Here is a 71,166-nt window from a genome sequence, read left to right on the forward strand (position 1 = left end):
CCTGGGGGTGACGTAACGTCCGCCGGTAGTGCCGGACCGCCGGGGAGGGCTTCCGGACTGGTCTGGGTTGGAAGGGACCCCAAGGATCACAGAGCTCCAACCCCCTGCCACAGGCAGGGCCACCAACCTCCAGGCCTGGATCTGCACAAGGATGCCCAGGGCCCCATCCAACCTGGCCTTGAACACCCCAGGGATGGGGCATCTGCTCACTGTCTGGGCAGCCTGTTCCAGCCCCTCACAACTCTCTCTGTCAAGAACTTCCCCATAGAATCATAGAATGACATAGGTTAGAAGGGATGAAATTTTGGGGTTACCCCTTGCGCAGGTGCACTCTTCAGCATTCCAGAGCTGGACTGAGGAATCACCCTCCCCAGCTCTGAGGTCCTCGGGCTCTCAGATTCAAGTTATTTTAGATTCAGGGGGTGCATGGGCTAAGAGGGCGTGAAAAGCTACTCCCGAGCTTCCTACGCAGCCACGGCCGAATTACTCCGAGCTGAGGAGAAGCTCAGACCCACCAGCCGTACAGACACCCTGCTGCTGTGTTCCGGGGATGTGGAGTCATGACCCCCAGTCATGTCTCACCAGTGACACGGGGGCAGGAGTGGGGGGGTGGGGGGGGGGCAGTGAGCGCTGCGTCGACATCCACAGAATGCCAGAATCACAGGGGTCAGAAGGGATCCCCAGAGCCCATCAGGTCCAACTCCCTGCCAAAGCAGCTCCCTAGGACAGGTCACACAGGTTGGTGTCCAGACGGGGCTGAAATATCTCCAGAGAAGGAGACTCCACACCCCCTGGGCAGCCTGTCCCAGGGCTCCCTCACCCTCACTGGGTAAAAGTTCTTCCCCAGATTGGTGTGGAACTCCCTGTGCTCCAACTTGAGGCTATCGCCCCTTGTCCTGTCTCCACAGACACTGAGAAGAGGCTGGCCATGTCCCCCTGTGTCCCACCCTTCAGATATTGATAACCATTGATCAGATCCCCTCTCAGGCTGCTTTTCTCCAGGCTGAACAGCCCCTGTTCATTGCCCCGCGGTGCTGGGGACAAGAGCTGCTCACAAGCTCCTCCACATGACAGGCTTCAAACACCCACAGTGAGAAACACCCAGCAGCTCTTACCCAGTGCTGAGCACAGCCAGAACCGGTACTTCAGGAGGTCACGTTTAGGTCCAAATACCCTTACAAATGACCCTGCAGAACAGCTCTGTGCCCATCACCCACATTCAAACGTCCTCACTAACCATTACAGCTGGGCTGTCACCTGGAGCAAACACAACTCGATTTCGAGCACTCACCAACATTCTCCCCTCCCCGAAGGATGAAGGTGTGTGGGTGCTCTGTGACCCTCAGAACCAAATGGGCTCACCGCTGCTCCTGCCCACCCCCCACCCCCCCCTTGCCTGCACCACTCAAATATGTGTGTGAATATCTATTTATACCCATATCTCTCTATATATATTGCTGTATATTATTTGCATTAAGCAGTTATTCTTCCCCAGCCTTCCCATGTGATAATGTGGATACGTTCGCTCTGCCCACCTGGTGTTAGGATATTAAACAACACCTTCCCTTTCTGGAGCTGCCCAGCCCCATCCTTATCTCTAAATTCGAGAGGTGTGGATTTAATGGGTGGGACAATCCAGTGGAATAGAAACTGGTTGACAGAACATAGACAAAGGGTGGTGGTCAATGGGTCTGTGTCCAGTTGGAGGCCGGTGACAAGCAGGGTCCCCCAGGGGTCTGTCGTGGGATGGGTGCTCTTTAACATCTTTATCAATGACATCGATGATGGAATTGAGTGCACCCTCATCAATTTTGGGGATGACACCAAGCTGAGTGGTGTGGGTGACACACCAGAAGGCAAGGAGCCATCCAGAGGGATCTTGACAGGCTGGAAAGGTAGGTGTGGGTGAACCTAATGAGGTTCAACAGTGCAAAGTGTCAGGTGTTGCACTTGGGCTGCAGGAATCTCAGGCATATTTACAGCCTGGGAGAAGAGCTCCTGGAGAGCAGCCCTGAGGAGAAGGACCTGGGTGTCATGGTGGATGAGAAACATCCCATGAGCCAGCAGTGTGCTCTTGCAGCTCGGAAGGGCGAGGGTTAGGGTTAGGATGATGACAAGCTGGTCCCAAGACAAACACTCATGGTCCCTCAGGAAAAAATCCCCCCCCAAATAATGAAAATCCAGCGAAACGCTGCGGCTCCCACCCACCCAGCCCCAGCTCTGCCAACCCACTGAGGAAGACTCACAGCTCCCACCCCACAGGTCACCCACAAAAGCTGCGCAGCTGCCTGAGACCGAGCGGGCTCATCTCCTGCAGTCACTGGGAGCGATGCCCAGCACTGCCCATCCTCATATGGGGATTCGTGGGGAATTAACAGGAGCATCCGCAACCCCAACCCTGCCCCCCAACTCCTTCCCACCTCCTAACTGCACAAAAAGGGACAGGCAAGTGAAGGAAGCCAAGCAGTGTTTTATTGACTCCCAGAAGACAGGTATGGATCGTGTACAACCCTGGAAAACTCCTTTCCTTTTTAAAACCCTGGAATGATAACCAAAAGAACTCATTCCTCAGAAAGAACCTGACCCCATTCCTTCATCAAAAGGTTTTGGCATGGAACACGTTTCCTTTTCCAGTTGAGTTTTAGTCGTTCATTCAAACAGCTTATAAAACTATGTCTCTAATAATACTGAAATATATTGCTCAGATTTGTGACTTCATAAAAAAAATAATTTGAGCTGATACTTTCCTAGTTGTCAAAAAAAAATAATCCAAAGAGACACCGAGTTCTGAATGAGAGCTTCGGGAAGCTGGACATCAGCAGGAGAATTCACTGATCAACAGATTCAGCTGAGGAAGGAAGAGAAAGGAAGGGAGAAGAAGGAGAGGGAGAGGGAGAGGGAGAGGGAGAGGGAGAGGGAGAGGGAGAGGGAGAGGGAGAGGGAGAGGGAGAGGGAGAGGGAAGGAAGGGGAGGGATGGGGATGGGAGGGGAGGGGAGGGGGGAGGGCGGGGAGGGGAGAGAGGAGGGGAGGCAGGGGGAGCGTGTTTCATCTAACAGCAGTAAGGATCTCAAGAAAACACAGAGGCTGTGACCAGCTGTCCCTCGACCCCAGGAAAGGTCCGTGTGTATCCAGCTGCAGCCAGGACAGGGGTTCTACACCGTTACCCACACGAGGCTGATCTCCGTGGCAGACACTCGAGTGCCTGTGAAACCCAGCCTGGTACAATTAAATCCCATCCAGTTTCAGTCTCAGCCTCAGCTGGGTGACAGCCACAGCAGCTCTGTGGGGCTGGCAGAGGTCACGGAGTGCTCCTGGTTTTATCTGGGAGCAGCCAGGATGGATGAAGCTGCCAGTGAAGCGGAGTTAACACAATCTGTCCGTCGCAGCGTGCCAGCTTTGTTCCCCGATGCCTGGACAGGGCAGCAGCCTCTGGAAGCATCCCAGTCTCTCCCAGGGGGTGACCCGGGGGTGACCCGCTTGCCTTCCCGCTGCAGCACGCCGAGGCCGTTGTACCACCCAGCAGCCCCTGTTGGCACCTCAGCACACTGCGCCTCCAAGACACCAACCCAGAGGTTCCAGCTAACGCACAGGTGGGCTTCAGGCCTGGGCAGTGTTTGGAGCTGAGAGCGGGCTCTGACGTGAGCGCTAGGGGAGCAGCACGTCTCCTCAGCATTCCCCACTGGCCAGAAGCAGGGTGTGTTCAGCAGTGTCTCCATCACCCCGAGTACCAGCTGGCTGCCCGGACAGGCTGGGGCTACGGCCTGTGACTCCAGTGCCAGCTCCATGGTCCCCAGGTTTTGGGTGAAGGGCCCCGTGCTCGGCTCTGCTGCCTGTGGGGATGCGCCAAACGTGACTCTAACCTGGGGCCTCTGACCCAATGTGGGTCTAAAAACACCCCTCGGCTTGGCTTGGAAAGCAGGGGCTGATCCAACACCCCACGGGCGCAGGCAAGGCGCAGTGGAGGGGTGGGCAGGAGCAGCGTTCGGTTCTGGGGGTCACAGAGCACCCACACACCTTCATCCTTCGCGGAGGGGTCACGGAGGATCACTGAGATGCTCTTCAGAGAGCAGAGGTGAGAGCTGGGTGGGCACAAGCCACGGGATGTGCTGGACACAGGCTGTGGGAGCAGGTACTGGACATCCTCTCCTAAATGACACGTATTTAAAGAAACCTTTCCTACACAGCAGCTGGCCTGACCTCACAGTATCTCCCTCCTGTCTTACATGTGGACAGAAAGCTGAAGCACTGGGGATAAAAACCCCTCTCCAAGTGATCACCACGGCAAAGGGAAGCCCGTTGGAGAGCAACTTACCTACTGAGCTGCATGAAGACCATCGCACACGGAAAGCCTGACGGCAAGGACACCTTGGTGAGGCGACAGCTCAGGTGCCAAGCAGAGACAGCTCGCAGGAAGGAAGGGTGAACAATGGGTTTTGTCCATACAAGAGCTTCTTGTTTCTGTGAGAGGAGAGTGATCAACCCCCAGCAAGCGACTGGCTTTGGCAATTCGGTGCCCTTAAGATGAGCGAGTTGTTGTCGTGGTGGTGGTGGTGAAAGTCATCGTGTTACCGTTACAGTTAAAGCTGTGTTCTGATGAGCTCTGGGATATACAAATCACCTAAGTCTAAGCAGGTTTTTTGCACATCATAGACTAAACTCCTTAACTTACAAATAAGTATTTTTGCTGTTTCCAGTTTCCAACAGTAAAAAATAATCATTAATAATAATAATAATAACAACACTGAAGACGTCACAATGGGTGTCAATGGGAGGTAAATGTATTTTTAAAAACAGAATAAAAAGCTGCATGTTAAAAACTGGGTCACAGACTAATAAATACATACATCAAAGAGGAAATTTTCAGCAGCTGGTTTTTCAAGAGCGAGGAAGTGGGGTAAAAACTAGCTTTCCAGACTGTGTCCTGGCTCGGTAACCTACACGCTGGAAGGATCTGCAGCTCAGAGAGATGTTCAGGAGGGGTGGAATCAGATTTGTGGCCTTCCAAAAAATCAAGCTACTTCCTAAAAGTGGGGTGGTGCAGAACCTGGAGAACTTTTCAGTTCTTCATGCACTGGATGACATGAAATTAAAAAAAAAACAACCCAACAAAAAAACCAAAAAAGAAATTGTTTTAACCCAGAAACACCAGAAGAGTCCTTGTGTACTGGTAGGGGCAGCCTTACTGTGAGTTTTCTACAGAAGTATTTCTAGAAATACACCAGAAATGACTTTCCCATAACAAAATAGACAATTATGTGCCAGGTCATCGAGTTTCAATACTGAGGCAAAACAGAAACAGTTACAAAAAAAACCCCACCCAAAAACCCAAACCACCCCAAACTGAAGGAGAAAAACCCAACTCCAAAGAGTAAGAAGATGTTTTGATGGCTGTGGAGATGCCAGAAAGCAACGCTGGACACCAGGAATCTCCAGAACAACCCCCTTCCCCAAGTGATGTGCAGTCTGTGAATTAAACCGTGAGGGAAAACTGATCCTGTTCTATGGGCTTCTCCACCCAGGCTCCGAGTCCTGCCTTCAGGAAGGCTCTGAACAAACACTCCTTGGCAGTCTGATACTCGGCGGCTCCTTGCTTGGTGTCGTGGTACAGGTTGGGTTTGAGGATCTTGGAGCGCAAGCTGGAGGAAAGCTGTGGGGGTTCAGGAGGAGGAAAGAAGAGAGACAGGAAACTCGTTAAGCCAAATTGTTTGAGAGGGACTGAGCTATTCCAACAGCTGTTATTAAAGCAGGGTAACGAAGTGCCAGCCCGTGTGTTCAGGTGGCGGCGGAGAGGGGTGAGTGAGCCCCTTGCGGCATCGTGCCATGGACACTGGGACTGGTCTGGCCCGGGCTGGCTGTCTGCCTGCCTTCCCTATGTTATCAGGTCCCTTCGGGGGAGCTCCCTTCTGGAGCCTGAAAAGCCACCCACAGGGCTTTCTTCCTAAGAGAGGGCGGCGCGAAACCTTGGTAGGGTCGCTCGGAGTGAAACCAGGATCATTGTCCCCAGAGTAAGGTAAAAGGAGAAGGCGAGCTCAAAGGGGATTGCAGCTATAAACCAGACATCATTGGATCCTGGCATGAATTTGGACCAGTATCATTGCATCAAACCATAAGGTAAGCAAACAGAATCACACAGAATAACAGGGATTGGAAGGGACCTCCAGAGCCCATTGGGTCCAACCCCCTGCCAAAGCACCTCCCTAGGACAGGTCGTACAGGGCGCCGTCCAGACAGGGCTGGAATATCTCCAGAGAAGGAGACTCCACACCCCCTCAGGCAGCCTGTCCCAGGGCTCCCTCACCCTCACTGGGTAAACGTTCTTCCCCATGTTGGTGTGGAACTCCCTGTGCTCCAACTTCAGGCCATTGCCCCTTGTCCTGTCCCCACAGACCACTGAAAAGGGGCTGCCCATTTCCACCTGCATCCCATACTGAAGATACTGATAAACATTAATAAGGTCCCCCCTTAGTCTTCTTTTCTCCAGGCTGAACAGCCCCAGCTCACTCAGCCTTTCCTCACAGGGGAGATGCTCCAGGCCCTTAACCATCTCCATAGCCTCCTCTGGACTCTCTCCAGGAGATCCCTGGTTTTTTTATCCCAGGGAGCCCAGAACTGGACACAATACTCCAGGTGGGGCCTGACCAGGGTAGAACAGAGGGGGGGGTCACCTCCTATGACCTGCTGGCCACACTCCTCTCGATGCCCCCCAGGATCCCATTGGCTCTCTTAGCCCCCAGGGCACACTGCTGGCTCATGGCCACCCTGTCACTCACCAGGACCCCCAGGTCCTTCTCTGCAGAGCTTCTCTCCAGCAGGTCACCCCCAGCCTGTACTGATTCCAGCAGTTATTCCTTCCCAGGTGCAAGACTCTCCACTTGCTTTTATTAAATCCCATCTGCTTTCTCCCTGCCCAGCACGTGCAAGGAATGCACTGTTCTCTCCCACGACTACAAGGAGAGCAGGAGTTAACATCCAGGCTCAGCTGGAGACAGGCTCGGAAGGCGGCTTCCGAGCACGGGCAGCAGCATGCACAGCCACCTCACTCAGCAGGAAGGAGAAGCGGACAGCCCAGCGCTCCCGGAGATGTACCTTTGCGTGAACACGCATCCAGCGGCTGTAAAAAGCATGCTTACAGAGGCGGGACGCACGACCCATCTCATCTTTGCCAGTCGTGGCATTAATGACTTCCAGACCGGCGTCTCCCACCGTCCAGTTCACGCTGAAGTTCGGTGCCTTCCCTGGTTGGCGGGCTTCTGCATTGCTAATACCTGCAAGGAAAACGATGCTTAATGACACCAGCAATTACTGCTCTTTAGTTTTGTTGTTACTGGGGGTAAGCAAGACAGCAGAGCTATCCAAATCACGTTGCTAAGCACTCTTACAAGCGGATCTTTTCGTTCTGGGGGCATTCTCTGGCAGGTTTTTCACCAATTTGCAGAGGAATTGCCATGCACATCCCATCCTGACCCTGGCTGAAGTGCTCTCTCCTTCCACCCTTCCTAGTAGGGGGCAGGTGTGCATCCCTGTGGGGGGAGAAACCAGCCTCCTCAGCGGAGGGGATCATGGAGAGGTCTGAGGCATGGGGCCAGGAACAAGAGCACCCTGCCACGTCCACCCCAGGAGGTTCCATCAGTTGTACATCTCCCATCAGTCCCTCTCGCTCTGCTGTTGTAAGGATGTAGGTGCACGTTGCTCATCGTGTTTTGGAATGGGTGCCACACTATGACCCCATGTCACGTTTCCACACCTGGCTTTACAGTTCAGCTCTCAACTCCAGATGCCTTAACACGGAGAGGCCGTGCTTCCTGAGCGGTGCCAACACCTCTCCACTCGTCCTTGTAAAACCAGAGCCAGCTCTGCATGGCACCCTGAGCTGGCAGCACCCCTCTCATGAAGGTGCCACTGTGTTTCATTCAGCACTGCCAACTGCTTTCTTACAGGCTACACTGGGTGCTGTGGGTTTGCCCTGGCTGAGAGCCAGCCACTGTGCAGCCACTTGTTCTTTAAGGGGGGGAAAGGGGGAAATTGAGGGAGGGGGAAAGGGAGGGAGAACAAAACCCAAGAACCAAAACCTGGCGGATTGGGGTAAGGAGAGTTACTGGGGCAGCAGAGAGAGATATGAGAATAATAACAGGACTTTACAGCAAAGTACAGGAGACTGGTGACACACAGTGTGGTGTCTCACCGACCTGCACAGCTCGGTACAGCCCAGAGCTGTCCCGACACCAGACAATCCCCAAACCCATGTGTCCTGGAGCTGCCTGCTCCTCCCCCCACCAGCCCCACTTTATGCTGAGCATGGTATCATTGGCAAGGGATACCCCGTTTGGCCAGTTTGGGTCACCTGTCCTGGCTGTGTCCCCTCCCTTCTCGTTAGCAGGGAAATATGAGCAACTGAAAAGTTCCTGAGTGCTGAGCAGCAAATAGAGACATCCCTGTGTTCCCAGCACTGCTCCCATCCCAGCTCCCAAACACAGCACCCACCAGCTGCTGGAAAGGGATTCCTTCTGTCCTGGCTAAACCCAGGACCCCAGGGCATGGTGTGACCAGCACTGACGGCGTGGGCATCCAAGTCAGATGGAACAAGACCCGTCAGCCCTCAGCACCCTCCACGTTAAGCTAGAACTGGTGGGTGTTTTGAGTACTTCTGCATAAATCCGACTGTGTTCCAGCTGCAAACCCCTTTCCCCTGCCCGTTGCTTCTGGAGGTGCCTGGGGAAGGTTTAATTCCACCCCCCCATAGGACCCCAAGGCTGCAGAGATGCCCTGTAGGATGTGCTTCTTGCCAATACCTGAAGCTTAATCTCATAAAGAAACTTTGGGCCCAAGCATGGGACTTGGCTCGTGGTACCTCTGGGCCCAGTGAGAAAACCATGAGGCCTGAGCTACACAGTGAGCTGGGCTTGTTCAGCCTGGAGAAGAGAAGGCTGCGGGGGGACCCCATTGCAGCCTTCCAGTCCCTGAAGGGAGCAGAGAAACAGGAGGGAATCAGCTTGTTAAAGGGCAGAGACTGGCAGGACAAGGGAGAAGCTCTTTACAGAGAGTGGTGAGGGGCTGGAACAGGCTGCCCAGAGAGGGGGTGGATGCCCCGTCCCTGGGGGTGTTCAGGGCCAGGTTGGATGGGGCCCTGGGCAACCTTGTGTAGCTCCAGGCCTGGAGGTTGGTGGCCCTGCCTCTGGCAGGGGGGTTGGAGCTCTGTGATCCTTGTGGTCCCTTCCAACCCAGACCAGTCTGTGATTCTATGAATTTGGTGTGCTGAGGGTATTCAATTCCTCAGTAAACACAGTGCTTTGAAACATGTCTAATTGAACTTCCTGAAGCTGTTGTATTTTTAGGGTTTATGTCAGCCAGGTCGCCGTGACCAACAGCCAGGGATTAAGGGAAGGAGGAAAGAACAAAAAATGAGCCTCATGCTCCCTGTTTTCTTGAAACATAAGCTGAAAAATTTGGGAATCAAAAGAAAAGTCTCCTGAAGGGCTCTTTGCTCATCTCACAGAATCACAGGGCTGGAAAAGCCCTTTAAGGTCATGGACTCCAACCATCCCTGTCCTGTGCTGACCCATCTCCCTGAACACCTCATCTCCCTGTCTGTTAAACACACCCAGGGAAGGTGACTCAGCCCCTCCCTGGGCAGCCTGTGCCAGGCCCTGACAACTCTTTCAGGGAAGAACTTTTCCCTCACAGCTGAGCTGACCCTGCCCTGGCACAGCTTGAGCCCATTTCCCCTTGTCCCACCTCCTGTCCCCTGGCTGAAGAGACCATCGCCCACCTCTGTGCACCCTCCTGGCAGACCAGTGTAGGCAGTGAGACTGCCACCTATCTTCTAGGGGAAAGCAGCAGGATGCCACGGATTGACACCCACTGATCTGTGAATCTGTGAGGAGGGGTGTGGGACCCACACACAGTGGTCCCCACTCAGTGGGTACATGTAGATAAATATATATACATATATACACACCCTGCCACGCAAGCAGTGCTTGAGGGAGAACCAGCAAGAGCGGGGCTTTGTGACAAGAGTCAGAGTCCCCAGTGCCACGTCCCCTGTCCTTCTGAGCAGCTTCTAAGAGGTGGAGCTGGCAGTGCAACTCGCAGGGTGCCAGCGAAGTGCAGGCTCCGCCGCTCTGGGAGTCACACCTCGCGGGGCCTGCGCCTGAACCCCGAATACATCACAAATTTTGGGTGCACACAAAACGAGTCTGAAATCTTGAGTGTCCAAAACCCCCATGGTTCAGGCTGCTTTTTTGAAGCTGGTGTGAATCAGGCCTGAGCAGACACACTGTGTCATCAGAAATGGGTTCCACCAAAACCACCGAGGCAGGAGGGCTCCCAAGTCGCCACCACACAGGCAGACCAGCCAGAGCTCATTCCTCTTTACTGTCATGCTCTCTGTACTGAGAAAAGCAGCCTGAGAGGGGATCTGATCAATGGTTATCAATATCTGAAGGGTGGGACACAGGGGACATGGCCAGCCTCTTCTCAGTGCTCTGTGGAGACAGGACAAGGGGCAATGGCTGCCAGTTAGAGCATAGGAAGTTCCGCACCAACATGGGGAAGAACTTTTACCCAGTGAGGGTGAGGGAGCCCTGGGACAGGCTGCCCAGGGGGTGTGGAGTCTCCTTCTCTGGAGATATTCCAGCCCCGTCTGGACACCGACCTGTGCAATATGAGCCAGGGAGCTGCTTTGGCAGGGGGTTGGACCCAATGGGCTCTGGGGGACCCTTCCAACCCCTACAATTACACAACCACATTCCTTGGGTTATTTTGATGAAACAAAAATACCTCAAAGCCCCACAGACTCTCACATGGAATTAAATAACAAGATCCCCCTGCTCAACTGCTGAATCCTCTCTGCAAACCCCAGAGAGATGGCAGGAGTCCCTGAAGGAGGATCACAGACAGGGAAGAAAGGTTATCTCAAAACTGAAGCATCTGGTAACACTTTGGGTGGACCAGATTCCTACTCTCTGCCTCCAAACCTAGAGATGAACATAAGCTGAAACCAGTAGTGGGAGAGGAAGCTAGGAGTGGAACCAGAATACTTTATTCTCCTTTGAGAACTGTCACAATGGAGCTATTTAGAGCCTGTCACTCAGAACTTACTGTTGCAGGTTGTTATAATGGGGTATAATAAGCAAAAGGTCACAACTTGTGCCAGCGCTTGTATGAATAACAACGCCTGACAGTTTTTTGGGGACTGAGATGGGAGAGAGAGAGGAGAGATGAGAGAAAGAGACCCACACCAGAGCAGGTTTGCTGGAGGGCTTGTGACCCCGTGTGGGACCAGGCTGGAGCAGTCTGGGCCTGAGGGACTGAGAGCCATTCTGTGATTGATGACTGCCCCCATAGCAGTGACTCATGCTGGGGCAGCTGGGGAACAGCTGAGGCCCAGTGCGAAAGGACTCAGGCTGGAGAAGTTCCTGGAGGAGTGTCTGCCATGGGTGGGACCCCACGGTGCAGCAGGGGAAGGGGGTGATGGATGCTCCCCCCCGCCCCTGGCCAAGGAGGAGAACATCTGGTGAGGAACTGACCCAAACCCCCGTTCCCCCAGTCTCTGCCCCAACCCGTGCCACAATGGGGGGGCAGAAGGGAGTGAAATGCTGCCTAAAGATCAGTCTGCTGAGAAGGGAGGGGTGGGGGGAGCTGCTTTAAGCTCCCGGTGTCACTGGGGATGCAGGGCAGGGCCATCAGTTAGAGAGTTTCTGTCCTTTACCCCGTGCTGAGTCTGTCCTGCCCGTGCCGCTGACTGCGGGATGGGCTCTCCCTGCCCTTATCTCACTCCTCAGCCTCTCAATAGATATTTTCTCCCCTGCCCAGCTGACCAGGGCTGTGACAGAGCAGCTTTGGTGGGCGTCTGGCCTCCAGATGGGCTCAGACCCCCACACCCAGTGAAAAAAGCCCTGTCTTTTCTATATAATGGACTCTCCTACTCTTGATGAGTTCTGCTCTCAAGGATCTTGACTGGCTGATTCTCTGAATGGCACATCTGCTGAGCTCTGCCACCCAACTTCCACCTTCGGAGAAACTCCTTCATCCCACCTCTCACAATGGCCCCCAAAAGAGTTTGTGCAGGTTACCCTGTGGGCTGGTACCTTGTTGTTGGCTATTTATACAATCCTCCTCCTCCTATCTGACTGAGAAATCGATCTCTCTTTGGTTTATTCTAGAAATTCACAAGCTTTGAACCTGCCTACTCCTCAAACAACCTGGCTGGTGCCCAGCATGAGCTGACGTACCCTCCGTGCCACGGTGCTAAAGACATCCCGAAAGGCTGGGTCCTGTAAAGTAAAGGCTTCCAAAGTCCTCATGGGGAGGGAGTTTTCCACCAACATGCCTGGATGATCTCTGGATGTTTCCCACATCCCCCAGCTGAAAACCAGCTATTCTGACATGACCACCCACCTCTAACTTGCTGGGGATAGGAGGTGGAAGTAGAGAATTTCCTATGAGGAAAGATGGAGAGAAGAGAACTTTTGGCAGTAGAAAACAATAACTAACTGTGATGGCAATTGTCCCAAATTGTCTGAATTTATGGGAAAGGAAAAAAAACCCCTTCTTTACAGCACTTTCTCAGCTAAACAGGCAAGATGGGGGAACAACATCTGCTTCTCTTTTAGGTCATCTCTCTGGTACACATGAGATAGAATCATAGAATCACAGACTGGTCTGGGTTGGAAGGGACCCCAAGGATCATAGAGCTCCAACCCCCCTGCCACAGGCAGGGCCACCAACCTCCAGGCCTGGAGCTACACAAGGTTGCCCAGAGCCCCATCCAACCTGGCCTTGAACACCCCCAGGGATGGGGCACCCACACCCAATCTGGGCAGCCTGTTCCAGCCCCTCACCATTCTTTCTGCCAAGAACTTCCCCCAAGTATCTAATTTAAACCTTCCCTCCCTCAGCTTCACTCCATCCTCCTTGTCCTGCCAGTCTCTGCACTTTCACAAGCTGATTCCCCTCCTGTTTCTCTGCTCCCTTCAGGGACTGGAAGGCTGCAATGAGGTCCCCCCGCAGCCTTCTCTTCTCCAGGCTGAACAAGCCCAGCTCCCTCAGCCTCGCTTCATAGGGGAGGTGCTCCAGCACTCTAATCATCTTCATGGCCTCCTCTGACCCCTCTCCAACAGTCCCACATCTTCCTTGTACTGGGGCCCCAGCTCTGGACACAGGACTCCAGCTGGGGCCTCTCGAGGGCAGAGCAGAGAGGGACAATCCCCTCCCTGTCCCTGCTGCCACCCCTCTCCTGATGGAGCCCAGGATCCCATCACCCTTCCGGACTGCAAGAGCACACTGCTGGCTCATGAGAAGTTTCTCACCCACCATGACCCAGAGTAATCAAAACAGAGCTGCCTGTGTGGTACCAGGAGGAACATGGAGCTGGGGACAGGTATTTCTCTGGTGCTGATTCCAGGTAAGAACACACAACAGAACGTGCGACTCGAAGAGCAGCTGTTCTGCTGAACAGCTGCCCCAGCTGAACCCAACAGCCTGGCTCAGAATCATAGAATCCCAGAATCACAGGGGTTGGAAGAGACCCCCAGAGCCCATTAGGTCCAACCCTCTGCCAGAGCAGCTCCCTAGGACAGGTCGCACAGATCAGCGTCCAAACAGGGCTGGAACATCTCCAGAGAAGGAGAATCCACAACCTCCCTGAAGATGAGCCTTCAAGACTGAACCAGTAGAAGAAATCCATCAACACAGTTCTCCCCCCAAACCAGCTTCCCATCCATGTCCCAGATGTGGATTTTCATGAGAAGTCAGCACTCTGAGAATGTTTCTGAACTCTCCCCACTGCTCAGCAGCATGTCCCAGCTGGACTGGTTAAAGAGATGCTGCTATTTCCTGGCAAACAGGCCACCTCCATATTGCAGAAAGATCATTTGTAAGAAGACAAAGGAGCATTGTAAGTTGTGAAAAGGGTAGCTCCTCCCCCCCCCCCCAACCTGTTGTTTTGAAGAACTGACCAAAATTCCCCCCAAATCAGGCAGAAACAGTCAATACATCAGCTACTATGCACAAACAACAACATAGGATTTGGTACTGTGAGCACTGGAACTGCTTCTTACATGCTAATATGAAGACAAATAGGTTTTAATACATTATAGTTCGGGTAATCCTTATTTCTTACCTTCCTTATCTAAAGAAACACTAGCTGTTCAACAGGCTGCTTTCCCTGCTCCATTCCCTAAAGTGATTTGAAAGCATTCCCTCAAATTTTAACCATGCTTTCCAACACTGAGTTCTTTTTTTTCCCCCTCCTTCCTGGAAAATAAAGAGACACATGCCACAAGCCAAGCTCTACAATCAAAGTGATGTGCACAAAGGAGAGGGAGGGTGAGAGGCTGTAAAGGCTTCACAGATTCAGGATTTCAGACAGTCCAGAACTTTCCTTGGAAGGTAACAGCTCAATTAGAAGTTATGACCTGTGAATTCAAATTATCACTATTCCTCTGAGCCTCACTAGAGCCTGGGATCAGCGCAAAGCCAAAGGACAGGACTTAAATGTTGGGCAGCAGCCATGAAAGACCAGCTACACCCACAGGCTGGGGCTTGCCATGTTGATGTCCCCCAGATTTATTTAATACTCTTAAAAGTCTTCCCAGAGAACATGCCCTTGGGTGCTGGGTGCAGCATCTGTAGGTTAACCTACCAGGTGGAAATTAAGATGTTGCCATTATCAAGTCATGCAAATGAGTTGGGTGCCATGCTAACTAAAGCCAGTGCTGCATCCAACAGAGACTGAGGAGAGAAAGAAAACACAACCACTGGCAGCTGGGATGTTCTCTCCATCCATTTTTAGCTTGTTATTGATCTAGAAAGTGTGAATCAAACGTGTCTATCTCGGCATACTGATCATTGGTGTGGCTGCTCAACGAACATCTGCAATGGCAAGAGAAGGGACAGTGAGAGCTACCACACTCTTTCAGGGGTGGGAAGAGGGTTTCATTAAGGCAGGGCTTTCCAACTTCCCTCAGGGATTGCTGTGGGCATGCTCCAGACAGCTCCCATCCAAAGTCTCATCCCCCAGCTCCTTCCACTTTTTAACTCGTGAAGGGTCCTTGCTATGGGATTTCAGACTGAGTATCTACGTTAAGTTTAGACCGCAACTTCCCTGTTGTAACCAGAAAGCAGTTTACTCACAGTACATAATTTGCAAGGTTTATGAAAACTGTGGAATCACATTGCTACTGGAAGAGACTTCGTTACCGGCACAGCCTTCTCCATTAGATACTTGCCACTAAGTAAAGGTCTGTTGAGTGTATAAAGAGGTGGTAGATCTTCTATCTCTGCTATCCTCTGGTATACGGCTCTGGATAGATGATCCCCATGATATAAACTCCCCAAGATGATGCTAGAGAAGTAAATTGGCTCCACAAAGAGGCTAAGTAAGGCTCCTTGAATACCCAATACGTTCCACCTAAGAGGGAGGGAAAAACAAAACAAAACAAAACAAAAAAAACACTTTCTTTTTAATGGAACAAGTAACATCTGCCAGACATAACAGCAGTCAATCACAACGGACCAGACTTTCAACCCTTCCTCTTGGCCAGCACGTGACTATGGCAGCATAGCTGTGACACCTGCCCGAATTTCAGAGGTCAGCTTATGGGATGCTTGGAGTAAGATGACCTAGAATGACAATGTACTGCCAGCACCCACTTCAAGAGCAGACTCTCTAACTTCACATGCCCACCGAGGTGCCCAATGATGCAGCTCCAAGCACCCTGATCCCACAGGTGTGAAGGACCACTCATTGGGGAAAGCTGAACTATGAGATCCTCAGTCAGAAACTGCAGCTGATGCCTCCAGAAGCTACCCAGCAGTGGGCAAACCTCCCTTCCAGCACGTGAGAAGGATCGTGCCCGCAAGCCCTCAGCACCTCAGGGCCAAAAGGAAAGCCTGCCCTTCGGACCCCAGCCAAGCTGCCCACATCCCACTGCCAGAACGGCCCTGCAATCTCCCTGGGCCAGGGGGAACTGCATCTGAAAATGGAGGCTATGCAAAGGGTGCATTTGTGCTTTGCTCACTTGAGCTGCTTCACAGAATCATGGAATGACCAGGTTGGAAAAGCCCTTTAAGCTCATGGAGTCCAACCATCCCTGTCCTGTGCTGACCCATATCCCTGAGCACCTCATCTCCCTGTCTGTTAAACACACCCAGGGGTGGGGACTCAGCCCCTCCCTGGGCAGCCTGTGCCAGGCCCTGACAACTCTGCCAGGGAAGAACTTTTCCCTCACAGCTGAGCTGACCCTGCCCTGGCACAGCTTGAGCCCATTTCCCCTTGTCCCACCTCCTGTCCCCTGGCTGAAGAGATCATCGCCCACCTCTCTGCACCCTCCTGGCGGGTCAGTGGAGGCGGGAGACTTAAACCATCCATCCCTGTCTGCACCCCAGTGACCTGTGTGGGCCCAGGCCTGGTGGCAGGGGCACAGCACCCATAGGAACAAGACACAGAAGGGTTTTTGTGGCTGCCTTCATTCGATTGAGCTTTGGTGCTTGATCAGCCACGCAAAATACTTTCTGGAGCCTTGAGTGCTTTCAAAGCCCTTGCCCCTGAGGTACACTCACCAACAGCTTGGCACTAGTAAAATAACACACTAGAGTACAACTGCAACACTCAGACAGGAGCAGCAGGAAAGTTTCTTTCGGTGTTTGAATAAAACAGATGAGCAGGACATGATGAGAATATCTCGTGCTCCTATGGAATGGTTCTTCTTAGGGAAGGACCCATCCTAAACCAGTCTGAAAGGCTGTCCTAAGAACAGAGAGAACTCGGGGGTTGCTAACAGTGTTTCTTAGAGCTTGCACTGGGGTGGCTACAAACCTGCAACAGCTTGGGCTGGAACAGGCCAAGGACAGAAGGAATCACTTTCCAGAAGCAGGGAATGCCCTGTTTGGGAGCTGGGATGGGAGCAGTGCTGGGAACACAGGGGTGTTTCTAGTTGCTGCCCAGCACTCAGGAACTTTTCAGTTGTTCATATTTCCCCCCTAATGAGAAGGGAGGGGACACAGCCAGGACAGGTGACCCGAACTGGCCAAAGGGGGTATCCCATGCCAATGATACCATGCTCAGAATAAAGGGGGGCTGGTGGGGGGAGGAGCAGGCAGCTCCAGGACACATGGGTTTGGGGATGGTCCAGTGTCAGGACAGCTCTGAGCTGTACCTGAGCTGTGCAGGTCGGTGAGACACCACACTGTGTTTCACCAGTCTCCTGTACTTTGCTGTAAAGTCCTGTTATTATTCTCATATCTCTCTCTGCTGCCCCAGTAACTCTCCTTACCCCAATCCGCCAGGTTTTGGTTCTTGGGTTTTGTTCTCCCTCCCTTTCCCCCTCCCTCAATTTCCCCCTTTCCCCCCCTTAAAGAACAAGTGGCTGCACAGTGGCTGGCTCTTAGCTAGGGCAAACCCACAGCACCAAGGAAACAGGCTTCTTGCACATCTTTACAGAGGATGGAAGCAGAGGCAATGTGTATCAGCTTAAAAAAGCCATCCCTTAATGACTGACTAACAACCCCACCCTGATAAATTAAGGTGTATTTTCCATGGCATAAAGGCACATTATGTCTAATGCTGAAACCACCATCAGCAACCAAATATGAGTAAAGCCAGCAAGCAAAAATGACTGCTCCCAGAGGCTGAGCTGCCTTTCTAGGGACCTTTACCATCATCTGAACTGTGCACAGCACAAAGGTGTCTGGAGTGCCACATCAGTCACGGTGGTACCTGGAAATACCCTGCTCTACCCACACAGAGAAGCACAGAGCCCGCTACAGACACTGGCTGCATTACAGAAGGAACATCTGGAAGGGATTCAAGGCCAAGCATAGCAAATGGGGCCTACCCAAAACATGCAGACACCCAACCAAGCTCCCTTCAGTGAGGCACACCACGTTTTACGCTCCACAAACAGTACTTGAGTGACAGATGGACATTTCAGGAAAGGCCACAGCATTCCTCTGGCAAAGCTCCCTAAATAAAACCTTTCCCTCACTTCAATCCTCAGCATCTTTTTCCAGGGCTCATGTCTCGCCACCTCCTCCCACACCTGGCGACCTTCTCTGGCATGAAAAGGAAAGCTGAAGTTCCTCTCACCAAACTTCTTTGGATTAAAAGGAGAGGAGGAGCCTGGGCACCTGAGGAAGCTTCTGCAAAGCAGAGAGAGCAGAGTGGAGCTGTGTGCTCCTAAAGCAGGAGTGTGAGCACACACAGGAATGCTGTATCACACCAGTGGTATTACCACAGCACCTAAGTCAACCGAGCAGGCAGGAGATGAGCTGAGGGGGAGACCATCCGAGTGGGCAAGAAGACACCCTCCATCCAGCATTCAAACTGGCTGCTGGCAAGAGCTGAGACGCTTCTCTCAGCCAAGCGTAAACCCAGTGTGTCTTGTGAGTGCCTGGACAAATGTCCAGCCTCTTCTCAGTGTCTGTGGGGACAGGACAAGGGCAATGGCCTCAAGTTGGAGCACAGGGAGTTCCACACCAATCTGAGGAAGAACTTCCCGGTGAGGGTGAGGGAGCCCTGGGACAGGCTGCCCAGGGGGTGTGGAGTCTCCTTCTCTGGAGATATTCCAGCCCTGTCTGGATGCCAACCTGTGTGACCTGTCCTAGGGAGCTGAAGGGGCTACAGGGAAGCCGGGGAGGGACTGTTTAGAAGGGCCTGGGGTGACAGGACAAGGGGGAATGGTTTTTAATTGGCAGGAGGTAGATTTAGAGTGGATGTTAGGAAGGAATTCCTCACTCTGAGGGTGGTGAGGCCCTGGCACAGGGCACCCAGGGAAGTGGTGGCTGCCCCCTCCCTGGAGGTGTCCAAGAATGGGGCTGGTGAGAGGTGTCCCTGCTCACGGCAGGGGGTGGGACTGGATGATCTTTAAGGTCCCTTCCAGCCCAGTGGTTCTAGGATTGTATGAACCAAGAGCTCCCCATGACACTGTGAAGCCAAGACAGTGGCACTTTGCTCCTTACCACGGAGGTGCCTAAGCCGCAGAGCCAGGCGCTCCCACCAGCTCTGCACACATGCTGCTTGCATTTGCCATAGGTGTGCCCCTGGTTGCTCCCACACCTTCCTGGTTTCCAAGACAGCTGTGATCAGCCACCACAACATGTTTGAGGTTGGCAGCACCCCTGGGATGCCCTGTGGTGCCTTCACTGCTTGCATCTTGGGTGACAAGAGGTTGCCTGTCTTGGCAACCACGGTTACTGCAGTTCCTCATCCATGGGCAGGGATATATCTCCAACTCAGAGCCACCCCAGACAGGTCACAATCTGCTTGACACCCATCTAGCTGGGCTTTCCTCTCCTCAGAAGGGGGTGGCAGAGCTGACTGCTGTCAGCTAACCGCACTCCAGTTTCTCCTCTGTATCTTGAAGAGATTCCCTGAGCCCCACAGCCAGCCTCTGCCTTCCACAGGCCACAGCACACAGAATCTTTGCATGGAGCACAGCCAGGGCTCCTCTCACAGCAAGGGGCCCTGTCAGCAGCCCACACTATATATAAATCAGAAAGGACAAGAAGTCCGTGGTCTTTGCCAGGAGCACTTCTCACAAACATCTAGGGCTATGGAGATGCTGAGGGGACCAGAACATCTCTGAAGGTTGGTGGCCCTACCTGTGGCAGGGGGTTGAAACTGTATGATCCTTGGGGTCCCTTCCGACCCATACTGGTCTGTGATTCTGTGATCTCTGTTACACAGAGAGGCTGAGGCACTCGGGACTTTGCAGCCTGGAGAAGACTGAGGGGGGAATGTTATCAATGCTGATAAATCCTTGAGGGGTGGGCTCAGGAGGACGGGTCAGTCTGTGTTCAGTGCTGCCCAGGGACAGGACAAGAGGTCGTGGGCATAAACTGAACTATAGGAAGTCCCACCTAACCCTGAGGAGGAACTTCTTTGCTGGGAGGGTGGCAGAGCCCTGGGCCAGGCTGCCCAGAGAGGTTGGGGAGTCTCCATCTCTGGGGACATTGAGATCCTGTGATCCTGGGCGCTGTCCTGTCCAGCCTGCTCGAGGCGGGAAGGTGGGATTGGGGGATCTCCCTGCCAGCCCTGATCAGTCAGTGAGTCAGTGATCTTATTATTTACGGTGAGAGGAATAGCTCTCTCTGTGGCTGTTGAGAAGCCACACCAGCCCTGTCACAGAGCTTTCTGCTTGGAAACAGCCCTGAAACCCAAAACCAGCTGTATGGGCATGGACACAGCTGCAGAAGAGGCAGCCTTTGGTGAGCATGCATGGGGTTTCCAGATGTTTGTGCAACTTCATCAGAAAACCAGGTCAAGAAGAGAAAAAGCCATTGGGGAAATAAAGAGAAAGAATCACACAGTCACAGAATCACAGGGGTTGGAAGGGATCCCCAGAGCCCATTGGGTCCAACCCCCTGCCAAAGCAGCTCCCTAGGACAGGTCACACAGGTCGGTGTCCAGACGGGGCTGGAATATCTCCAGAGAAGGAGACTCCACACCCCCTCGGGCAGCCTGTCCCAGGGCTCCCTCACCCTCACCAGGAAGAAGTTCTTCCCCAGATTGGTGTGGAACTTCCTGTGCTCCAACTTGAGGCCATCACCCCTTGTCCTGTCCCCACAAAGCACTGAGAAGGGGCTGGCCATGTCCCCTGCATCCCATAGTTCAGATATTGATAAACATTAATAAGGTCCCCCCTTAGTCTTCTTTTCTCCAGGCTGAACAGCCCCAGCTCACTCAGCCTTTTCTCACAGGGGAGATGCTCCAGGCCCATAATCATCTCTGCAGCCTCCTTTGGACTCTCTCCAGGAGGTCCCTGGCATTTTTATACCAGGGAACCCAGACCTGGACACAATACTCCAGGTGGGGCTTGACCAGGGCAGAGCAGAGGGGGAGGATCACCTCCTGTGACCTGCTGGCCACACTCCTCTTGATGCCCCCAGGATCCCATTGGCTCTCTCAGCCCCCAGGGCACACTGCTGGCTCATGGCCACCCTGTCACCCACCAGGACCCCCAGGTCCTTCTCCGCAGAGCAAGGTTGAGTTATGAACTGCCATTTGGATCCCCCACGCTGAGTAAGCACAGAACGAGGCTGGTATGTGCGTTGTGACCTTCTTTCCCATGAAAGACTGCCAGGAATAGCATTTCCCCTTCTTTAGAGTAGAAGAGCACCAATGCCATCCCCTTTAACAACTCAACCTAACGTTAAAAACTTCTTAGTTCCTGCAGCCTTCCCAGCAATGAAATGGGATGAAGGACAACAAAGAACTTATTTCTTCTCAGCAAGACATCAGCCACGATGGGAATGTTTCACAGGAAGTTACGGGATTATTTGAAGCCCCAAAAACCCCTTAAAATGAGTGTAGGTGGAAATATACATCAAAAAGAGAATGACAAAAATACAAAGTACCAGGGGACAAGGTTAGGATCCATTTAAAACAAATGCATGGCTATTAATGTCCCAGAATCACAGAGTCACATGGATGGAAAAGCCCTTTAAGATCATGGAGTCCAACTGTCCCTGTCCTGTGCTGACCCATATCCCTGAGCACCTCATCTCTCCGTCTGTTAAACACACCTAGGGGTGGGGACTCAGCCCCTCCCTGGGCAGCCTGTGCCAGGCCCTGACAACTCTGCCAGGGAAGAACTTTTCCCTCACAGCTGAGCTGACCCTGCCCTGGCACAGCTTGAGCCCATTTCCCCTTGTCCTACCTCCTGTCCCCTGGCTGAAGAGACCATTGCCCATCTCTCTGCACCCTCCTGGCAGGTCAGTGTAGGTGGTGAGAAGGTCTCCCCTCAGCCTCCTCTTCTCCAGGCTGAACACCCCCAGCTCCCTCAGCCGCTCCTCAGAGGATTTTCCCTCCACCCCCTTCCCCAGGCTGGCTGCCCTTCTCTGGACTCGCTCCAGGACCTCCATGTCCTTCTTATGGTGAGGAGCCCAGAACTGGACCCAGCACTCGAGGTGCAGCCTCACCAGTGCCCAGTACAGAGGCACAATCCCCTCCCCAGACCTACTGGCCACACTATTGCTGACACAAGCCAGGATGCCACTGGCCTTCCTGTCCGCCTGGGCACACTGCTGGCTCGTGTTCAGCCTGCAGCCACCCAACACCCCCAGGTCCTTCTCTGCCTGACAGCACCCCAGGTTTGGGGTGTGCAATTCACAAGAACAGCTCCTACTTTAACCACCTGGTCCAGTTGGAATCAGCCTGGCTGTGACTGGACAAACCCCCAGAGGTGTTTTAATCAACAAATAACTAAAACCAGCATCAGCTGAAGAACTCAGTGCTTCTCATCTGTTGTGCAAAGAACACAGAGAATACACACAGAGAGGCTCATTTCAAACACCACGCTGCAGCCCTCCCCTACTCCTGATGCCCCTTAGAAACACTGATGCTATTTTGGGGCTTGGGGGGCAAATAATTTGTCCTTTTATGGTTTTGAACAAAAGAAAAATCTTAATCAAAAGGGACAACAAAAGAGGAATCAAATAAAATAGAAAGAAAAGCACTAGTTAGGGAAGCAGATTTCTTTAACAGGAAAAATTTTTAAGCTAGAATTAAACTAAATTTAAAGTGAAAAATTCAAAGTGCCTATCAGCTGATTTATATTCTAAATCTACCTATGGAAAAACATATGTATCACAGGACCCCAGATTAGTTTGGTGGAAAGGGTGCTCAGAGCCCCCTCCAAGTGCCACCCCTGCCATGGGGGGTGCCCTACACTGGCCCATGGTGCCCAAAGCCCCATCCAACCCAGCCCTGAGCCCTGCCAGGGATGAGGTATGCCATCAGAGGTCGTTACTCAAATCTAACAAACACTATATTTATTGTGCTGGTTTCCTAACACTACACTACTCGGTGTGGGGGGAGCATTCCTCTCCTATTTCCCAGCAAAATGAACACAAAATAAAGCTGTCATGACTTGGAGCAGCTGGAATGACAGATGATGGTCTCACCCAAAGCCAGCAGCAGCTCTGACACCAACAGCAGGTGAAGCATCACAGCTGTATCCCTGACAGCCACCCCCAGCTCACGGCTCAGCAGTGGAATAAGCCAAGCCATAGCCTGGCACCACCACCACACACCCCTTTCTCACCCAGCAAGGGAAAAGCACAGCACAGAAGCCAAGCACTCAGGGCCTCACCTCGCTATCTTGTCGCTGCAGGACATGGTGAGCAGCCTTTCTCCTTGCAAGACGCCGTCCCACGTCTGGATAGTGGTGGTGGAGCGCACGGGGATGGTCCCTTCCCCAGACTCTATCTTTGTCCGTAGCTGGCCTCGTGCTTTGCGGTTCGGATGCCTGTCCCCTTGATCTAAATGACAAAAGAAATCTCACTCACAATCAGCTGAGAAACATTCTCCAAGGGTTCCACAGACAGGAAGCAGAGCTGATTCAGTTCTGGCCAGTTCTGGGCTCCCTGGGATAAAAAAGCCAGGGATCTCCTGGAGAGAGTCCAGAGGAGGCAACGGAGATGATTAAGGGCCTGGAGCATCTCCCCTGTGAGGAAAGGCTGAGTGAGCTGAGGCTGTTCAGCCTGGAGAAAAGAAGCCTGAGAGGGGATCTGATCAATGGTTATCAATATCTGAAGGGTGGGACACAGGGGGAAATAGCCAGCCTCTTCTCAGTGTCTGTGGGGAGAGGACAAGGGGTGATGGCCTGAAGTTGGAGCACAGGAAGTTCCACACCAAACTGGGGAAGAACTTCCTGGTGAGGGTGAGGGAGCCCTGGGACAGGCTGCCCGAGGGGGTGTGGAGTCTCCTTCTCTGGAGATATTCCAGCCCCGTCTGGATGCCGACCTGTGTGACCTGTCCTAGGGAGCTGCTTTGGCAGGGGGTTGAACCCAATGGGCTCTGGAGGTCCCTTCTGACCCCTACAGTTCTGTGAGTCTGTGATGAGAGGGATTCTCCTGTGTAAGTCTCGGCCCAGGGTAACAATTCCTGTTGCTCCTTGCAAATCAGCTCCAGCAGCAGCCGTCTCTCATGAGCACCGTCTTCTCCACCACGCTCACCACCAAACCAAGCTCTCCAGGAAGGAGCAGGACACAGCGTGGGGTTCCTCAGTTCCTTTCTGTGTGTTACGGTGTTAGAAGGAAGCTAAGAGACAGGCTGGGAACGGGGAGGGCAGACAACCACCATTAGAAGATGGAAGCACAGCAACGGCCCTGGTTAGTTCCAGAGAAACACTGGGTGACTCACTGGCTCCTCTTGGCTGGCACTCAGCCTCTTCAAGAGTTCAGATTTAAGGGTGTTTTTAAGAGACCTCTGTCTAACACACAGCTACACTGAAAGGAAAGAAGACACCTACATTTTAACCATGCTCAAAGAACACCCCGACCCCCTGTGGGTGCTGGGGGTTGCTGCTGTCGTACCCTCTTGTGCCGCCTCATGGGGTGAGAAGATCCGAGCGTCGCCGCAGGGAGATGTGCTGATGTAGAGGTGGAACTGCACATTCTCCTTCAGCCTGAACCCGCCTCGCTCCGACCTGATGAAGATGGATTTCTGCTGATCTTCTTTATTGCTGAAATGGAGAACAAAGGTGGGGTCAAAACTGGCAGGAGCACGGGAGGAACTGGGAGCTGGTAGTCTTCACAGGCATTAAAACCAAACACAGAAGATTCTGTAGTATAAACCTGATGTATAAAGTGTAAAGCTGATGACAGCAAGCTGAGTGGTGAGGTTAAAGTGCTGGAGGGATGAGCTGCCATCCAGAGGGACCTGGACAGGCCTAAGAAGTGGGCCCAGGTGTACCCAGATTCATCAAAGCCAAGTGCAGGGTCCTGCACCTGTGTGGGGATAATCCCCGTTATCCATACAGGGCAGGAGATGATGGGCTGGAAGCAGCCCTGAGGAAAAGGACTTGGGGGGACTCGTGGGTGAGAAGCTGGATGTGAGGCACCAATGTGCACCTGCAGCCCAGAAGGCCAACCCCATCCACACACAAGGAGTGTGGCCAGCAGATTGATGGGGGACTCTGCCCCTCTGCTCTGCTCTGGTGAGACCTCACCTGCAGCGCTGTGTCCACCTCTGAAGCCCTCAGCACAAGAAGGACATGGACCTGTTGGAGGGTGTCCAGAGGAGGCCACAAAAATGATCAACGGGCTGGAGCCCCTCTCCTGTGAAGCCAGGCTGAGAGAGTTGGGCTGTTTCAGCCTGGAGAAGAGAAGACTCTAGGGACAGACCTTATAGGGGCCTTCCAGTCCCTGAAAGGTGCCTGTAGGAAGCTGGGGTAGAACTGTTCCCGAGGGCATGGAGCGATAGGGTGAGGGCTAAGGGTTTGAAAGTAGAAAAGGGGAGATTTCGGTTGGATATTAGGAAGAAGTTCTTCCATCTGAGGGTGGTGAGAAACTGGCACAGGTTGCCCAGAGAGGTGGGGGGGGCCTCATCCCTTAAGACATCCAAGCTCAGGCTTGATGGGGCTCTGAGCGACCTGGTCTAATGAAGATGTCCCAGCTCACTGCAGGGGGTGGGACTAGATGCCATTCAGAGGTCCCTGCCAACCCAAGGCATTCCATGATTCTGTGATTTAACAGTAACTGCAACCAACAACAATTAAAAGACCATTGAGCCCCGAACCAGAGAGCCCTGACATCCCCAGAGCTGTTGGGCACTCCACAGCCAACGGAACACCACAACCCTTTAGCCCACTCGAGATGATTTTGATTTCCATGTTCACAGGTCACAGAAGGATTCCCTGATATTTCTCCTCCCTCCCCTCTCAGAACTGACACCTAACAGAATCCATGGATTGTTCACCTTAGGGCAAAGGGCCTGAGTTGTAAATGAAAGATCCTAACACCACAGGCTGGGTGCCTCCCATGGGGTAGATGTCTTACAGACGCCTTCCCAGTGCACTGGGATCAACTGGGCTTCTGATTCAGTGAAATGTAATAACGCTGAATAGATTGATGTAGATGTAGCTTGAGATAATTAATATGACTTTAATTTGTGTATTTTGAGAATAGATTTGTTTTGGATTTCAGTAGAATCTGGCTGTAACCGTGTGGGCTGCTTCGTGAGAGCGGCTACAAAACTGAGCCAGAACAGTGCAACAGCCTTGAAGCTAAAGAAAGTGGAGATAGGGGAGTCATAACTAATGAGACCAATGACCAATTAACAGACAGAGTATATCTTGTTTACAGTTAAAAGGGGTTCCTAACTAGTTTGTGCAGGAATGGGGTTTTGAGCTCAGGAATGTGTTTTGGTAGCTATGGAGAAACCCATAAAGAGCAGGTGCTGAGAGAGAGGAAGATAACCAGCCTTCATCCCTGAAGACCACCAGAAGACAAGGCCAGGTTGGCTGGGGCCCTGGGCAACCTTGTGTAGCTCCAGGCCTGGACGTTGGTGGCCTTGCCTGTGGCAGGTGGTTGGAGGTCTCTGATCCTTGGAGTCCCTTCCAACCCAGACCAGTCTGTTATTCTATGAAGACCCCCTGAGTGTCACTGAGCATGCTCTATCTGTGAGGAGTCAATGTAAATGACTTCCTGGAAATAATTTGCATAACCCTGCCTTTTCTTAGAAATATAATGAATCTGTAGAGTTAATCTGTATAACCATGAGAACTTTGGCTTTAATGGGGGCACACACTGGGAGCAGCGATCGATCCCCTGTGTGCCCAGCGCTGCAAGAAAGGACACCTGCTTCATAGCCACCAAGGCTACTGAGTTCTGATCCCAGCTTTCCAAGGCACCACTTCCCTCTGTCTCTCCAGCTTACCTTAAGTAGAGCTCCAGTTGTGTGTAGAGAAACTTGAGCAGGCAGCGGCGCGCGATGATCTCGGCGTGGCAATCGTTCAGCGCCAGCCCGCGGTCGCTCATGTATTCTCCGTTGATGCACTTGGTCCCCGTGGAAACGCTGATTACCAGGGCATCCTTCACATCTGTGCCTGCAGGACAGGATTGCAGGAGGAAGGAGCAATTAAAATCCCAGATAACGAAGCAAGTGAGAACCCAAAGGCGCTGCTGGGTGTCTCCTTTCTCTTTTCTTAACGAAGCACTGTTTTATTTCAAGCAGAAGCTTCGCTCAGCTGAGGAACACTATGCTACCATCCAGAGAGACCTGGACAGGCTGGAGATCTGGGCAGGGAGAAAGCAAGAGAGGTTTAATAAAAGCAAGTGGAGAGTCTTGCCCCTGGGAAGGAAAAACCACTGGAATCAGTACAAGCTGGAGGTGACCTCCTGGAGAGCAGCTCTGTGGAGAAGGACCTGGGGGTCCTGGTGGGTGACAGGGTGGCCATGAGCCAGCAGTGTGCCCTGGGGGCTGAAAGAGCCAATGGGATCCTGGGGGGCATCAAGAGGAGTGTGGCCAGCAGGTCACAGGAGGGGATCCTCCCCCTCTGCTCTACCCTGGTCAGGCCCCACCTGGAGTATTGTGTCCAGTTCTGGGCTCCCTGGGATAAAACAGACAGGGATCTCCTGGAGAGAGTCCAGAGGAGGCTACGGAGATGGTTACGGGCCTGGAACATCTCCCCTGTGAAGAAAGGCTGAGTGAGCTGGGGCTGTTCAGCCTGGAGGAAAGAAGCCTGAGAGGGAATTTGATCAATGTTTATCAACATCTGAAGGGTGGGACACAAGGGAAATGGCCAGCCTCTTCTCAGTGTCTGTGGGGAGAGGACAAGGGGTGATGGCCTCAAGTTGGAGCACAGGGAGTTCCACACCAATCTGGGGAAGAACTTTTACCCAGTGAGGGTGAGGGAGCCCTGGGACAGGCTGCCCAGGGGGTGTGGAGTCTCCTTCTCTGGAGATATTCCAGCCCCGTCTGGACACCTCCCTGTGTGACCTGTCCTAGGGAGCAGCTTTGGCAGGGGGTTGGATCCAATGGGCTCTGGGGGTCCCTTCCAACCCCTGTGATTCTGTGATTCTGTGATCTTTATCCCACACACAGCTAAGAAAGGTCTGCTGAGTGAAGAATTCAAAAAGACAGGTCAAAATGTCACATCCCTCTAGCAAAGCAGCAAAAAAAAGGCCCAACAACCCAGTCCAATTCCTCTGAGGCTCTCAAGGCCTCACCGAGTTCTGCCCAAGGCCTTCTGCTGTCTTCCTCCCACAGAACAGTTACCTCAGGGAAAGGTAAGTCATTTACATTTCCCACTGAAAGTGGGAAACCCACTTCCAGTGCACTCTGAGCACCCAGAGCTGAGGGTACTGCCACAAGCACCCGATGGCAGGGCTTATACACAGGGGTGAGGCTAGGGATAAGCAAGGTGACTGAGAAATGGGCTACTTGAGCTCTCACTCCTGATGAAATACGTGGCCTTAAAAACCTGAGCCTGAGCTCACAGCCTGCTCAGGCCCATGGCAGGAGGTGTAGCCCATGGAAGATCCTTCATTCCACAGCACAAGGCTGCACAATGGGGTCACCTGATCCCATCTAATCCCCAGACACGTATCCAGGCAAAGAGGGTTTCTAATTCTGGATACAGCTATTTTTAATGTATGCACACATTAACTAAGACTTAATTCCTTGGTCACGTGGCTCTTCTGGGAACTGTGGACACAGGACTGTAATTAAAATGAAAGCCTGTTAAATATTACAAAATATATCCAGTAAACCCACAGCATGTTCCTCATGGTGCTTTGCATTTGAGGCTGGAATGCTGTGGGTACCAGACCAAGATTTTTGGTTGCTGGAGGAGTGTCAAGGCTTTCTCTCCCAACCTTCCAAAGGCTGGGGAGGGCATGAACCTGGGAGGAAGCACAGCCAGGACAGCCAAGCCACGTCAATATCCCCCTCTGTAAGATTCATGCTCATCAATGAGAGCTTGGGGAAGAGAACAGAGGATGTTTGAGGTTACTGTGTTCATCCACCCACAAGTCTTCTTGCCATTCTTCTGTCTTCCTCCTGTGCCCCCAGAGAGGGCAGCAAGCCAGCAAGCCCAGGTGGGTGTTTGCTGGCCAGGGTCAGCCCACTGTCGATGTCTTGTGACAGAGTTTGGGCCACGCTGTCCCTTTGTCACATCCCCCATTCCCAGAGCACGGGGTTGTCATCTACCCAAACAAGTACCCTCAGATCTACCACCTACAACTACCTGAAGGGAGGGTGCAGAGAGGTGGGCGATGGTCTCTTCAGCCAGGGGACAGGAGATGGGACAAGGGGAAATGGGCTCAAGCTGTGCCAGGGCAGGGTCAGCTCAGCTGTGAGGGAAAAGTTCTTCCCTGAAAGAGCTGTCAGGGCCTGGCACAGGCTGCCCAGGGAGGGGCTGAGTCCCCGCCCCTGGGTGTGTTTAACGGACGGGGAGATGAGGTGCTCAGGGAGATGGGTCAGCACAGGACAGGAATGAGCCTAAAGGGCTTTTCCAACCTTGTGAGTCTGTGACTCTGTGATCTTGGCAAGGAAACACCCGCTTTGGAGGAGCAGGACCCTCTGAACATCCCCCCAGTAGAAGGGCTGGTGTTGCCCAAACCACCATGGGAAGCTGCTACGCAGCCAAAAGGGCCAAGAGAAGAGCCCAGGGCACATGCTGCATGGACACTGGGGAGAGACCTGCCTGTACATTCATCACCCATCTCCAGTTGGCTCGTGCTTCCCCACTGGGGATGTTTACAACAGGCCCAAAACAAATGTCCCATCCAGGTTTCAGATGGGTTTGAGACACCAAGATAAACCTTTGCCTGAGGAAAGCTCGGCAGCAGCGTGGACGTGGAGCTTCACTGGTTCAGGTGATGTGGCAGAGCCCAGGACTCATGCCACCAACCAGACAACCACGACACCATCACCCTTTGTACCCAGCTGCCAAACCCCAGGGTGCTTTCTTCAGCTGCTTCTCCTAGAACGACCAGGAGCCAAAGCACAACGAATAAAACCCAGCAAGGACAACTTCAAGTGGAAAACCTCAGAAGCAAGCGTGAGCTCTCACACAACAAGCCCAAACCCCAGACTGCCACCAGTGTGACCAACATGTCGACACTTCTGTTCCATTTACTGTTGCCTTGTCCATTTTAAAAGGGGTCCCTGTTTGGAGACCACGACCCTCACATGCCTCAATCAAGCAGAAGACAGGAACGCTGTGGAAACAGAGCTACCTGCAGGTCTAAATATCCTATAATTATCCTTAGCCAAGAATTAATTGCTGTATTTAGTGCACCTTGATGATTTAATAATGAAAAATCTATTTCAACAGCACTTGACTGCAAAAAAAGCTGGATTAGCCTGCAAACAGAGCTCTCCCACCCAAGCAGATAGAAGAGTTATTCTGAATTTCCTCTCTTTACCTGTTGTCATGACGATTCCAGCCAGGACTTTTCTCCTTGCATGTGGAGACGTGAAGTTTTCTGTCAAATCACTGAATTTATCTACAACCAAGCGTGCAACAGCGTCAGCTAAAACCTGTAGGATCACACAGAAGCACAGGTGAGGAAATTAAACCACAGGATCTCAACATTCTGGTTGATTTGAGCTCTTAAACAAACCAGTGCAGTGAATGAGATGAGTGGACACTGAGGCATCAGCAGGAGGGATGGTTTTCAGACACACCGGACACTCTCAGGTCTTTGGGAGTAGAAGAAGCGCCCTGTGTGCTCCATGTCTGTCCAAACAGGGTCAGACAGCCCTAAGCCAAGCATCAAAGCACCTCATGCTCACCAGCATTGTGAATATCTGCGGCGTAGGAGAACAACTGGGTAGACAGCTAAGCCTCTGCTCTCCTGCTCAACCCTCAGAACACACCATTTAGAACTGTTGGAGAGGGTTCAGAGGAGCCATGAAAATGATCAGAGGGCTGGAGCACCTCCCCTACAAAGAGAGGGTGAGGGAGCTGGGCTTGTTCAGCCTGGAGAAGAGAAGGCTGCAGGGGGACCTCATTGCAGCCTTCCAGTCCCTGAAGGGAGCAGAGAAACAGGAGGGGAATCAGCTTGTTAAAGGGCAGAGACTGGCAGGACAAGGGGGATGGATTAAAGCTAAAGGAGGGAAGGTTTAAATTGGATATTAGGGGGAAGCTCTTTCCAGACAGAGTGGTGTGGGACTGGAACAGGCTGCCCAGAGTGGGGGTGGGTGCCCCATCCTTGGAGGTGTTCAGGCCTGGAGGTTGGTGGCCCTGCCTGTGGCAGGGGGTTGGAGCTCTGTGATCCTTGGGGTCCCTTCCAACCCAGACCAGTCTGTGATTCCATGATTTCAGTATCCTGGACACCAGCCCTGACCAGAGGACCATGATGCAAACCCCGGGCTCCTCACACCAATACAGAAACCTTTTATAACTATCAAATTCATTCTCTGTTACATAAATCAGAACAAATCCCCTTTCAGTACTGCTCAAACTCTTTCTATTTCTTATTTTTACAAGACACATACAAATTTCAGATCTAAAATCTCAACATATAACCCAAAATAATCTATAAGAGCAGGAAGGGGCTCTCTTGCCCCTGCAGGAAAGCCTGAGCAGTGAGGGTCACTGCTGTATCTTGCCATCAGGGTCACCCTGGCCTGACTGGAAGGGCTGTTCAATTCTCATTTTAAGGAAAATTTCAAACAACCAGTCCTGATCCTGCTGAGGGACAGTTGGGCTTCACGTTGCAGCTGATCTCACCTGCAGTGTTTAAGGCAGCTGGAGCTGGAACAGCCAGAAGAGATGAGTCAAGATGAAATTCTTGGCTTTTCACCTGAAAAGAAACTGAAACCCGGGGCAACCTCTGCGACAGCATTGCTGGGATGGCTGGCTGTTCCCAAAGGAGTGGCTGGGAAAGGCAAGCCAGGTGTTCCATGGCATGGCCTGGCTGTGTTCCCCCCCAGCTCCCTGGGTGCCCCTCACCTTCTCGTTAGCATGAGAAGCTGAAAAGTCCTTGCCTGCTTGGCAGCCACTAAGGGCATCTGCATGTCATCAGCACCAAGCATGGCACCACACCAGCTGCTACACAGAAAATTGACTCCATCCCAGCTGAACCCAGGACACAAGGCTGGCAGGAGAGGCAGGGCAGCCCATCCCTGCTCATGCCCCAACAGCACAGGGAGGAGGAGCAGCAGACAAACCCAGAAAAGAGCTCAGGTCCCTCCCCTGGAGTGCCAGGTGTAAAGAGTATGATCTCCTCTTCTGTGAGTTGGCATCCAGCAGGACCTGAGATGTTCTGCCTGGCCCACAGGTTGACACACAAGGACCTGCCAGCACCAGGCAGGTGTCTTAGATACCCAAAAGCATACCACATGGTGCTGAGCACACACATGAGCACCGACATCAGGCCCAAAAGGATGCTTGTGGCTGAGAATCTTCTGCTTACAAACTGTCTTTGGGCTCTCTGATAGAAGAAGATCATCACTCAAGGGCTCAAGGCAACCCCTGCACTGATGACCAGCAGAGCTTGGGGGCACCCACCCAAAATGTTATGAACTCCTAAACACAGTTCCAAACACAGACTGCCAGGGTCCAAAGGAAAAGAAAAGAGGGTTTGAAGCCTGCCAGCCCGATTCCCCACTGCTGTCATAGAATCATAGAATCACAGACTGGTCTGAGTTGGAAGGGACCCCAAGGATCACAGAGCTCCAACCCCCTGCCACAGGCAGGGCCACCAACCTCCAGGCCTGGAGCTACACAAGGTTGCCCAGGGCCACATCCAACCTGGCCTTGAACACCCCCAGGGATGGGGCACCCATCCCCTCTCTGGGCAGCCTGTTCCAGTACCTCACCACTCTCTCTGGAAAAAGCTTCCCCCTAATATATAATTTAAACCTTCCTTCCTTTAGCTTCACTCCATCCACCTTGTTCTGCCATTATCTACCCTTTTAACAAGCTGATTCCCCTCCTGTTTCTCTGCTCCCTTCAGGGACTGGAAGGCTGCAATGAGGTCCCTCTGCAGCCTTCTCTTCTCCAGGCTCAACAAGCCCAGCTCCCTCAGCCTCTCTTCGTAGGGGAGGTGCTCCAGCCCTCTGATCATCTCTGTGGCTCCTCTGAATCCTCTCCAACAGTTCTACATCTTTCTTGTATTGGGGCCCCAGCTCTGGACACAGGACTCCAGCTGAGGCCTCCCGAGGGCAGAGCAGAGAGGGACAATCCCCTCCCTGTCCCTGCTGTCACCCCTCTCCTGATGGAGCCCAGGATCCCATCACCCTTCTGAGCTGCAAGAGCACACTGCTGGCTCATGGGAAGTTTCTCACCCACCAGAAACCCCAGGTCCTTCTCAGCAGGAAATGTGGGGCTGGTGTACAAGAGAGAACAGGGTTTCCCTCTGGGGAAATTTAAGCTGGCAGAGCAGGATGGGACTGGGGCTGGAACTAAGCTGCTGGCAAGGAAGCCTCAAACCCCCAGAGTGAACACCAAGCCAGGCACCAGGAGGGCTGATAAGAAGGACAGAGCAGAACTCAAGAGAGACCAAACTACTGCTAGAGATGCAAAGGATGAAGGAGGAACTGTAGGAGAAAGGGGCAGGGGGTGGAGGGGGAAGTCGCTGCCAGGAAGCAGGCAGCTATATTAAAGATCAGTTGATCCAATTCCATACCCACGTTGCACAAGATTGGGTGCTGGTGGGAACAAACACTCCCAGGGAGTACACACTGAGCTGTTAAGGATTTGAACCTTTGTCAGCATCCTCACCCGATGAAGAATACTCATCCTCTTCCCCAGGCAGTCAGTTACATTAACAGTGGCACTAAGAGCACGGGGGGGGGGGGAACAAAACAGACCCCTGCAGTGCTGGGAACGAGACTCACTGACCTCAAGTGACGTCCCTGCTGTCCTCATCTCAAACCCAGGGACTCAAAGCTGTCTCCATAGCAAGCCCAGGCCACAGGTGGGACTGGGAGGGATCTCTCACTTCTCCTTCTGACTATTCTCCCTCTCACATGTATAAATATTAATTGGAACAGCAACTGAACTCGTGCCTCACCTCCCCAGTGAGCACCCCAACACCTGCCACGGGGGTTCTCTCTCCCCTCGCTCCTGCACGAGATCATCATTCAAAGTTGAGTTATTCCAAAAAGGAAAGACCTCAAATAGCTGACAGTGTGCTTGTTACAGCACACCAGCTCCCAGCTACTGTGGGTGTCCTTCCTACACAGCCTGCTTCTGGTAACACACACCTCGCAGGGATGCTGCAGCAGAACCCCCTGACCACCCAGGGCTTGAAAGATGCTGAAGCTGGTGAAGTTGAGGTCTGTCTGGAAGACCCTGGCAGGCTGCAGGGAGCCCCAGGTGAGTTCTGATGAGCATCCAAGTGCTGGGAGCCCAAGGCATGTCTGTGATGGAGCAGGGGCACCGTGCGGGCCAACAGCACCCAGCACCCGCTGGGGAACTGACCCAGGTTCAGCTGGGATCTCTGAGGAGAGAGATGGGATCTCTGATGGGATCTCCAATGAGAGAGATGGGATCTCTGATGAGAGAGGTGGGATCTCTAATGAGAGAGGTGGGATCTCTGATGTGATCTCTGATGATCCTGCTCAAGTACCAACGTTCTTCCTCAGCTTTATTCCACCTTACCTTCACAGTTCAGGGCTTATGTGAACTTCATGAGCTGAAGAACAGTGCCAGTGCCCACAGCAGGTAAAATCAAGGCCAACCAGGTCCGTTATCTCTCCTCAGAGTGACCAGCACACACAATTCAGAGAAGGTGCCAACACCTCCACGCTAATACACCAGGCTAATTATTTTCCAGTGCTCCAAAGCTTCCCTTATATATTGAAAGGACCAGCTACCTGGCAAAAGGAGGTCTCCCTGCTTATGTACCTTGTACCTTCCTGCCGACTCCACAGCAACCATTCCCACACACACTCAGTGTTACCTCTCTGCTGGGTTTCAACTTGTCACGTTCTCATTCCAAGATGTCTATTGCAACAAACTGCCCAGAGGCCTCCAGTGCCCCTACAGAAGCTGCATTTCCAGACCTCCCATCATTTTAAACATCCCATTTTTTAGCTTTCCTGCATTGGAATAGTTCTTTCCACAGGTTCCCCCTTCCCCAGGCTGACCCAGGACTAAGATAGCACCTCAGGTACAAGCAGCCCTTGCAGTACCAGGTTCTCTCTCCATTCCTCCTGCTCAAGGCTTGGTTTCCATGCCTGTCCCCAGTGATAAATTCCATTTTACAAAGGATAAATTCCATCTGCAGCACAAATAGGGGAAGGATAAGAAGTATTCCCTCTAGTGGATCTTTAAAAGTTTCTTTCACCGGGAGCTAAGCTCCTTATTTGTGCAGCTCAAGCTGGTTTCTCTCACAAGAGCCCAGGTCCCACCTGACTCTATTTTTAAGCTTCAATATTCACAATTCCCAGTCTCCCATCCCGACCTGTTGGCACCCCCTGACTAATCAGCTATCTTTTTAAGTCAATAGCTTGATGGAATCTGGGAAACAGCTTTCCCAAGCTTCTCTGAAGGTCTTCCTAACAGAGGCCACAGGTGGTCTAAAGAGGATACCTCCCCCAGCAGGTTCCTACCTTCCAATGGAAGCCACTTCCACCAGTAGCACTGGCAGTCTGGACCAGCAGACTTACTGAAAGCCACCACCACGTGCCCTAAGGCACACCAAGATGCCAGCTGCGCATACAACCCATGCAAGATAAGACTCTTCCTCCTGCACTCTGTGCTGAAACAGCGGAACTCCCGGCTACAGGGCGCTGGGGAGGCTACGAGATGACACAGGTTCAAGAAAGGGTTGAAATTCATGGGAGAAAACAATCCCTCAGGAACTCTTAGATGGAAAGACACCAGTTTTGGCTGAGAAAATCCTTGAGACACAAACTGCTGGAGGTTAAGGGCATGTGCTGGGGAAGTACTGCTATCAATACACCCTTTGCTCAGGCTGGAGAAGAGCAGCCTGAGAGGGCCAGCAGTGTGCCCCAGGGTCCAACAAGGCAAATGGGATCCTGGGGGGCATCAAGAGGAGTGTGGCCAGCAGCTCACAGGAGGGGATTCTCCCTCTGCTCTGCCCTGGTCAGGCCCCACCTGGAGTATTGTGTCCAGTTCTGGGCTCCCTGGGATAAGAAAGAGAGGTATCTCCTGGAGAGAGTCCAGAGGAGGCTATGGAGGTGGTTAAGGGCCTGGAGCATCTCCCCTGTGAGGAAAGGCTGAGTGAGCTGGGGCTGTTCAGCCTGGAGGAAAGAAGACTAAGGAGGGACCTTATTAATGTTTATCAATATCTGTAGTATGGGATGCAGGGGGAAATGGCCAGCCCCTTTTCAGTGGTCTGTGGGGACAGGACAAGGGGCAATGGATGCAAGTTTGATCATAGGAAGTTCCACACCAGCATGGGGAAGAACTTTTACCCAGTGAGGGTGAGGGAGCCCTGGGACAGGCTGCCCAAGGGGGTGTGGAGTCTCCTTCTCTGGAGATATTCCAGCCCCGTCTGGACACCGACCTGTGTGACCTGTCCTAGGGAGCTGCTTTGGCAGGGGGTTGGACCCAATGGGCTCTGGGGTCCCCTCCAACCCCTGTGATTCTGTGATCCTATGATTCCTCTCTTACTGCTCGATTGCTTTTTCTCACCACAAACACACACACCAGCTGCAGGCAGGTTTGAACCTGCTGCCCAGGAGTCAATCCCAACATCTTCACTGGCACTGTGCTTTTCTTATTTCCACTGAGCACCTGGAATTTGGATTTTCTCCTCCTCTGGTGTGTTTCTAGCTTCCACTTTTTCCCACCCTTTATTTCCAGTTTTGATTTGGCCTATGGGTTATAACAAACTCTTCTCATTTACGTCATTCCTGTAACACTCCAATGTCTGCAGCTTCACCTGCTAGAGGATTATCTCCACATTTAACATCTTTACACATCCTGAGCAGACCCACTGTAAAAAATGAACCAAAAAAAAAAGAAAGGAAGATAACAAAAGCAGGGCCTGAAAACATCACAAATGCTTAAATCCCTTATTAATCATTAATAGGCACCAGAGCAGAATCACCAAGAGGTAACAGGCCTTGATGGAACCCCAACAATTTGGCAGATAATCATGATTAAAAGCCCTCAACCAAAACCTGGCCAAGGCAGGGAGGTGAGAGGAACCCAGCACTGCCCAGCAGACACCCAAGTCCCTCAGAGGAAAGGGGCTGTGAAAGGTGGCATATGGCACAACTTTTCACAGAATCACAAGGTTGGAAAAGACATTTAAGATCAAGTCAAACCATTCCCATCCCAAGCTAAAACAGACCCCTGAGCACCTCATCTCCCCACCTGTTAAACACACCTAGGGGCGGGGACTCAGCCCCCTCCCTGGCAGCCTGTGCCAGGCCCTGATAACTCTTTCAGGGAAGAACTTTTCCCTCACAGCTGAGCTGACCCTGCCCTGGCACAGCTTGAGCCCATTTCCCCTTGTCCCACCTCCTGTCCCCCGGCTGAAGAGACCATCACCCACCTCTCTGCACCCTCCTGGCAGGTCAGTGTAGGTGGTGATAAGGTCTCCCCTCAGCCTCCTCTTCTCCAGGCTGAACACCCCCAGCTCCCTCAGCTGCTCCTCATAGGATTTTCCCTCCAGCCCCTTCCCCAGCCTGGTTGCCCTTCTCTGGACATGCTCCAGGACCTCCATGTCCTAAAACATTTTGTCTCCTAGAGCAACCCCATTTTCCTGGCTCACCTTGTGCTCTTTCCCACTTCCCTCTTCCCTTTCCAACTTTCACCCTTTTAATGATTCAAGAACTAATAAAACATAGATTCTGACAGTGAAAGCTTTTTGGGGAGTGGGGTCAAATCCAGTTTTCAGAGCACAGCAGCAAATCAGCCTGAAAACACCGGATCTACTGAACAACCTGTGGCTACCTGAAACAGTGTGACTCTGGATTGGAAAATGGAGAAGACATTAAGCCATGCTGGGGCCTGGCACAGGCTGCCCAGGGAGGGGCTGAGTCACCTTCCCTGGATGTGTTTAAAAAAGGGTAGATGAGGTGCTCAAGGACATGGTTTAGCTTAGGAGGGGAATGGTTGGACTTGATGATCTTAAAGGTCTTTTCCAACCTTGTGACTCTGTGATTCTGTGACTAACATTGCAACATGAAGAGAGCATATAGGAACTTATGTGTACTGTCCATGCATTCGGAGAGGATACAACATCGTAACGAGAGTCACCCCATCTGCTTCCACCCCACAGTATCAACTCAACCCCACGCCTTCTTGGGTTTGTTCAAGGCCAGGCTGGATGGGGCCCTGTGCAGCCTTGTGTAGCTCCAGGCCTGGAGGTTGGTGGCCCTGCCTGTGGCAGGGGGTTGGAGCTCTGTGATCCTTGGGGTCCCTTCCAACCCAGACCAGTCTGTGATTCTGTGATTCTATCTGAACTGATGGTTTCGAGACAGACAAGGTCCAAGCCTTGAAATTCTCAAAATAATGTCTCACTTTGAATTTAGACAGGCACATAGTATCATTAAAAGGAGACAAAAGCCACAGCAGGAAGAGGGTAGTCAAACAGTCACGGCCGCAGTTGGACTGGGGAAAGACACAAGCAAAGAGTAAGGGAGGATTCTGCTTCATTAAAAACACCCAACAATTACTCCATTCCAGTTACTCTAAATTTGTGATCTCTGCCTGGTGTGCTCGATGCTTTTCCCAGTTTGTTATTTGATTTAAACCATTTTCACATCAAGGCAGGGGATGCTGCCCCTCTGCTCCACTCTCATGGCAACCCTCCTCTGTGATGCATCCAGCTCAGAGGTCCCCAGGACAGGAAAGACATGGAGCTGCTGGAGAGAGTCCAGAGAAGGCCACAGAGATGGTCAGGGGGCTGGAGCCCCTCTCCTATGAGGACAGGCTGGGAGAGCTGGGTTTAGCCTGGAGAAGAGAAGGCTGCTTCGGGGGAGACCTCCTGATGGCATCCCAATACTTAAAGGGGTCCTACAGGGACGTGGGAGAGGGGCTGTTCACCAGGGAGTGCAGGGACAGGACACGGGGCAATGGCTTCAGGCTGACAGAGGGCAGGGTTAGATTACATGTTGGGAAGAAATTCTTTACTGTGAGGGTGGGGAGGCCCTGGCACAGGCTGCCCAGAGAGGCCCCATCACTGGAGGTGTTCAAGGCGGGGTTGGATGAGGCTTCGGGCACCCTGGGCTAGTGGAGGGTGTCCCTGCCCATGTCAGGGGGGTTGGCACTAGGTGATCTTTGAGGTCTCTTCCAACCCAAAGCTTTCTGTGGTTCTCATCCAGATTTACTTCTTGCCTAAGTAACTTACATAAGCTTATTAACTAATTTGATTAGAGCTCCTTTAGTCAGGAGCTGTTTAACCACACGCCCTGGGCACGCACTCTGCCAGCGCGCTGTTCATTCAGACCCTGGGAATATGTGGTGACTGCATCAGCCTCACTTAACCTGTCCTTGACTTCCACTGTTCAGCTCAGCTCATGCCAACAATCAGGGTTTGCAGGAGCGAGCGATTTCCTTCTCTTCTAAAAACTGTTGTATCAAATCCCAACCTCACTGAAAGCACTAACTCTGACTTCAACTCCCTCCAGATCTTGCTGCCTGAGATGAGCAAGACAGGATTTGGCCTCTCCTCAGCATAAACCATAATCCAAGTTGGCACTGCACTGGGTTTGGTGCTCTCTTACACGATGTGATCAAGGCTGAAGGCATCAGCAACAAAACCTCCTCTCCAAAGCACAGGATCCAAAGAGTTTGTGCAACTGTCGGAAATTGTAAGTGGATAAATCACCTCATCATACAATCACAGACTGGCCTGGGTTGGAAGGGATCACAGAGCTACAACCCCCCTGCCACAGGCAGGTCCACCAACCACCAGGCCTGGAGATACACAAGATTGCTCAGGACCCCATCCAACCTGGCCCTGAACACCCGCAAGGACAGGGCATCCACCCCCTCTCTGGGCAGCCTGTTCCAGCCCCTCACCACTCTCTCTGTCAAGAACAAGTATCTAATCTAAACCTTCTCAAGTATCTAATCTAAACCTTCCTTCCTTTAGCTTTAATCCATCCCCTTTGTCCTGCCAGTCTCTGCCCTTTAACAAGCTGATTCCCCTCCTGTTTCTCTGCTCCCTTCAGGGACTGGAAGGCTGCAATGAGGTCCCCCTGCAGCCTTCTCCAGACTCAACAAGCCCAGCTCCCTCAGACTCTCTCCGCAGGGGAGGTGCTCCAGCCCTTTAATCATCTTCGTGGCTCCTCTGAACCCTCTCCAACAGTCCCACATCTTTCTTGTACTGGGGCCCCAGCTCTGGACACAGGACTCTAGCTGGGGCCTCCCGAGGGCAGAGCAGAGAGGGACAATCCCTCAGTCCCTGCTGCCACCCCTCTGCTGATGTAGCCCAGGATCCCATCCCCTTCTGAGCTGCAAGAGCAAAATTCATACATAGAAACACACACAGATATGCACACACAGCCATGGAGGCAGAATAAACAGCAGAAACGCTGCTTGAGCTGGCTCAACACACAATTGGGCTCCTCCTGGTCATGACCCAAAGACGTCAACAAAATCCAAAGGACCTCTCACCTGTGGCAGGTGTAACTGGAGCCCCTCGCTGGGAATGGGCTGTCGCGATGGGGTCTGGTCCAGCTGCATGTTAAACAAGGATGCCAGGGCCGACTGAGCAGCCCGAGCCTTGGCCAGCTTTTTGTTCCTCCCCGAGCCTTCGAAAGTCTGTCCGTCCACCGCCACGGCCATGACAAAGTTCTTGGCGTGGCTCTCCCCGCTCTCCGAGAGGAACTCGTACTTCAGCCCCGGCCGCAGCTCGTTGAGGATCATGACGGGGTTCTTCCCGCTGGCGGCGGGGTAGGGCGACGGGGTGGGCAGGGGCGACTGGGAGAGGCTGCTGGCGACGCCGGAGGAGGGCAGACCGTAGTCCCCAGCGGAGCTGAAGGCCCCGTCCCCGTTGGACCCCAGGTAGAAGGAAGCGTCGGACGGGACCGGCGTCTCGAACCCGTTGAACAGGGTGTCGGGGAAGTCCGCCTGGTCGGAGGTGAAGTCGGTGTTGACCGACAGAGTCCTGCCCATGGCCAGGTGGGCTTCCGAGGCGTTGGGGAACTGGACGAAGGAGCGCAGAGCCTTCTCAGCAGCGTGGAGCTTGGCTTTCTTTTTCGTGGGGCCAGACCCTTCGAACACCTGCCCGTTGACTTCGACCGCCATCACGAACATGGGGGCATGCACCGGCCCCGTCTGGGAGAGGAGCTTGTACTGTAAACCAGGCTTAATCTCGTTGAGCTGCATCAAAGCATTCTTTGGCAGAACAGGGCCGGGGGTTTTCTTCCTCTTCTTGGGGCGGAATTTGGAGTGGCCATTGTTGCCCTCCTCCAAAGGGCGCTTTCTGCTGCTGCTGCCGCCCCCGTTGGAGAGCTGCGTCCCCTCCCCGGCGCCTTGCCCGCCGCCGTCCTTGGGGGGCACGTTGTCCACGTTGCGGTTTTCTTTAACATCGGTGCTGCTGGAACCTGCGGTGCCCAGAAAGAGTAACTTACAATGCCTTCGGTGCAGGACCTTGTAAATGCAAAATTTATAGATTCCTTTATCTCTCTTTGTAACTGGTTAAGTGATGTGTGTGCTCACAAGGCTTTGCAAGGCCATCAGAGGTAACAACAACGCCACGCAACCGCTTGACAAGCCACAAAGTTAACACCTTCCAGGATGATGTTGCAACTACACTCTGGGTACAATCACACAGCAATACAACACTGCTGCTCACTGCTTTTCTTTTTTTTTCCCCATTAATTTAAATCATGCTGGAACAAAACCTTTACTCCTAAAAACCTAAAAACCTTTACTCCACCTTTACTCCTAAGTTACGTTTGGCCTGAAAAATGCTTTAAACCAGACATACAAGTTATAGTAGCAAATTCCTATGAAACAAACTACAATTAGTAAAAGAAAACCGGATACCTAAAGGCCAGTACCAGGAAATAGAGAATTAGTTTTACTTTACTCTTACTTTACTCATGTTACATTCTTTTCCTCAGTGACTGTAGTTTCTTAAATTGAGAAATGACATCAAAAAACCCCTGAGCCTGGAAAACTTTGGGCAGCTCTTTGGTAGGCACCTTGACTGAAGAGCACCTGAGTGCTTCTGCTGCCCTTTAACTGCTCTGTATCCTCTGAATTCACTTCTCTTTACACTTTTCCTAGCCTGGGGCTTCCCCTCGCTCCAGTTTGCTCAGGGACTACAGCTGCCTGCTCTGCAAGGCTGCTCAGGGTATTTCCACCCAGACCTCTAGTAAGAGACCTCGTACTTGTTGTTTACAAGCTATTTCCTCATTCCCCACCCAGTGAGAAGACTGCCATTCCAGACACCGGATCACGATGGAGATCCTCTCACGGAAGAGGAGGAGCGTGAGAATCCCCATGGTGCTGCTTTAACTGGGGGGAGGCATTGTGAGACCAGTTCAATGATACATTTCCTGAAGCAGGAAGCTGGGGCAATGAGGTGTATTTAAGGAACTGTGTTAGCTGCAACTGCAAAGACATCATTTATACCTTGATAAAGAAACCAGGGCAAGAAATGATTTGAGCTTTATACTGGCATTTATGAATAAAAAGGCCAAGTATTTCCAACTACAAAACACCTAGGTGGAGAGTAGGTGATAAATGTTGCTTGAAACAAGAGCAGATCAAGGTGGAAGCTCTCTGGAGGTGTGTGAAGTCCCACCAAGCCTAGAAGCCCTCCCTGAGGATGCCCTACCACGCACACATCACTTCGCCCAGGTTACAAAGGCGATGGAATGGGTACTAAATTTTCATTTATAACATCCTCCAGCAAAAGCTCGATAGGTTACTCCTTTCGGTGCTCCAAGAGAGGGGGGGAAGAGAAGAACAAAGAAAGAAAACAAAGGGTGAAAAGAAAAAGGCAGAGGAGGAACACATCTTGTTAAGTCATGGTAGCACAACAACGGACAGCACAGTACTGATCATCACATCCCAGCTGATTACATTCGGTCAAGAATTCAACACTAAATATTCTGAAGAGTTTCATGGCTGGAAATCTGCTCAATTTAATTCAGTATCCCTGGGAATATTTAGCCACAAACCGTATTTCCTGCAGCAGGTGTGCTACAGGCCATATATAGCACATATACACAGGGCTCATGCACAGAGATTGTTTGGATATGCTACATACACACACAGAGTGAAGGAATCTAGGGATAATCTTTCCCTACAGGGAGTTTCTTACCTGAAACTGTCATCTCCAAAACACTCCATCTCATCTAAACCATCATTCCTGGAACACTGCTCTTACTAGCAGCACCAGTTTCAACCCACAGAGTGACTGGACTGCAAGAAAGAGCAGCTGCTTCTCAGGGTGAAGACGTGTTTCAGTCCTTTCCTTTAGCTGTCCTGCCCCACACTGGTGAGGTCCCCTAAATACCTCAGGGGCAATTTCACCTTGTCCCTATTCCGACATGGAGTAATTTCTCCAGCCCAGCAGCTTCCTGCTCTTCAGAAACACCCTTTTCCAGGCATCTCACCCCCCTGGAGGAGTGAGGAGCATCCTCACCTGGCCCAGCAGGGATGTCTGCAACAGGGCCACCAGCAGAGCCCAAGAGATGCCATGCAACACAATGGTGCTTCTCCAGGCAGCCGCAGTGCCAGGCTGTCCCAGGGGGGCGTCAGGGACCCACCCTTGGTGTTTTTCCTTCCCCAGGAGTTTTTCTAACTGCCTTCCATGGGGCAAACCACCACAGAAACCATGGGGTCCATACCCACAGCATGCTGGCCGATGAGCCTCATGTGGCACAACAGCGTCTCCCGCTCCTCGCCCTGAGCCCCAGCTGCCAGTTTGGCTTAAGGACCTCTATTTTTCCCCATTTGCTGATTCAGTACTGAACACCCTGAACTGCTCATGGTACTACCTGTACCTCTTGTATTCCAACCTTGTCACCCCCTGCCTACGCCACGGGGCTCCAGCAGTCCCTTGTCCTGAGGTCCCCCCCTCTTCTCGCAGCTAGATGCACCGTGTGTTCTTCTCACTCTCCTCTGGTAGTTGTCTTCATTCCAGTCACATGCTGGTTTAGAGTCTGTGTGACTTTAGGGAGTCTCTCAGTCATTCCAAAGACAAAGATGGAGGCATCTTCACCCCTTGGGACAATCAAAGGGAAGGGCTAGGACAGCCATGTGCCAGTGTCCCAAGCATTCTGCAAAACACCCCCCTTCTCCCCTAAGGTAACGGATGAGGACAGGTGACAGGGTGACCTCATGCCAGGAGATGATTTATTTCTGTTGTACCAAGGCTGATGTGTTGGTGAGGTGATACACAGCAGGTGGGCTTCTGGCACAGCCTTCTGGGGCGCTGGGGGTGCTGCAGGCATACCTTCCATGCAGAGCAACAGGAAACCAACTGAAAATGTTCTTTAAAAAAATCAATAATCTTTCCCCAAGTCTTTTGAAACATCTTCTCAATGGTGAACAGCTGAGGAGGAAGCCCTTTAAACCTCAAGTCCAACCCACTGTATTTCTGGGGGATATTAACAGCCTCACATTTCAGCTGAACACCAGCAGAAGGTTAGTTATGGCTTCTGCAGAGCAATTCCAGTTAGGCAACTGGAAGCTACAAGTGTTGTGTATGGCCACCCTCCTCCCCGTGAGACCCGCCCCCAAAAGGAGCTGCAAACAATTAACAGGCACCTTCTGGTACTGGGCTTTGCAATCCTGAGACAAAAAGGCAGCAAATGTGTTTTTAAAGAATCTTTGCTGGAATCCAGGGGAAGCATAGAAGAGTTCCAGCTCTGATTTCTCCCCCCCCACCATCTGATGGTTTAACGTCTCCAGTTCATGATGTCTGAGTGGGCGCACAGACGCGGGAAGGTCTCCTGCGCTCAGACAAGCAGATGTTGCTCTCTGAGCTGTCCTTTCAAATCCCAGTACGGGGCACTGGTGTGAGTGGTGTGTCCCAAACTTTGAACAACCCCACGGAGGTGGCCTCCAGACAAGACACACAGTCCAGTGAGTGGGTTCCTGTAAGACACAAAGACCCCAGCAGCAGACAAAAATGGAGTTGTTTGCTTCAGGCCATTTTGGGAATGCCCCTGTAAAGGGACAGTGTCCTCTCCAGCTTGGGAAGGCACATTTTATTCCTGCCCAGTACACTCCCGGAGATACAGAGAGGTTTCATCCAAAGAATTATCACAGAATTATCCACTCACAGCTGTTGCTTCTTTGAAGACTTCCCTGGGGAGATGGCTTTCAGGAATGGCTGAAGCATCCCCCTGATGGAATCTCTTTCATACCCAGGAACAGAAAGTGTCGGCAACAAATCCCATGTTTCAGTCACAGCCAAAAAGATGGGTTCCACTCCAGTTACTGTTTTTAAGAGTTGATGGGGTTCTTTCTTTGTTTGAGGGCTTTCTTCTTTTCATTTTCTTATTTCTAAACACAATGATCCAGCTTCTTTACCTCCCCAGGAAAATGTTCTCCTTCAGACTTAAGTCAACAGTAAGTTTGCAGATGACATTAAAGTGGGAGGAAGTGTTGATCTGCCTGAGGGTAGGGAGGCTCTTCAGAGGGATCTGAACAGACTGGACCGATGGGCTGAGACCAACAGGATGAGGTTTAACAGCACCAAGTGTAGAGTGCTGCACATGGGACAGAACAAGCCCAAGCAGCGCTACAGGCTGGGGGAGACTGGCTGGAGAGCTGTCAGGCAGAGAAGGACCTGGGGTGTTGGGTGACTGTGACTGAACACGAGCCAGCAGTGTGCCCAGGCGGACAGGAAGGCCAGTGGCATCCTGGCTTGTGTCAGCAATAGTGTGGCCAGTAGGTCTGGGGAGGGGATTGTGCCCCTGTACTGGGCACTGGTGAGGCCACACCTTGAGTGCTGGGTCCAGTTCTGGGCTCCTCACCATATGAAGGACATGGAGGTCCTGGAACATGTCCAGAGAAGGGCAACCAGGCTGGGGAAGGGGCTGGGGGGCAAATCCTCTGAGAAGCAGCTGAGGGAGCTGGGGGTGTTCAGCCTGGAGAAGAGGAGGCTGAGGGGAGACCTTCTCATCACCTACACTGACCTGCCAGGAGGGTGCAGAGAGGTGGGCCATGGTCTCTTCAGCCAGGGGACAGGAGATGGGACAAGGGGAAATGGGCTCAAGCTGTGCCAGGGCAGGGTCAGCTCAGCTGTGAGGGAAAAGTTCTTCCCTGAAAGAGTTGTCAGGGCCTGGGACAGGCTGCCCAGGGAGGGGCTGAGTCCCCACCCCTGGGTGTGTTTAACAGACGGGTAGATGAGGTTCTCAGGGATATGGGTCAGCACAGGACAGGGACAGTTGGATTCCATGAGCTTAAAGGGCTTTTCCAACCCAGTGAGTCTGTGATTTTGTAAAGTCTTCTGCCCTGAAGCCTCCTATGGCACCGGGCTTTGCCAGAGATGTGCCATTCAGCCACTGCCACTCAGGGGAAGAACAAGTACATTCATTATTGTATCACAGGTAATTATTTATAGTCAGGCACAGCACAGCAGCACCAGACCATTTCTCCCATTTACCAAGAAAAGATAGTTAAAAGGCCAATAATAGTATAGATATTTTTATAAATAGAACACATTTCTCCACAGGTTACCAGACCTAAATTATACCTCAGGGTCAGCAACCTCCCAGCACTTCTCCAGTGCACTCATCAAGACCATCAGTGTACTGAACTCTTTCTGCATTCATACAAATGTTAATCCAGTAGCTCAGGGCTGGAACAATCTGCACTTAATGATTATAATCAGCTACATGGATCTGCAGGAGCACTTCTAGCTCCTTCCTTTGCTTCTGCATCCTCCAGTTCTACTTTCCATCATTTATTTTATGCATTTCAACTCCATCTCCTTCATCTCAACCCTCTCTTCTGACTGGTCCCTAGCCCTCAGCTACCACTATTCTCCATCTCTTCTCCATTGCTGGATCAGAGTTGGAAAATATTTCCTTTAATCAGTCCATTGTTGGAAGAAAAGTATAAGACACAAAGTATAACAAGGTTAGCAGATAACCACGGGCATTTAAAACACTTCATGCTCCCATTCACCCTTCTACATCTCAAAGCACAGGCAGAAATAATTTTATACTGTGCTTGCTTCCCAAGTGGCTTTGTGGTTGCCCTGAGCTCCCACCAAAGTCACTTTCAGAAAGGGTCACATCATTTGTTACTGTGGAAAGAAACACATCTTACTCATGTTCTCTTCATCGTCTACATCCATGGTGAAACACTTCTGCTGGTTTCTTGGCTGACAGAGACTGCTTCTGTCTGCAAAACAGAGAGTGGGATATTTTAGCTTGAAGGTGCCAAGAGATGAGGTGTAAAGCATTACATCTCCTTTAAGCATTACATCTCCTTTAAGAGCAGCAGCCTGGGTGCTGCCTTTGCTTTGGGCTCCCCACAGTTTTTGCTTGGTTTCCACACACTGTTTCTCCAAGGTGCCTATTTCTGTAGCCCAGGTACACCCTGAAGGACTGAAAACTGGACAAGATGCACAAGAATTTGGATTTTTGCCTGATGAACTACACTGGCTTTTGTCTCAAAGAGTAGGGAAATTACCTCCTCTCATTTTTTAAACTCCAAAGTAATGTCAGATGCACTCTGCAGGTTACCACACAGACCACTTCACCACTCAAAACACCAAAGAGGCAGTTGTTTACGCAGCACCAAGCTGACCAATGTGTCTTTGGTTTGGTTAAATCCCAAGCCACAATCCTTCCTCAAACTTAGATGCTCATCCAGGACTCTAAGGTGTAACCACACCGCACCACCAGTGAAGGGCAGAGTAGGCAACGTAACCTTCTTGCCTACACCAGATGCTGTTATGAGCTGCAGTGAGAGGGATCTTGCCTGGAGCTCACCCAGCAGGGCTTTCCACTTCATCCAGGGACACCCATACAAAGGTGACCTGAGCCACACAGAGTCACATGGATGGAAAAGCCCTTTAAGCTGATGGAGTCCAACCATCCCTGTCCTGTGCTGACCCATCTCCCTGACCACCTCATCTCCCCATCTGTTAAACACATCCAGGGAAGGTGACTCAGCCCCTCCCTGGGCAGCCTGTGCCAGGCCCTGACAACTCTTTCAGGGAAGAACTTTTCCCTCACAGCTGAGCTGACCCTGCCCTGGCACAGCTTGAGCCCATTTCCCCTTGGCCTATCTCCTGTCCCCTGGCTGAAGAGACCATTGCCCACCTCTCAGCACCCTCCTGGCAGGTCAGTGTAGGTGGTGATAAGGTCTCCCCTCAGCCTCCTCTTCTCCAGGCTGAACACCCCCAGCTCCCCCAGTCTGAGCAACCAACCTGTGGATGAGCAGCCCAGACCTTGAATTAAAAAAAGCTGCCCTTTAAATCCTGCTTGTAGATGGAGCCTCCCAGGACAGAACACATCTCCCTGCAAGAGGTGTTGGCAGGCACAAGCTCCATGGGGTTCTTCAGGTTGTTACTAAGAGAGAGGAGGCTTCTCTGGTGAGCAGCCTCCACCTTCTCTCAGGGCTTTGCTTCTCAGGCCCCAGCAATTTGAAAGAAAGCACACTGCCAAATTGGGATGAACTCTGGTGGATGACTGAGATGGGCCGTGGTGTCCTGACAGCTAGGCAGGCTGGAAAAACACTGCCACTGGCATCTTAAATTAGCCAATTTAATGAACCAAACCCAACACACTCAGGCTCCCTACTGGGACTGCAGCGATCTGCTAGAAGAGCCCTACCTCTCCACCTCCTGCTCCCTCTGCTGGCACTTGTTCTTGAGACCCTAGGTAACAGCTTCTCCATCTCCATCCTGCGATGAGAAGCTGCTGAGATGGAGTTAACTTGTTAACTGAAATTATTTCTGCAGGAAGTCTGAGTGCTAAGGGCTGCAAACGTCCCTGATTTCTTCAGAGGAGTTGAAATTCTACTTCAGCATCTGCACTGGGGGACACTACTTACCTGGGAAAATGAAGAATCATAGAATCACAGAATCACAGACTGGTCTGGGTTGGAAGAGACCCCAAGGATCACAGAGCTCCAAGCCCCCTGCCCCAGGCAGGGCCACCAACCTCCAGGCCTGGAGCTACACAAGGTTGCTCAGCGCCCCATCCAACCTGGAGAAACCAGACCACCTTCTCTCCAAGGAAAAAGCCATTCCCAGAGGGAATTCGGTTATGGACCTGCACATCTCACTCAGATCACTGGATTCAGAAGGCAGAGAAACAGCTATGGTGTCCTCCAGCAACACCCCAAAGGTAAATTAACCCAAGTGAGACTAGAGGCTGCTCAGCCAGACTGATGGAAAAGCTCAGCAGCTTCTCACTTCTCTGCTGCCTACATTACACAGGCGGGTTTTTGTGGCCCAGGATTTGTGTGTTCTACCCAGAGAGCCTGCAGCCATGGCACACACACATCTGCCCATCCAGGTTCCCCAGCACCAGGAGGCTGAAGGCCATGTCACAACCCTTCTGCCAGGCCCAGCACTTAGCAAGGCTCTCCTTCACCCAGAAAACCTTCACCCACAGCTCTCTGCAAAGCCCACAGGAATAATTATCAGGCCTTTAGGTACCTCCCAGGCTCACTCTAGAACAGGTTAGCTGGAAAGCTGCTGGAGAGAGGAGAAAGAGGACAACAAGGAGTTTCATCACAGAACACAGAAGAAACTCACTGCTATCCTTTTGCTTTGTTAATACCAAACCCACCCTTGCACTTACTTACAGAGTTGGCCACTACTATCAGCTTACTTCATACACCCTCTCTACAAATAGCCCCACACTGTGTACTGGGAGCTCTCTTAGTGATTCCCCCCCACACACACCATGTAATTCACACACTTCTGGAGCAGAAGGACAGCACTGCAGGGCTTCAACCTGCTTTCCTTCCAGTTTTGGGTACCACAGAGAGAATTGATGTAAATTAGCAACAACTGCTAAAATCTGTGTGGGCTAATTCCAGTCTGAGCATTTGCTCAGCACAGCCAATCCCAGAACACAAAGCTGCTGGCTGCACAGCAGGAACCCCAGGAGCTCTGACACCAGCTACTCCAGCTTGGGGTTCATGTCCTGAGGGGATTAAATCTGCTTCAACAGCACCATCGATTGTTACCCTAAACAAATAACTGATTTTACATCTATTGCTCCCTTGGCTGAGTCCACCACCCAGCTCCAGGTAAGAAATGTAAGTCTTTGCAGATTTATTCTACATCAAATTATATATATATTTATTACAAAGTTTTGTATCCCTTGTCTGTATCCTTCTCACTGGAGGTCTGAACATCTCACTTTTAACATAGTTTATTTCTGCAGGACTCCTCAAATACCCCAAACTGTCAGAAATGCATTTTAAGATGTGCTTCAAAGGATAAGGTGGTATCTATTAAGAGGAAAAAAAACACCTGGACAGCTTCTATCTCCCAGTAAATAACATCAGGATTTTCAGCAGATGCAGCTACCCAGTGGTGCTTAAGGAAATGAGCATCTAATTGGAAAAAAGATCTAAAATAGCTTTAATGGAAGTTAACAAAACTCTCAGAGATCTTGAAGTTATTGTATAAAAAGACCAAACCCCCCCCCCCAGCCATAACAACAACAACAAAACCAGTCATGCAGGTGGGGTGTTGTCTGGCAACAGAAGACAGGCTTAAAAATTGGCCATGTTTCCTTCTTTCCCACCAGGACCAGCTACCAAACTCAGCTCAAGCACTCAAAGGGTCACGTTCTACAGGTCAGCTCTGCATTTTGATGTCATTAATGCAGTCTTGAGACTAATTTGCAGTCAGAAGGGTAAGTCATTTTTCCTTAACACACACCTCAGCTTGATACAGTTAAATAATTCTTAGTGACATTTTCTCTATCTCCAAACTGTACCCACCCAATTTCTTTGAAGGGGTTTGGTGCACAGAGAGAAGTAAAAGATTTAAGTTTAAATAACTCTCTAAAAACATTTAAGATAATCCTCTCCCCCAAGTGATGATCTGAATGCATCCATCAGGAAACAGAGAGTCTTGCTGTCCAGCTCTGCTTACCTTTTTAACTAGTAGAGATCCATGCTGAGTCTGCAACCTGCAAGAAGAGTAAAAACAGTTAGTAATTAGGTATTTTGTTTATGAGTTTAAGAATGCTTTATGAATGGCAACCCCTGGCCTTAAAAGCGATAAATTTCTGATTCTGGAAGAATAACTAGTGCATACAGCCACAGCCACAGAGCCAGAGCCTCTGTAACCCCAGCAAAGAGAGGGGGAGAACCAATGCTGGACATTCCAGACGGAAAAAACCAATTAATTAATTAAAAAAAAAAGTAAAGACTGAAGCTGCCTATGTAGTTGGGGCCAGGAGAAACATCCCAGAGGTACAAGCAGCTAACCTCACAGAACCCAACCTGCAACTGTGCTCCTTCTAGCAGAGAGGAACAGCACAACAATTAACTGGCCAATAACAGGTTAAAACTACAATTGATTTGTGTGTTGTCACAGCCAACCTGTCCCACAAGAAGATCTAAAGTTCTCACCTTGGACAACTTGAAAGACAAAATTGTCTTTTTTTCCATAAATACGTATAATCCCCTTGGCTGTATGATAGGAAAGGGATGGTTTTCTATTTAGGGATAATTGTTTCCAGGAGACAGGTGATAGGACAGGGTGGCCATGAGCCAGCAGTGTGCCCTGGGGGCTGAGAGAGCCAATGGGATCCTGAGGGGCACCAAGAGGAATGTGGCCAGCAGGTCACAGGAGGGGATCCTCCCCCTCTGCTCTGCCCTGGTCAGGCCCCACCTGGAGTATTGTGTCCAGTTCTGGGCTCCCTGGGATAAAAAAGCCAGGGATGTCCTGGAGAGAGTCCAGAGGAGGCTGCAGAGATGGTTAAGGGCCTGGAGCATCTCCACTATGAGGAAAGGCTGAGTGAGCTGGGGCTGTTCAGCCTGGAGAAAAGAAGACTAAGGGGGGATCTGATCAATGTTTATCAATATCTTCAGTATGGGATGCAGGGGGAAATGGCCAGCCCCTTTTCAGTGCTCTGTGGAGACAGGACAAGGGGCAATGGCTGCAAGTTAGAGCACAGGGAGTTCCACACCAGCATGGGGAAGAACTTTTACCCAGTGAGGGTGAGGGAGCCCTGGGACAGGCTGCCCAGGGGGTGTGGAGTCTCCTTCTCTGGAGATATTCCAGCCCCATCTGTACTCCAACCTGTGCAATATGAGCCAGGGAGCTGCTTTGGCAGGGGGTTGGACCCGATGGGCTCTGAGGTCCCTTCTGACCCCTGTGATCCTGTGAAATGGCCTCAAGCTGTGCCAGGGCAGGGTCAGCTCAGCTGTGAGGGAAAAGTTCTTCCCTGAAAGAATTGTCAGGGCATGGCACAGGCTGCCCAGGGAGGGGGCTGAGTCCCCACCCCTGGGTGTGTTTAACAGACAGGGAGATGAGGTGCTCAGGGAGATGGGTCAGCACAGGACAGGGATGGTTGGACTCCATGACCCTAAAGGGCTTTTCCAACCTTGTGATTCTGTGGTTATATTCAGGAGGTGAGGAGGCTTTACCAGCAGGAAGCTACACTATTCCAAAGCAGTTTGGTCACTCACAGAAGCTGTTTCCAAACTGACAGAGTGTTTTGGCCAGCTGGCTGCGTTCTGCAAACACCCCCACACAGCCCAGCAGTGGGGACACCACCCAGACCCAGGCAGGATTTTCCTATCTGCACCTGGAAAAAGACACAAATTCTCTGCTCCTCTGCTGCCCACGAGAGGGTGCTGGCACCCTCCGAAAACTCTACGTGAAACTGATGTTCTACAGCATGCACAGAGGCACATATGGTCCCTTAAACTGCTTTGGTCAAGTCATACAGGGGACCTGAGGCAGCATTTCAAGTCTATATGCTAGAAAGTTGCCCCAATTATATTTCTTTTCAAAAGGCATTTCGGTAGCTCAACACTTGATGGTGGCATTTTCCACTAACCCAGCAAAAAATTGCCAACAATGTATTGGTCTTAGCATGAAGTAGTGAAAACACCCAGAAAGCTCAACACAGCTTCAGCAGACAGGAGGATTCTCCAGCCCACCATGTGGGGATGCAGCATCTACACCTCACTGACCAGTTCCTTTAACATCTTCCCAACCTAGCAGCCCTCCACCCACACCAAAAACTCTTCCAAACTCTAGGAAATAGGAGCTATAAACTGTGTGATGTGAAATTCGGCTACCTGTGGCCACATCCACCCAAAAAAGTGAGCACAGCTTTCAAGTTATACCTAAATGACACCTAACCCTGAGACAACACACTGCTAGCAACTGCTCACTAAGCTTTCACAACCACATACCCTCCAGATGGTTTGGAAACTGTGGCGTGGAAGGTGTATTCCTCACATGCTGCATCACCCTGGGCAGTAATCCCCTGAGTTTCAAACAAACCAAGTGAACACAATCCAGGAGACTTGGGGCTTAAAATATGTTTATCCCCAAGTGCAAAAACCTCCTGCCCCTTCCTACCAGCCTGAGGCACGGGGCAGATGGAGAGGTTTTACAGTATGGATGTACCCACAGAGAAAATGGGAGCCTTGGCTGCCTGACTGCTGGCTGTCCAGCTGGCAGAGCACAGTACTCCAAGAATGTGCTGGAGGTGAGCAGCAGCAGGCAGGGTGGGGGCAGCAGGGGCAAGGGGGCAGGCAGAGGTAGGATGGACAGGCAGGCAGAGGCAGGAGGGGCAGGCAGTGTTGGGGGGGCAGCAGGGTCAGGAGGCAGGAGGGGCAGGCAGTGGGTGGTGGAGCAGGAGGTGGGGGGGGTGGGAGAGCAACAGGCGGGGAGTGGGGGGCAGCAGGCAGGGGATGTGGGGGCAGCAGGCAGGCAGTGGGGAGCAGCAGGCGGGGGTTGGGGGAGCAGCAGGCGGGGGGTGGGGGGGCAGCAGGCGGGGGGTGGGGGGGCAGCAGGCGGGGGGAGTGGGGAGCAGCAGGCGGGGGGAGTGGGGAGCAGCAGGCGGGGAGTGGGGAGCAGCAGGCAAGGGGTGGGGGGCAGCAGGCGGGGGTTGGGGGAGCAGCAGGCGGGGGTTGGGGGGGCAGCGGGTAGGGGGTGGGGGGCAGCAGGCGGGGAGTGGGGAGCAGCAGGCAAGGGGTGGGGGGCAGCAAGCGGGGGGTGGGGGGCAGCAGGCAAAGGGTGGGGGGCCAGCAGGCAGGGGGTGGGGGGACAGCAGGCGGGGGGGGTGGGGGCAGCAGGCCCTTCCATGCCCTGCCCCGCGTGTGGGGCTGTCACTGCAGGCCAAGCTGCGTGTGCAGACACATCTGGTGGCTCTGAGGGCATTCGCTCAGCTCTGCCCTGCAGTTTTGTGGCCCCACGTCAGCAGCAGAAGAGACCCCGTGAGCCAGGCTCCAGCCCAGAGCCCCCAGCCCCGCGACAGCCAGGCTGTGGAAGCCTGGTGCTGAAGGACTGTGAGCAATAAGACACTAAATGGGAAATAAAAGAACCCAGCACTGCTGTAAAACCCAGGAATAAACCTCTGGTCTCCTCCACACCCTGCCAGGCTCTGCCCAGGGGCAGATGGATACCCCTGGGCACACTCAAGCCAGAACACAGCATGCTTCCCCGCCACCTTCTGCAGGGAGATCAGTGTTGCCTGGCAGAAGGGGCTCCTCGAGGGTCCTGGCACCTCCCCACTGCATCTCCACATTGTTACTTCCCAAGAAATGAGGAAACCAGTTCTTAGCACCTTAAAAATGTCAAGAAACAGGCCCCGAAGATAGATGCTCACGTCACCTCCTTGGCATTTGCTTCCCTCCTGAACCCACAGCTGTCATTTTAATATGGGTTTATCCTTCTGCCACAGGCAGGACTAAAATAAGGAGTTCCAAATCAAGCCTGAGAATTCTTGTCTCTTATCACAGGGCTGGGATAACAACTGAAAAGCAACACAGATGGAAATCAAGCGACTTCATCCCAGCTTCATCTCTAAAGGCATTTCAGCTCCATGTCTGGAAAGGACTAGTGAGTCTATTTGTGCAAACAAGTTCAGCAACACACACACACAACACAACTTCTCCCTGGACAGCACAGGACACTTGGAACCATCTGAAGAACACTTGGTGCTGGGCATTTAGAACTGTTTAAAGCTCAACTGAACACGTTTCAGGACAATGAGAATCGAATTAGAGACCTGGTAACTTCAGACTACACCCCACGTGTGTAAAATAGCACCCCTAGTTTCTCTGAGTTCATCTGCCAGCCCTTTGAACCCTTCTTCCTCAGAAGAAAGGCACTGAGAAGTACATCCAGCTAACATTCTGTGGTCTTGGTTGGTCAACAAATAATCCTCAAGTCTTTGAGAAAGTAGAAAGAGTTACAGACTCTCCTTAAGCAATGAAGATCTCCTTCCTTGAAGGCAATCATAGACCAGACTGGTCTGGGTTGGAAGGGACCCCAAGGATCACAGAGCTCCAACCCCCCTGCCACAGGCAGGGCCACCAACCTCCAGGCCTGGAGCTACACAAGGCTGCCCAGGGCCCCAGCCAACCTGGCCTTGAACACCCCCAGGGACGGGGCATCCACCCACTCTCTGGGCAGCCTGTTCCAGCCCCTCACCACTCTCTCTGGAAAGAACTTCCCCCTAATATCTAATTTAAACCTTCCCTCCTTTAGCTTCAATCCATCCCCCTTGTCCTGCCAGTCTCTGCCCTTTTAACAAGCTGATTCCCCTCCTGTTTCTCTGCTCCCTTCAGGGATGGGAAGGCTGAATGAAGGTGTCCTTGGCCAAGCGGGTGGCAGAGGTCCTGCAACTCCAGCTCCACAGCTGTCACTGCCACGCTGCCCATTCCGGGAGCCATCGGCCTGCCCCAGGCCTGTGCTCCAGCCCAGAGGAGCAGAGGGACACGGTCAGGCAGGGACTCACCTTCTGAGGTCAGAGGACGGGACACAGCCCCAGAGCCAAGGGGAGCAGGCACCCTTGCACTGGGCACACACAGAAACACGCGCATGTTTCCCTCCAGTAATTTCCAACAGTGATTTCCCAACAGCATTTAAACTTGCAAAGGCACTAGGTGTGTCCATTCAATTCTGTGAGATTTTAGGGGAGTAAGTATGGCCAAAGACAGAGACCTCCTAAACACCCACCCCCAAGGGACAGGAGGTCCCACCACCTCAAGGACATGAACCTGCAAGGACCACCCCAACACAAGGTAAGGATCTGGAGGTGCCCAGCCCCAGCCACACAGACAGGACAAAACCCACTAATGCCAATCACATTTACCTTTCTACCTGTTTTGGATGGGGCTTTGGGCAGCCTGGGCTAATACCAACCATGCAGGAGAGGTAGAATTAGATGGGCTCTGAGGTGCCTTCCAACCCAAATGAGTCTGGGATACTCTGCAAGACACAGGGAAGCTGCCAAGGCATCTCAACTGCATGCAACACACACAGGTACGTTAGATCCAACATCCTCTGCCCTTCCAATATCACTGCTGGCTCAGGGAACAGCCCTGCTCAGTGCTGGAAAGCCAAACACAGAGCTCAGTTCCTCTCTGCTGGGTTCACCTCCTGGCAGGGGTTGTCTCCAGGCATTTCCACACAGACAGGACAGACAGGAACTCAGAAGGTGGTGTATTTTCCACACAGATGCAGCCAGGGGTCTTGCTGACTGATTTATACCCTCCTGAAGCACCAGAGCAGCAGGGCTGTCTAATTAAAAAAGACTTGCTTTAGCTCCTCAACCCCAGATTAAGGTGAGCTGCTGGGAGAAACCTTTGGAAACAGCTTTTACATCTGAATACAAGAAATCAATGTGACCATCTTTGATAGGACCCACCTCACTTTATCAGGCTGAATCCATGAAAAGGCCAGATCCAACCCACAAACCCCAGGTCCCTTCTGAATAGCTCAAGTTCTGAATGAGGCAAGACTAGCAACACAGCATCATAATACAAGGAAGATGTGGGACTGTTGGAGAGGGTTCAGAGGAGGCCACAAAGATGATCAGAGGGCTGGAGCACCTCCCCTACAAAGAGAGGCTGAGAGAGCTGGGGGTGTTCAGCCTGGAGAAGAGAAGTCTGGGGGGGACCTCATTGCAGCCTTCCAGTACCTGAAGGGAGCAGAGAAAGAGGAGGGGAATTGGCTTGTCAAAGGGCAGAGACTGGCAGGACAAGGGGGATGGATTAAAGCTGAGGGAGGGAAGGGTTAGATGAGATCTTAAGGGGAAGTTCTTTCCAGAGACAGTGGTGAGGGGCTGGAAAAGGCTGCCCAGAGAGGTGGTGGATGCCCCATCCCTGGGGGTGTTCAAGGCCAGGTTGGATGGGGCCCTGGGCAACCTTGTGTAGCTCCAGGCCTGGAGGTTGGTGGCCCTGCCTGTGGCAGGGGGTTGGAGCTCTGTGATCCTTGGGGTCCCTTCCAACCCAGACCAGTCTGTGATTCTATGATTCTGTGATAATGAGGGGGGGGGGGGGGAAGAGTTTATGAAAAAAGCAGCAAGAGCAGTTTATACACAAGACAAAGCTACCAAACATGTCTCCTGCCCCTGGCATAAAATAAACACTGGCTTTGAACTCACTCATGGAAAGGATCTGTTTGTAACACACCAAAACCACACTCACTGGCACTTCAAATGCCAGGAAACTTCAGCAGCTATTAAGCCACAGCACTTGGGTTAGAATCCACAAGAATGCTACTCTGTGCAGCACTGCTTTTGCTGCCACTATCAAGTACGTTTACATTCCTTGTTCAGTCTGCAACACTCAAACATTCAAACCTCTTAGGGGACAAATACAGAGCCTTTTTTTTTTTCCTAACATTCACCACATTTAGTTTCACATCAGCTGGAGAGCTGGGCAGGGAGAAACCAGTTGGGGTTTAATAAAAGCAAGTGGAGAGTCTTGCATCTGGGAAAGAATAACTGCTGGAATCAGTATAGGCTGGGGGTGACCTGCTGGAGAGGAGCTGTGTGGAGAAGGACCTGGGGGTCCTGGTGAGTGACAGGGTGGCCACGAGCCAGCAGTGTGCCCTGGGGGCTGAAAGAGCCAATGGGATCCTGGGGGGCATCAAGAGGAGTGTGGCCAGCCCCTCTGCTCTACCCTGGTCAGGCCCCACCTGGAGTATTGTGTCCAGTTCTGGGCTCCCTGGCATAAAAAAGCCAGGGATCTCCTAGAGAGAGTTCAGAGGAGGCTATGGAAATGGTTAAGGGCCTGGAGCATCTCCCCTGTGAGGAAATGCTGAGTGAGCTGGGACTGTTCAGCCTGGAGAAAAGAAGACTAAGAGGGGATCTGATCAATGTTTATCAATATCTTCAGTATGGGACACAGGGGGACATGGGCAGCCTCTTCTCAGTGTCTGTGGGGACAGGACAAGGGGTGATGGCCTCAAGTTAGAGCATAGGAAGTTCCCCCCCAATCTGGGGAAGAACTTTTACCCAGTGAGGTTGAGGGAGCCCTGGGACAGGCTGCCCAAGGGGGTGTGGAGTCTCCTTCTCTGGAGATATTCCAGCCCCGTCTGGACACCGATCTGTGTGACCTGTCCTAGGGAGCTGCTTTGGCAGGGGGTTGGACCCAATGGGCTCTGGGGATCCTTTCTGACCCCTGTGGTTCTGTGATCCTGTGATTCTCTGATCAGCATGAACTTTTAATTTCTGATTTTTAATGTTGTGATCTCTCCACTTGAAAAGTTACATCAACAACAGGTTGATGTATGGGTTATCTGTGACAGCCTAAAGCCTCAATATAAAATTTCAGTATTGAAACACCATAATTTCAAAGTCAAAGACTTCAGTGCCACTCCTCCCTTCAACAGGACCCCCACGTCCCATGCAGAAGAGTGACTTTAGAGGAGACTGTGACAGAAGCTGAAGGGATGATTCAGGTGAGCAAAATTACCAGCAATGTCTTCATGGAAGTCTAGGCTTTACTTGTGTTTTCTGTGACTCCCCTGTAGCTAATGTTCAAACATTTACATTGCTCATGTAGCTGTTTTAAACATTAGTGGAACTAAAATAATTCAGTAGAGTGATCTTGAGACCAAGCAGCAACTTCTGAAGCACCTAATGCAAAGGAGTTTAGGAATCAATTGGAAGTCACTTCTCCATTCCACATTAAGTACTCTAATATAGATGAGAAAAAGATTAGTCTGGACTACAGACAAGACTGTGGGCAAGATTTTAGGCCAGAGGACCAGTGGGAATGGAACAATCAACATGTCTCAGCTGCACCAACCGTGGTGCTGGAAGATGCTCCATTAAGGTGGGACATTCCTGCACCAGGTAAGAAAGCTGCTGAAAGCTGCTGTCTCTGCTAGCATCAGCGTTTGAACGAGGGCTTCTGAAAACACCAGCTGTAAATCCCCTGCCTGTTTGCCCTACCTAAGTGTGGTACATGCCAGAGGTCTGCAAACCGGCCTTTGTTTGAACAAGAGTGGGACTTTGAAGCCTTCTGAACAAGGCAGGCTGATGATCTTCGTCCGTGCTTCCTCCCCAGGGCGAAGCGAAGATGCACACAAGCCACATGGACTTTCTGCACCTTAATATTAAGACTTCAGAAGAATGCATCAGAAATGCATGTTTAGTAAAAAGATGGAAACTTACTTAACCCTCAGCTTAACAGTGCTGAAACTCAGGAGGTTTGTGTCCTGCATTAAGGACGCATGGGTATCTTCTCTACGCTGTACCCTGCGAATTCGAGTCCCTCCCCACAGCCCTTAAATATTAAGTTTAGCACTTCAGGACCACCCAAAACAATGCATCTTTATCCACAGGCTTCTACTTTTACAGGCAGGACAGGATGGCTGAGCCACTGCCAGGCAGGGAAGCAATCTGCTGCCCTCAGCTCCTTCCAGCTGCCCTGTGTACCAAGCAGCTGCTGAAGGAGCTGGGAGAGGGAGCAGGGATTGGTGAAGGTGGGATGGTGTATGGCCCACGCCAAGCAGCACCTGATAATGAGACACAACTTGCTACGAGCTCCCAGACCCCTTCTGCAGCCTGAACGTGATTCAAAGCTGAATTTACAAGTGGAGCATCAACTGAGACTAGGGTTACCTAGCTCAGCCTGAGAGAGGACGAGTGACATGAAGGACATTAAACAAAGACAAGATCCCAGGGACACAGGCATACACACACACACAAAGGACTGCAGGAAAAACCAGCTTCAGGCATCCCAGCCACAGAGATCCGTTACTTTTATCAGTGAGATTGGAAGGCAACCTGATTGCAGTTTATAGCACCCACAACAAGATAAAGCAGCAGAAGAGGGTGCTGCAACTGCAGTAAAATGAGTACACCAAGATAAACCACACAGCCTGGAAACAGGGCTTAACAACAGGTATTGTCTGGGCACATTTCAGGCTCAGCCTTTGATACGAATCACCACGTGTGTCATTCCCCATCAGCCTGCAGCTCGCCAACAGCTTGCCCCACTGGGAGAAACAGCCCCAGACTGCACCCAGAGCCATGGAAAGCCAGGAAAGCACAAACCAAACCAGGCAAACAACAGCCGTGGATTTCAGGTGCACACCAAAAGCCAGGGCACCCCACAGCAGCAGCAAGCACCGCATCCCCGCTGTCACCCCACCCAAGCAGAGAGCTTGTGGTCACTTGCCAGGGCCTGCTGCTGGGATTTAATTATTATTGCTGTTAAATGCATTTAACATAAAAGGATTTCAGAGCTCTTTAACCCTTTGGTTTTAATCTGCACCTGACGAGATCTCTGTGCATTGGGAAGTTAGAAGGCGATGGAAGGAAGCCAAATCCCACTGTCTTCCCAAACAAAGGACTGGGCCCTGATTAGTTGGGAATCACGTTTCCGGGTCAGTTGTTTTCTCACTGCTTCCCTATTCATGCACACACCCCCACACTGTGCTCTGGGCAGAGCTGGGGATGGCGTGAGAGCGATGCAGGGACAGCAGAGGGGCCAGGCTCTGCAGGAAGAGGTGCAAAAGGCTGCCTGGAGCCCTAACTTTTGCCCTTTCGATCACTTTTGATCACTCACATCCAATTGCACACCATTCTCCCACACTGTCCCAGTCCGGCTGTAACTGTTTTCACAGCCTGACCCGGGGGCCTGGACCACAAGCAAGGACTCTGACCAACCTACCTGTGGGCACGGCGGCCCAATGCACTGCTGCACAAAGGGGGATCCCATGAACTGCCCAAAAAAACAGCACCTTTACCTTAAATTGTATCGTTAGTGGCCAGCAGGTCACAGGAGGCGATCCTCCTCCTCTGCTCTGCCTTGGTCAGGCCCCTCCTGGAGTGTTGTGTCCAGTTCTGGGCTCCCTGGGATAAAAAAGCCAGGGATGTCCTGGAGAGAGTCCAGAGGAGGCTACGGAGATAATTAAGGGCCTGGAGCATCTCCCTTGTGAGGAAAGGCTGAGTGAGCTGGGACTGTTCAGCCTGGAGAAAAGAGGACTAAGGGGGGATCTGATCAATGTTTATCAATATCTGAAGGGTGGGACACAGGGGGACATGGCCAGCCTCTTCTCAGTGTCTGTGGGGACAGGACAAGGGGCGATGGGCTCAAGTTGGAGCACAGGGAGTTCCACACCAATCTGGGGAAGAACTTCTTCCCAGTGAGGGTGAAGGAGCCCTGGGACAGGCTGCCCAGGGGGTGTGGAGTCTCCTTCTCTGGAGATATTCCAGCCCCGCCTGGACACCGACCTATGCAATATGAGCCAGGGAGCTGCTTTGGCAGGGGGTTGGACCCAATGGGTTCTGGGGGTCCCTTCCAACCCCTATGGTTCTGTGACCTGTTCTCCACTGCTGAGGCCAGCTCTCAGCCCGCTGCAGCATGCACAGGGAGCACAGGGCAGCAGCTGGCATGTGAAACTCAAAGCACCCTGTTGCTCGTACCCGAAGTCTCACCACAGCCCGCATTCCCATGGTGGCAGCTTCCAGAGATTTTTGTATGTGTCTCTCATCCCTGCAATGTTTCTGGTAAAAACAGCTGCTGGACTTCTAAGAATATGAAAGTGTTACCTTTCACTTCTAAAATCACATTTCTGCTTCCCCCCCCACTGTAAATAGGAGCAGATTTGGAGAACTTCAAGCTGACTTCTGAGAGGGCTTGACTGCCAGCCGGTCTTCTGAATTTCTGGAAACCTTCTTCAGGACCCGGCAGCTGCAGCTGGCTATTGGGGATCCCTCCAACACAAGCCTGACTCAGCTGTCCCTTCCAGAGCAGCTCCTTGCCTTATTCAGTTCTAAATAGCTGTAAGTTTAAAAAAAAACCCCATACCACCACGCTTATGGTGTAAAGTCTGACTTCCGTCACCACTCTGGTGTGTAGGCAGAGTGTTTGCCATCACAGAACATTAGACATTTTACAGCCACGTTGTGCAGAAATGGTACTCACCACCTTCTCACTCAAGAAGCTGTGATACATCCCCGAGTTCGACAAGACCAATGAGGGAAACACTGAGTCGAGTTTGGACAGGTCGGGAGGAGAGTGGGACAGGATGCTGGCTTGGCCAAGGCACAAGTCAGGATGGCATGGACACACAGAGCCCTGGCTGGTGTGACCTGCATACTGGGAAAGGTTTGAAAAAGCTTGCTGTGATGCTGGAGAAGACCCAATGGGATGAGGTTTAACAGCACCAAGGGCAGAGTCCTGCACATGGGACAGAACAACCCCACACAGCGCTACAGGCTGGGGCAGAGCAGCTGTAGAGATGTCAGGCAGAGAAGGAGCTGGGGGTGTTGGGTGGCTGAACATGAGCCAGCAGTGTGCCTGGGGGGCCAGGAAGGCCAGTGGCATCCTGGCTCGTATCAAAAATAGTGTGGCCAGTAGGTCTAGAGAGAGGATTGTGCCCCTGTACTGGGCACTGGTGAGGCTGCACCTCAAGTGCTGGGTCCAGTTCTGGGCTCCTCACTGCAAGAAGGATATGGAGGTCCTGGAGCATGTCCAGAGAAGGGAAACCAGGCTGGGGAAGGGCAAATCCTATGAGGAGCAGCTGAGGGAGCTGGGGGTGTTCAGCCTGGAGAAGAGGAGGCTGAGGGGAGACCTTCTCATCACCTACAACTACCTGAAGGGAGGCTGTAGAGAGGTGGGTGATGGTCTCTTCAGCCAGGGGACAGGAGGTAGGACAAGGGGAAATGGGCTCTAGCTGCCCCAGGGCAGGGTCAGCTCAGACGTGAGGGAAAAGTTCTTCCCTGAAAGAGCTGTCAGGGCCTGGCACAGGCTGCCCAGGGAGGGGCTGAGTCACCTTCCCTGGGTGTGTTTAACAGACGGGGAGATGAGGTGCTCAGGGAGATGGGTCAGCACAGAACAGGGACGGTTGTGCTCGATGATCCTAAAGGGCTTTTCCAACCCTGCGACTCTCTGATTCTGTGCATAACGAAGCCCCAGTTAGAAGTGGGTGTACTGACCCCACTGAGGTTTTCAAATGGCTTTTTCCAGCCAAGCTGCACATCTGCTGTAGCAGCACCATCATCAGATGGGGCAGCAACAGACTTGGAGTTAGCACCAGTCGTGCCAATAAAAAGAAATCAATGCAGCATTTGATAGAGAGCCATAATAATTACCTCTGCAGAGGTGATGGTGACTGCCAGAATTAGAGGGATTAAAAAGAGAAAGGACAGAGTTCTGCCAGGGGGGACATTTTGGGGGGGGGGAGTTTACCAATACGAGAGAATGATTTACATCAGAAACTTATCATTGCACGAGGCATGGCAACATTGCATGTGGGCCCTGCCAATCTTTGCCAGCTCTTGCAAATCAATATCATTTCAAAGCAGGGGGAAAACAGGGGAGGACTGTGTGGCACAGGGAGCTCGAGAGCAGTCTCCCAAGAGCTGCTCAGTCTGAGAACAAATCAGAGTGTGACCGTGCCAAATACAGCGGGGAGAGGAAAAAAGAGAAGCGATTATCTGCCCTGGGAGAGCCATACAGAGCCAAATGAAGCTTTCTGCATGAAGGCAAGAAATAACTGCTGCTGTTTGGGCAGGATTGATACATGTCACAGATGACAGCAGAGTAAAGAACTACATTGGATTAGCCAGGAGCACCGTTGCTGTCCTATAGCCTTTCAGAAATCATTTCCCAGTGGTCCCAGGAGGAGCAGAGCTGCCAGCATCCAAAATGCGCTGTGCGAGGGTGGCAGCTGAGCAGCACCCAACCCAAGCCCCCAGGGAAGGAAGGGTCAAGAAGCCAAGGGAAAGCAGCCTTCATCTGGGGCACAAGGGACACCTGGCTGTGATTCTGCTGGAAACCAGAGAGCCATGTCTCTTTTTCCCCTGCTCAGCTGCATTTCCACTCCAGCCAAACACACAGTGCTGCTAGCTGTGGTACAGGGTGCTACAGCCATCCTTCCCACCTCCCTGGGCACGTACCATCCTTCCCACCTCCCTGGGCACGTACCATTACCACATCCCTCCTCCGCCACTTCCCACACACACACCAGCAAACGTTTATCAACCCCTCACAAGCCCTCAGGAATTTCAAACCAGGGAGAGGTTAACAGAGGGATGAGCACTGCATCTGTATGGACTATGCTGCATCTGCTCCTGGAAGAGGGTGGAAATTCCCTGTTCCCTTGACACACCCAGACAGGGAAGCAAATAACCTGAGGTGTAAAATTTGCTTCAGCTTCCAGACAAGAGAACTGAAGAGTTAAAGAGCCATTTAATGCAACCAAGACTACCGAGGTGATTGCAGCTGGTACTTATGTTCCTATGTGAAGAAACCATGTTACTGAGTGGAATTTATGTCATGCATCTGCTTTAGTGACCTTTTACCACGTCTAAATGACTTTGTATTTGGAAATTTGTCTTCTGGAACAAAGTGCTGAATGCAAACAATCACACATATGGGTGTATTTCATAAGCACACATATACCATGCCCATTTGCTGCAAAGTAACCATGAAGCCATTCATTCAGCAATGCCACATGTTAGCTGTTCTCCAAACAGCACCACAAACATAGCTCTGTGAGGTGAAGACCTCTGGTAAGCATGTCAGCAGCCTGCTAACACAGACACACAAGTCATTTATTCGAAGCCATCTCACCACACACACACACACTGAAGTCATATTCACTACCAACACTGCAAGGAAGATGTGCCACTCAAGCCACAGACTCACAGAATCATAGGGGTTGGAAGGGACCTCCAGAGACCATCGGGTCCAACCCCCCTGCCAAAGCAGCTCCCTGGCTCATATTGCACAGATAGGTGTCCAGACAGGTCTTGAGTATCTCCAGAGATGGAGACTCCACACCCTCTCTGGGCAGCCTATTCCAGTGCTCTGAAGACTAGGAGGAGAGCAATTCCTTTCACTGCTTCCTACCACCGCACTAGAAAAGCCATGACCTTCAAAATACTGGAATTTTTATTTTTTTTCCCCTTTTAGGATTTAAAAGGAGGTTTTGTCCAAGCAGTGCTATTGCTCAGGTGACACTCTGGCAGGAGATTAACAGTCAATAGCCATATTCCTCAACAGAGCTTCCAATGCAAGAATCAGATGGTGTATTTCCATTCACCAAAAGCGATCAAGAGCAGCTATTCAGCAAACCTTCTCACAGCTATCAGGGAAGCTTTGCTTAACACTGGAAAGGCAACTTTCTTTTAAAATAAACCTTGCCAATGACTTAGTGAGGCAAGAACAGATCGAAAGAGGAAAGAACAGATGGAAAGGACAACAAGCAGAGGACAACTCTGAACCTGAATTAACTGTAAGGGCCAGCCAGGACAGCACTGATGGTAAAATCAGCCTCCTAAGTGTGCTGGTTCACCTGCGATGGGGATCTTGCCTGCTGCCCACGAAACCAGACTGAAATCCACGTGAAAACCAGAATGTTTTACCTACGAAAAAATGTGTGAGGAGTCTGAAGGAGGCAGGAAATGAACAGCAGCACTGGGGACGCTGTCTGGGAGCGCTGAGCGTGAGCTGGGCTACAGGAAAAACTCCAGCCACCATGATCTGGAGTGCAGAGATGGGAGAGAGGGGCCCTGAGGAAGGTGTGGAGCAGTAGGAACACGGCTGTGTCCCTCGTCGCTGCCTTACTCTTATCCCGTCCCCAGGAAGCACGGCCTGAGGCTCTGAGCCCCTCCTGGCCCGAGCCGGCCGCGGCCCCGCAGCGCCCACACGCACCAAGGGACCCGCGGCCGGCTGCGGCGAGCACCCAGCGTCCGCACTCGGACACCCACGGCCACACACCCAACCCCGGCAATCGGCACGGCAGACCGAGCCCTCTCTCTGCAGGAGAAGACACGCCCGGCAGCCCCGCCGCCTCACGGCCCGGCAGCCCCACGGCCCGGCCGCCCCGCCACCCGCCGCCTCACGGCAGCCCCGCGCGGCAGCGGCGGGCTGGCCCGGCCCCGCTCGGCACCACGGAGAGCTCCCTCCCTCCCTCTTTCTCTCTCCCTCCCTCTTTCTCTCTCCCTCCTTCTGGCGCGGCCCCAAAGCCGTCCACACCAGTCACGACAGCGGCGGCGGCTGCGCACCGGCGGGAAAACCCTCCCTGACCTCCCCTTTCCTCCCCCCCCGGCTGAGCACAACCCTCCCTCCGCGCTGCCTGACCCCATTCCCCGGCTCGGCGGGGCTGCAGCCCGAGGGGGAGGCGTGCGGGGCTCCCGTACGAGAAGACTGACTGACACACGGCAATCAGCGCCCCGGTCTCCTCCAGCAGATCAACCTTCCTAAAAGGGGAAAACACTCAGTTTGCTACCAGATCGTCACCTTGCTCACAAAGCAAGGGGGAAAACCTAAACGCAACGTCTTTCACCCACTGTATCTGGGGAATCTGCAGGCAGAAGAATTAACTCTTGCCAGGTTCTTGAGGGTTCAGAGGCCACAGAGATGATCAGAGGGCTGGAGCACCTCCCCTACAAAGAGAGGCTGAGGGAGCTGGGCTTGTTCAGCCTGGAGAAGAGAAGGCTGCAGGGGGACCTCATTGCAGCCTTCCAGTCCCTGAAGGGAGCAGAGAAACAGGAGGGGAATCGGCTTGTTAAAGGGCAGAGACTGGCAGGACAAGGGGGATGGAGTGAAGCTAAAGGAGGGAAGGTTTAAATTAGATATTAGGGGGAAGTTTTTTCCAGAGAGAGTGGTGAGGGGCTGGAACAGGCTGCCCAGAGAGGGGGTGGATGCCCCATCCCTGGGGGTGTTCAGGGCCAGGTTGGATGGGGTCCTGGGCAACCCTGTGTAGCTCCAGGCCTGGAGGTTGGTGGCCCTGCCTGTGGCAGGGGGGTTGGAACTCCTTGGGGTCCCTTCCAACCCAGACCATTCTGAGATTCTATGATTCTATGGCAGCACCAAGGAAAACAAGCAGAGACGGACCCTGCGGCACAAGGAGCTGTGTGCATGAGGAACAATGCTATCTTCCAAAAATATAAATAAATTATCATCTCTTGGCAATAAACATGAGCCTGAGCCTGGAAGGCCTGTTTTACTTCCAGGCACGTTCATTCACAGATCTTGTTAACAGGGGAACCTGGTTCCTTTGCGAACTTGGGAGCAGCAGGAGGAAAAGCATATAAGAAGATTACGTTAATACTATATTTAAGCATATGTAAGGACAGTGAATGAAATACTGATTATTCACTCACTTAATTAAAAAAAAAATTCCAAACAACAAGCACTTACTAAGAATAGCTTCCAGGGGATAAGGGAAGAGAAACTAGGCTGCAGCAGGAAAAAACCCGGAGCGGCTACAGCAGTACTCCCCACCCCTCATTATCCTCATGCATCAGTGCCGAGGTCTACGGAAATCAACTCTGATTCAAAAGCATCAACGGGGATAAACTACCCAGAGGCTTTCAGAATAATGCTGCCTCTGCACAGACGGGAAGTATTTCCAACTCGTTATCGTCGTTATGGAAAACAGCAGAGCTGGGTTTAACATAAGTTCCCAGGTTTTTGCAAAAAAGTTCAAAGACAGGGGGGAAAAAAATAAATTATCAGACTTGGCTGGCTTTAATTATCATGGAAGGACCTGACGGTCCTCACAAAGTAAGGGGGAGGCAACGGGCTGAAGCTCCCACCAGACCAAACACGTAAGGTTATCACAGAGTCACAGGGCTTGGAAGGGACCTCCAGAAATCATCAGGTCCAACCCCCTGCCAAAGCAGCTCCCTAGGACAGGTCACACAGGTCGGCGTCCAGATGGGGCTGGAATATCTCCAGAGAAGGAGACTCCACACACCCTGGGCAGCCTGTCCCAGGGCTCCCTCACCCTCACTGGGTAAAAGTTCTTACGCATGTTGGTGCAGAACTTCCTATGCTCTAACTTGCAGCCATTGCCCCTTGTCCTGTCTCCAACAGACCACTGAAAAGGGGCTGCCCATTTCCCCCTGCATCCCATACTTCAGATACTGATAAACTTTAATAAGGTCCCCCCTTAGTCTTCTTTTCTCCAGACTGAACAGCCCCAGCCCACTCAGCCTTTCTTCACAGGGGAGATGCTCCAGACCATTAGCCATCTCTGTAGCCTCCTCTGGACTCTCTCCAGGAGATCCCTGGCTTTTTTATCCGAGGGAGCCCAGAACTGGACACAATACTCCAGGTGGGGACTGACCAGGGCAGAGCAGAGAGCGAGGATCGCCTACTGTGACCTGCTGGCCACACTCCTCTTGATGCAGTTAACTCTTTATGGAGGTAATAGAGGGTTTTCTGAGCTTTCTTGAAGCTCTTCAGGCTGGGAGACTTTGCCCCTTTGCCCTCACTTTGCCAAGAGCAGACATGTGCCCAAACAGGACTCAGCACTTTCGCTTGACTCAGCGCTACTTCTCTGCTTCACGTTCTTCAGAGCTGCTGACTCAGCACAAGGTCCCGATTTAGCTTCTGATTAATCAAAGGCTGCGTGCTCACGAGCGACTGAGGCACAACCCAATGCAATCTCAGAGGTGGCAGACGTGCTCATGGAGCACAGCTCTGCTCCCGATGTCCTCGAAGGGGAGCCCCTGGCTTTACTTCCTTTGTGACTGCTTCGTCTGAGCTGAAGCCCAGCACAGTGAAAGCACGTTTCTCAGTCAGATTAAAATGCTGGCATACCCACCCGACACACAACTGCCAAGATCACTGGTTTGAGTTAAGCATTAAATTCCAGCTCCACTTTCTGATGAAAACACGGTATCGCTCTACATCAAACCACAGAAAACCACCAGAGATAAAAAAGCATCTGTACAAACACCATCATAGGGATGGCAGTATAATACACATTAAATCCCAGGAAAGCACATCTGCTCTCAGCACTCAAGTGCTGCAAGAGTGCTGCTAACCAGGATAGGGGCTGCAGCTCCAGAGAGGCCATCAAAGCCACCGTGGAAGCGCAGTGCCACCCGGCTGCTCTGAAAAGCTTTAGGAGAAACAAGAAAAGGGAACGTGTTTTATCTTATTTAGGCTGCCCAGAGAGGGGGTGGGTGCTCCATCCCTGGGGGTGTTCAAGGCCAGGTTGGATGGGGCCCTGGGCAACCTTGTGTAGCTCCAGGCGTGGAGGTTGGTGGCCCTGCCTGTGGCAGGGGGGTTGGAGCTCTGTGATCCTTGGGGTCCCTTCCAACCCACACCAGTCTGTGATTCTATGATTCTATCCAGTTTAACGTGGGAAGTGACCACAGGTCAGGGTCCCCTCAGCTCTACAGCCAGACTTTGTGCTGACTCCACAGGCGACAGGTTCAAGGGGCTGCAAACCAGCGCAGAGTCAGTGTACAACAGGCAATGCTCAACCAGATGATGAGTTTCCAGCCGTCAAAGATAGCAAAACTGCAGTGGGAAAACAATCCTTATTTCTCACATGGACCAAGGAGGAGATCTCTCCCAACAGGAAACCCCTGGCTACTTTCCATAGCGTGGCAAATGTCAGCCATGGCTGCTGCAAAGTGCTTTCCAGGTGTAAGCCTGACCCGGGGCTCTCAGAGGGGAAGCGAAGGCAAGCTATCTCCTCCTCCCCCTCCTCCTCTGGTCTCCCAGTGCAAGCTCCAAGGCTCTGTGAAGAGCCAGCTTTGCATCCTGGGCAGCGGCACAGGGTTATAAACCCAGCTTCCCCCAGGGAGCCAGCTTCATTACGGGTTTCTCACAAACGAGGCACAGTTGAGCCATCAGCTTACATTCATTCCTCTCATTTTTCAGAGACTTAAATATACCAGTACTGATCTTTAGTGGCAAAAAGCACGGCAAATCTAAGGACAAAAGCAGCCTTGAAATGTGTTATCTCAGCCTGGCTTTCATCAGTAGGCATTTTTTTCCTTACAGTCACAGAATCACAGACCATCAGCAATTGGAAGGGACCTTGAAAGCTTGTCTAGTCCAACCCCCCTGCCAGAGCAGGGTCACCCGGACTACATCACACAGGAACGCACCCAGACGGGTTTGAATGTCTCCAGAGAAGGAGACTCCACAGCCTCTCTGGGCAGCCTGTCCCAGGGCTCCCTCACCCTCACAGTGACAAAGTTTCTCTGTATGCTCCCATGGAACTTACCACTGCTCCTTGTCCTGTCACTGCCATCCCTGAGCAGAGCCTGGCTCCAGCCTCCTGACTCGCCCTTTACATGTTTATAAACATTAATAAGGTCACCCCTCAGTCTCCTCCAAGCTAAAGAGGCTTGGAGGAGAGGATACAAGACATATAAGATAGTTGGACCAATATTGCAAAGAGTGCCCTCAGCTCCATAAAAACCCAGATCTTGAATTACACCCTTTTAATCACTCTACCAAAAAAAACAGGAGGTGAATATTTTATTTGGCCCAACTGTACTCCTGTTAGTGATTTAATCAAAGTTCAGCTTATAGCTGGTGTTGTAGAAATAGCTCTTGAAGCAATTTGGAAGAAAAGAATATACATTATCCGTGGTTTTAAATGTACAATGTAAGAAAAGTAGGGGATATTGGTAGGACTGGCTGGTGTGTGGTTTCCCCAGTGAAGATGAAGTCATCAAATGGACTGCTTCACCCCAGAGAAGGACCACAGGAAGTCTGAGGAAGACTGACTTGTAATATTTAGAGAATGAAATACTGGACAGCTTCCATGTTATGAGTGTTGTTCAACACATGCAAGACAAGGGGAACAAGTTTGGCACCGCTCATTAAAGATCTTTTGCTCCTACAGATGGAAGACGAAGTGGGTAACACGAAGCAGCTGCATCCTTTGCCGTAGGAGACTTTCACAATCTGTCCTCCTAGTAGCATCCAGGGTGAACCACACCAAAGCTCCAGCACCTTGAGAGCTACACTCTTCCCTCAGGAGCTGTTGTGGGAACAGGGTAAAGCCTACGGTGACATTTTCCTTCAACACTCACCCAAATCTCTGGCAGTTTCTGCTGCACAAACCTCCCAATCTTACAGTCCACACCTCAGTCTTTGTATTAGCCCTGGCTGGGGTCTTCTGCTAGGGATGTCCATGTTTATTCCACAGCTAGTCTGCATGCACGTGGAGTATTTATTACTGAAAACATAGGGCTGCTGGTATTTTTGAGTTCAAGAGCCTCCTGTGTTCTTACAGGAAGCCATATAAAGTAAAGACAGTTGGTTCCCCTCTAATAGCTTCCCAGCAGACCATGCCCAAATATTAGAGTATAATTAAGTGAGGAAAAAAAAAAGGCAGCGAAAGTTTAAACTTAA

The 71,166-nt window shown here is 51.9% G+C and overlaps 1 protein-coding gene across 1 annotated transcript; it reads right to left on the bottom strand.

The window, feature by feature from the left end:
- Window positions 1-5,297: 5,297 nt before the first annotated feature.
- Window positions 5,298-46,956, bottom strand: ADARB1 (adenosine deaminase RNA specific B1). Its single transcript, XM_084264787.1, has 9 exons — window positions 46,909-46,956; window positions 40,282-41,213; window positions 30,155-30,269; window positions 26,661-26,829; window positions 24,317-24,465; window positions 23,092-23,260; window positions 15,225-15,410; window positions 7,088-7,259; window positions 5,298-5,648 (listed from the first exon to the last, which is right to left on the bottom strand). The coding sequence occupies exons 1-9, from the start codon at window positions 46,934-46,936 to the stop codon at window positions 5,472-5,474; spliced, it is 2,097 nt and encodes a 698-aa protein (XP_084120913.1). The 5' UTR covers window positions 46,937-46,956; the 3' UTR covers window positions 5,298-5,471.
- Between the last annotated feature and the right edge of the window lie 24,210 nt (window positions 46,957-71,166).

Source organism: Gallinula chloropus, assembly GCF_964237585.1.
Source record: "Gallinula chloropus genome assembly, chromosome: 5".
Taxonomy (NCBI): Eukaryota; Metazoa; Chordata; class Aves; order Gruiformes; family Rallidae; genus Gallinula; species Gallinula chloropus.

Coding starts and splice junctions, on each gene's coding strand:
- ADARB1 (XM_084264787.1), bottom strand. CDS start 46,936: ATGGATGTAGACGATGAAGAGAACATGA. Junction 30,270..40,281: donor TCCAGTTACACCTGCCACAG/GTGAGAGGTCCT, acceptor GTGATCCTACAG/GTTTTAGCTGACGCTGTTGC. Junction 23,261..24,316: donor CCATGAGGCGGCACAAGAGG/GTACGACAGCAG, acceptor TTTGTCATTTAG/ATCAAGGGGACAGGCATCCG.